Source organism: Ascidiella aspersa, chromosome 6 (assembly GCF_963924565.1).
Source record: "Ascidiella aspersa chromosome 6, kaAscAspe10.2, whole genome shotgun sequence".
Classification (NCBI taxonomy): Eukaryota; Metazoa; Chordata; class Ascidiacea; order Phlebobranchia; family Ascidiidae; genus Ascidiella; species Ascidiella aspersa.
The window spans coordinates 21934531-22006160 of NC_139452.1; the positions used below are offsets into that span (position 1 = coordinate 21934531).

A 71630-nucleotide genomic window follows, 5' to 3' on the forward strand; every position below is an offset into this window, starting at 1 on the left:
TTACCTAAATCTATTGAACCCAAAGACGATATTCTATTGTTTCTTGCGTTCTGCGACTCACAACTTTACAGTCAAATTTCTGTTAAATTATACTATAAATGCCGTTATTTCGAGTAATAAATATTTGAGTCCTTTGCTATATGCACCACGTATTCTTTTAATTGATGCTTTGCCAATTGAAACCTATTTTTTCGGTATATGCGCAATTAAACTGCATTTTAGCTTCATATTTGCGTACGAGTTCATTCGAGAACAACAGGTGTTTCCAAGAACAATTGTTTTATGACGTAACATTGTGACGTCATTCTAATGTCAACCCAAAACAAATATTCTGGAGCAGCCTATGTTTTACGTATTGGGCCGTTAATAGCTTCGAAAAGACCTTTTGGGCAGCGATAAAAAAAGTTTGCCGACCACTGCTCTACACCCAATCCATTTGTAGTGGTTCGAGGCCTAAATGGGGTGGTTAGTCTGTCATTTTGAAATCTTTATTCTGTGTAATATTGTTTCCCGAAATCTCCGCTATTCGTGCCCATTAAGAGACGAGTCGAACCACTAAACAAGCCACCATATGCGCTAATGTATGGTTTACCGTTTGCGTTATCTTCTGTGGTCCTTCATTAGTCAAGGTGATTGACGCACCGAAATTATCTGCGTTTCCATTCAAATTGCTAATGACTTGGAACTGCACACCCAAGTTTTCGCCAATGTAATTTACTTGAGATTGGGCGTAGCAGTAACTTGAAGCAGCAAGAACTGAAAACATGTAAAAGATAAAACATGCACGCAGCTTTGACAGCATCCTTTAATTTGTACAGGCATTTTGCATATAGGTCTAATATTAACAGTTTAAAAAATGTCACATATAAAAACAAAAACACCTTTCTTATGCACTATCATTTGTTCGAAACACAAAAACAACCTTGTGCTAAACCTACCTGCAAGCAGAAACACCCATCGTTGCCACATTTTGAACGCTGAACTGTAAAGCTCCCGAAATTTTTACAAAACTTGTAACTAAAGATTTTTTTTCTAGAACTAAATAGTAACATAGCATTAGCTTGTGAGTAAGTAGTTTTTTTTATCTAGAGTTAAAATCGGATATTGTAGCTGACTAGTCGATTCGATGTTACCATATACCCTTCAATGAAGTACATTTTTTGTAGCATGCCAAGTAGGCCTATATAGTGGCACAAAACACACAAGAATGGTGTAGGCAGCAAACTTAAAAATATTAAAATTTTGCGTAGCCTCAGTCTGCGGTTACGTAACGTTTTACAGAATGACAAGAAAAGTATACATGGACAGATCGAGGCAAAATTTGTGTCAGGTGTAAATTACAAAAATACATTATAACGTATTAGTATACTAAGTGTTACACAACAGTTTGGAGGAGTATAGACGGGGCCATTTTGTTGTATACAAGGATATTTGTTTAATACACTGAAATGAAAACGCAGCAACTGTTAGAAACAAGAAAAAAAAAATAATAATTATTAGAAACAAATAAGTTTAGGGTGCAGGGAGTCGTTGCGTATCTTCGGTGAGTATCTGGATCCCTACGGCCCAACTTGCACTAAGTGTTTTTTAAGATGTTAATTGTAAAAGTTACGAATGCTACCTTTTCTGCTCTCCGAATACTTCAAATAAATGCTCTTCTAAAGTTTAAAAAAGCGAAAATCAAGTGGACTACCAATATTCTACGATATAAATAGGGGAAAGAATGAAACTAAACCAGATTACTTATTAACATTAGAAACTGCAAACGAAATGACAATAACAGTAAACAAGTATTGAATATTAGAGTTACAAGGCGAAATACTGAAGCGAATTTAATTTAAGCGATCACTAAAATTGAGTAACTTTCGTGCTTTTATTACACACCTCATGCCCCCCTGCATTACTCGTCTTATGGTGTGTTCGCCTCCAGTAAATTGGAGCACAATTAATCCGCCCGTCCCTGCATTTCTCTCCATAGTACTTGATCTCGATCTGAATGACTGATTGAATTTATCACCGAGTAAACTCCTCCAATATGTTAACATCAAAATTACTTTATCTGCCCTTTTGCAATTATCTGGGAATAGTTTGTGCTTTTGCTTATCCGGCGCTTTGCTTTTTATAACGCAAGAGTCACTCTTCAAAATAAACTGAAATGTGGTAAATATTTACTTATTAACTTGTAACGCTGCTGGAATGTTAGTTTGTGAGCAAATGTACTGTTGCAACTTTCTTGAATCTAAACCGATCCAAATGTCATCGTAATTCAGTAGTTGATTGTAAAGAATCAGATTGATATTCGACGTTTAAAGCAACGCAGTTTACCAGTTTGTGTTGTTCTTACCCTTTCTCTTGAGTAATTTTATTGCGATTAAATATTTGGATTGCGCACAGTTCATTTTAGGCCAGCAGTAAACGGGGCGTTTGTGTTTGAATAACAAACTTGCAGACTGCTCAAGACGTAACAACGTTAAAATGCCTATAGTCACTTTCCAAAAATGCATTGCATTTGTCTGCATAAATTGCATTTACAACGAAAAGTAATAAAATAAAAAATACTTGTACCTATTTTGGCAAATTAAACGTGAGGAATTACTGCAATGACATAAGTTTTAACTTATCTGAATCTGCACAAAACTATCATCTTGTTGTTTTACTTTTTCTATGACAAGGTATAGTTTTATGTGTACTCTCTAAAGCAGGGTATAAATACGGAAAAGTAAAAAAAGCATTTTCTCCCTGTCCTTTTTGTTTGCATACACAATGTGACTGTGGGAGTATAGGGCTCTTACAAAGGTGCAAAGTGGCTACAACACTATGGTTTTGTCTACATTAATTGTTTTGCACAATGAAACTACGGTATGCAAACATATATTTTATGCTAATCTTTTGCATTTTTACAGGGTAATTACCTTTTTAAACTGATCAATATTTTTGCGTGGAATCTATGACACATTTCAGCACAAACAAATAAAATGTTTAAAGTAAGTGGGTATTTGCTCAAACGTTTGATTGAGTACGGTACACCATAATGTTTAGAACTTGCTATATTCGACTTTTAAAGAGAAATTTTTATACTTATTGCATGTTATACTGTTAACAAAATTGATTTGCTGATATTGCAGCGATAGAGCAGTTTTGCTGGCAGCGGGCAAATCGAAACTCTGCTTTTACGTAAAACATGTAGCCTATGTTTGTGAAATACCAATAGCTTTGCTGCTGTTCCACGGTCTAACTGGAGAAAAAATCAATGAACCAGGCGTGAAAGTGGAATACTTTGTTCACCGAAACGAATGATCATCCTAAGCAATGACGTCACAAAGTTACGTCATAACGGGACCTTCAAAACATTAAGTAACCCAGACTAGAGAAACGTGATTGAATTGTTCAAAATAGAACACAAAGATTGTACTTTTTAATTTACCGAACAGTGCCTTTGTAACTACTGCAAAGAATTTGGAGTTGGAGGTCTACTTTTATGAAATAGTTAAGGTCCCTCAAAATTTCTTCCGCGGTCCTAGTTGAATTTTTTTAACGGCCACTAAAAAGCCAAACCATAAAAACATGTATTTCGAAAAGAAATCCACAGAAAATATAGAACTGAATGAAGTGGTTTGTGGTGTGTATATTTTTCAATCAACGAAACATAAAGTGCAGGTGTGACAAGCCATTTACCCTCAGCAACATTTCGGTGGTATTAATCTTAAAAATAATCCACGGTGATTTGGAATGATTTTGAATAACTTTGTTAGAAGTCCACTTGAAACGACAAACAGCTTATTAAGTTAACGTATTCCAAAGGGCGGATATCAGGGTGTACCACAAAAAAGTTCTAGACACTTTAAAAAAACAAAAAAAGATATTCAACACAGAAAAAAACACAACACTGCAAATAAAAAAGTGTAATATGTTGAGTAGTTCCTGGTAATTTAAAACTCGCCTTCAGTTTTAGTTGAAATTAATGCTGTTTATAATCTAATAAAACTAAGGGATTAACTTGGCGGGCATTTTACTGCTATTGCACATAGACGTTCATTGGCAATTAATGCTGTTCACGACAAAAAGAGGTCGTTAACAAGTGCAACAGTGATTTTATCGAGTTTTTATAGCAGACAGTAAAGTCGAACAGAAAGCTCACAAATAGTCAACTATAAACGCCAGTTACAGAAACAACCGGCAAAATAGTTGTTTTCAAAATATGATTTTACGGAATTACAATCTGAAAGTGTAACGGTGAGTAGTCGAAAGTGATAAATCAAACAAACATGAAGAATAGCAACAATCGAAGGTACAACCTTATCTCTCTTCTAATATATTTCAAAGCTTTCTCTTATGGGTCTAACCCAGGGGTTCTTAAACTTTTTTTTACCGTGGACCCCTAAAAATTGTTTTTGCCTCACGTGGACCACGGTAGGCAAAAGATTTTCAAAAATAAAGTCATAAATTAACGTCACAATGCAAATAGACGTTATAAATCTGCTGATTTCAGTTTAAAAAGTGTGAAAGTGAAATGGAGTCTAAATACAGTTAGTGCAAAACCGTTTTATTTTTAATTAAACTGTCTTATTAAAATAAGTTATTACTTTTCAGAAATACACAAACATTTTAATTAGGACCTCATGGACCCCCTAAAACTATCTCACGGACCCCAGTTTAAGAACCCCTGATCTAACACTTGAGATTTTTATTTTTAATTTAATATTGTGTCCGTAGTGGGCCAATATATAATCAGCAACGAAAAAATGGGCGATTTATATGACAGTGAAACCGAGATTCGCCATGACAACGGCGGCAACAAAAATGACGTTCTAGTGACGTTTGTCCCAAGTGACGTGAATCGGATCAAAGTCGTAGCGATCAGGCATCCCTCTGTGCGAGAGATTGGCGAACGGCGAACTACTCCAAACGAACACGGGCTGCTGGTCGTGGGTCGGACCGCTCTCGGCAACCAACTCGAACTTTCTGCTCAAAAAAAGCATTTTTACTCTTCGGGGGCCGGGGCACCACTTTTTGTAATCTTAGTAGTTACAGAAACACCTAAGCAATGGAATGAGATATTCGTTGTGTTGTAGGAAGTTTGAAAGGGTAGTAAATAGGCATGTTCAAAGTAGAATCCCAGAGATTCAAGAACTTTAGGTTTCGAATCTAGATTAACGAATCCAGAATATCGAACCCTAGTATATTTTTATTAAATTATTTAACTTCTATTTGTTTGGGGAAGGGATTAATCAAAATATACCCTACAGGGCCCACAGTCGCAGCAATAAATAGCAAAACTATTTAAACAGGTGCATATTGTAATAAAAAATAATCTCCCCAATATACTTAACAACTGTATTCATTTGTGTAGGTATTCATTGTTTACTGTGTTCTAAGAAGTGTCGTTAAAAGTAATAAAGGACAGCGCTAAGTGCAATTTTAAATAACAAAATAATTCCCAATTTTGTATAACGATAGGTTTTCGGTTTACTATTCTGCTGGTTATATGCTGTTTTCTATAACGGGGGACGACTTGTTTTTAAAAGAAATAAATATTTTCTATTTGATATACGGAAAAATATTTTGCTATGTTTTAAATACACGAAAAAAAATGATGTTGAGGTATTTTTTTTTCAAATACGCTCATGAAAATTATATTTAACGGCCAGGTTCGTGGTTTTATTCAATTTAATACCTTAGAATTTAAATGTTTTATTTTTTAAGGCTCTTCAATATAGTTTCATGGCTGATTTCAATCGAGCCATTACAAATGACAAAACGTTACCAGACAATCAGTGGATCTCTGTAACCGTGGTCACCAATGCTCGTCCAAAACTGAAAACGGTAAAAAGATTTCAAACAACCCCTTGGTCAAACATTACAACCGGGAAAGTTACAATCATAAACAGCTAACCGCTTGTTTTGAATCAGCTTGGCGGCGGTTGGTTCACCTAAATTTAAAAATACCACTAAACAGGCAAAAACCCGTTGGGAGTAATAGTGGTGGTCGTTTTATGGCTGCTCTTTAAATTACAACTGCGCTGAGTTAAAAGAGCTGGATGTCAACGGCCGGATAATCCGAAAACGTCCTAGTGTTTTGACAGCCATAAAATATAACGACTTGCATCTGACAAGTGACTCGCTTGTCAGAAGGCTGGCAATTGTCGGAAAACCGCTTGATTTAATGTTTTTAATTGTCAAACACACTTGCTGATCAGCCAACCCAAACGAATAATGACCGAGAAAAAATCTTGCATTTGCAAGTAAAAGCAAGTAAATCGATTAGTGCAATACATCAAGTAAAAAGGATGGTTCTAACTGCTACCAACTCAACTTTCTCTGTGGATGGAAAATGGAAGAATTATATTGACAGGTAAGTGAAATATAGGTTCGTTGGTCACTCATATTCCTTGGGTTTGAACAACCCTGAGGTAAACGTTCCACAACACAAATCACAAAACACGGCCGCTTCCCAGCCCAGCCATATACGAGTTTTTAATGTAATTAAGTGATGCGTCTTAAGCCAATGCAAAACGAAAATCAAACGCAAAATATCAGTGGCTCTGCGAAAATGGCAGTATTGTATAAAGAAGTCATTTTGAAACGACTTAAGTACCAGTCAATTCATTGGAAGGTTCTTTTTGGTTTCGTACCCTTTCAATTAATTTATGTGTATTGCGTACCTTAAAATAGCGAAAAAAACATTGAACGTATTACAAACAGATTTCTTGCAAAATAGTAATACCGGTAAAGCATATTTGTAGAACAAGATAAATCAAATTCCTGTACAGACACTAAAAAAAACTTCTTGTTTCGGCAAACGAAACAATTATTAACTTAAATACACATTTTAGGTTTCGGCGATTCACAAAAAAATCATTGGTGAGGTTAAGTCAATAACTAGTGGTGGCCAATTACTTTTTAGAGGGAGTCGCATGAGAAACAGAAAATGTCTTAGTGGGACTGATCAAAAGTGGATTTAAAATACACTTAATATAAAGTGTGATTCCTTTGCAAAGAAAGCTATAAATATCCTAGTTTTGACAACCTGGTAGTAGTAGGAATAAGCTATAGGATGAGTTGCAACTTCCAAGCGCAATTTATTTAATAAAATTCTAAAATTCATAAAAGAAACGTCCAGGAATATTTAATTAAAGCTTAAAAGAAAGAAAGTCGCGGCTCAGATTAAACTGAAAAACTTTTTGCGGGCAGGATTTGGCTTGCGGGCCATGGTTTTCCCAGTTCTGCAATAAACTATAGCATAAGTACGATTAGGACTAGCGGCTCGGCCATTCCAGGAAAGTAAGTTTTTTTTTTATGTAGGTTATTTTTTTATGTGCATGATTTTCGAACGTAGATGTTTTACTTAGATAAGGATAGTTTTCTTAACTTCCCTCAGTTTACTGTTTAGTTGAAACAGCTTTTCTCAAACGTTACATGTCGCGGACCACTTTTGTTTTGTTAGTCATTGCGATTTTAGAATAATGTGTTTGATAAACTTCCTTCGTCATTTAAATACACAAATCAAATGGCAATAAATGCTTAATTGTGTATACTAGGTCAAGCGCACACTATGGAATGATACGATTTTCACAATAGGCAATTTTTTTCAAAATTGCGACTACAACTGAGAAGTCAACCCGAAAGCCGCTCGTCTACGCGCCGAAAAAGGCTTGGGTGCCACATGCGGCACGTGCACCACACGTTATAAACAACTGAGTTTAGTTGTCGCAACGTTTCTTCAACAACTACAATCAATAAGATGAAATTACAAAAAAATACGCACCTTCGCATTTCGCTTGTCGTCATTTTGACATCTGTCGCGCCATGGTTTCGAAAACCAAGGGCAGCAAAGGGAATCTGCCCGTCTTTAGGGTTGAGGTCGGAGCGGGCAGCGATGCTGTTTTCTGCGCTGTAGGGCGGAGTACAGTTACACGCCGATAGGGGGTCGTGCTTGAAATTGTTGTACCTGGGTGCAAACTTGTGACTTTAAGTACAACTCATTTTAACGGGATCTTGCTAAATTGTAAGCGACGCGTCTTGTTATCAAAGTCGTTACAGACTCGTGCCACATGTAGATTATAGTTAGTTGTATTGCACATATACTTAGTGGTGGAATGTATAATTGTATATCTCAAAAATATGAAAATCATCAAAAAGTTAGACCAGGGCAGATGTATTTTAAACACTCACTTACTAAAACGTTACATTTTTTACGAACAACACTAAACAATAACGTAGACATATAGTTTTAGTCCATCCAGTGGTCGATTGCCACATGTTACGTCATTACAGTAGTTGTCGCACACAAGCGGAACATTAAAATGACCAATCGTTGTCTGGAAAAGCCAATTAAAGGGTCCTTTGACGAAACAACTCAACCTCCATCGCTGGCTTGGAATGCAATTATCACTTAAAATCTTTAAAAAGTTTTATTGTGACTTTTTTACCGAACCAGTCGATCACGAATCTCTAAAAAATATTTCAGTCGATCGCAATCAAACACATAAGTTGGCTATACCTATATTATACACAAACGAGGAACCAAGTTATAAGGCAACGAGGACGTGTTTTTTTATCATTGTATAGATACCTACTGAAAAATTAAACGTAACACATCCTGAACAAAAACAAAAAGTGCCTGAACAAAAACAAAAAGCCACTTAAACTTCGTCAAGCGGTCCGTTCGTTTTGCACAAACCTAAGGCATTTAAACCAACGGTGTTCAACCTGCGGCCGTCGATGAATAATTATGCGGCCTTAACACGTATTTTAAAAAGCATGTGTTGGCGACCGCGCCCGTGCTGGTATGCGTCTATGGTTGATACGCTAATATCAGATTAGAATTTTTTACGACTGATGCCAAAAGAAATCAGTGTAGAAGATGTGTGACAATCTGAATCAACGTGGTCCAACTTCTTTTCATCGCGGGCCAAAAACAATTTGTGTTTTGTCTTGCGGGCCAATGGTTTTAAATAGCGATTCTTAGGCTTATTGCTGGCAAATCATACTTAGCCTATGGCATATATACTCACCTACGTTCAGCTACGGTAGGTGTGAAATAATTTCAACACCAAAATTTTGCAAATTTGCCACATGATTTATTGATAAATGGGACGTATGAGGTCAATGTTCTATTTTTGGACAAAGTTGTACTGTTATGCATCACAAAGGCTCATTCACAAATTTTGTTGTCGTTTAAAATAACAAAGAAACAAAATTAAAGTGAAATTGCTAGATTGAAGCAAAGCTGACTATCAGTTCGCGGGCCAAAAAAGCCGAACTTACGGGCCGAGTTGTGAGTGCAATTATGGCAAAACTGTTGGGCAGGTTGAGCGGTAGTTATAGAAAGCCTTGTTTAAACTAATAAGATCGTGTGAGTGTTTCTTAAACTGTTATTGACCAAATGGGGAGAAAATATTGAGGATTAAATGTCCAGACAGAAAAATTTGTAGTTAGTTAATAGGCTAAAAACCAAAAAAAATTAAATCATAAACCACAGACAGTTAGGTACGGGGTCCCAGGTCAACGAACTGGGTACCACCCTGGAACTGCATGTGCGCCGTTTCGACAATCAGCCCGCTCAGCTGCCTCACGGGTCAATTAAAAAAACAAATAATTAAACCAAATAAACGCATTTTTTCGCGCTTCGCGCAGTAAATATTTCAGTTCTATATTGTTGCACGAGATCTTTAGAGAACAACAAGAATATGTTTAAAAGTAATTGTTTACGTTATGACTTAACTTTCTGACGTCATCTCTAAAAAAATTTCTGGCGGCCGTGAGATTAATAAAGACGGTCAATGCGGCAGTCAACAGCTAAAAGGTTGGGCACCCCTGATTTAAACGAAGGCGTTTTATGCTGGTCTTACCTCATCAGTTTTATCATTCCGTCGACGTCGTTCACGGATGACTGGTTTCTCGCAAAGATGAGAGCACGTGGTGTCTTATCGTGGGTAAACCAATCGCCGTACTTCTTAACCATGGCCGGAAGACCACTCAAATCAAAAATCGCCTTGAAATACCTAAAAGTATTATGGGGTTAGGAATTTTGGCAAACGGCAGTTTACTAGTTAATTACAAAAAATCCTGATTAACAGGGTTAACAATTTTTAAACAGTATTTTATAAATACAGTTGTTACCAGGCGTAGTATCAATGTCGATAATATTTTATAGGTGTTTCGCCTTTCGAACTACCAATATAATATAATAGTTTAAAAAAACATAAAAATGCGTCAACTTTAAAAGATATACAAAAAAAACTTTTAAAGCCTATTCTATTGTGAATATACAGACCCCAGAGTTTTAACTTAGAAGTTGCCTTGGCGTTTAGGTACACGAACACATTATGACGAAATCACTTACGGGGAATTGTAGCTAGCCCAGTAGTTCTGCTTTAGAAGAACGTCAGTAACGTCTTTATATTCGATGGTTCCACTGTCGCAATGAAAAACGAATTATATACAAGCCAATAAACAACAACAGAACGATTAATTCCATCGGCGAAGGACAAATCAAATTTAGAAAAATAGATCTGAAAGTACTTTATAGTTGCTTAAAAAATATATTTTAGTATCCCATGTTGAAGGTAAGTATATAAGAATAGATTACAATAAATTGTGTAGAAGCCGCATACTTAACCGAGTAACTATGTAAATTTAACGGACAACACACTTAGGGATAACTTCAGTGGTTTTCAACCGCGGCGCCCTGGTGTGCCATTTTTAATGCTCAAGGGTACCGATAGGTTTTTGAGAATTTTTAAGAATCTGATTTTTGTTCAATTGGCTTCTTGACACAACTATTTGTGTTCGATTAGATATTTTTGTTCAATTGGCTTCTTGATACAACTATTTGTGTTCGATTAGATATTTTTGTTCAATTGGCTTCTTGATACAACTATTTGTGTTCGATTAGATATTTTTGTTCAATTGGCTTCTTGATACAACTATTTGTGTTCGATTAGATACCATTATATGAAATGACATTATCCTACTTGTTTTAAGTTGAGCGTGTTGTTCTACTTCCATTTATAGTGACATTTGAGTAAAATACTCAACGAAAATTCCAGTGGGGGTGCCGAAAATCTATTTCATAGTCTTGAGGGGTAACATAAGCCATAAAAAAGATTGAGAAGTACTGGCTTACTTAGTTGTTGTAAGGGCTTACTTAGTTTGATGTAATGTTATTTTACGGGTTTTTGCACTTTTCGCTTATTTACCGGTAAAAAGGTAACCAAAGGGATTGGGAATACTTACGGAATTTGCTCGAGAACATACAACAGCCCGTTGTTGCTTGGTTTCTCACCCACCTTGAACTTGTTGTAATCGACAATCATCCACTGGTTGTTGTAGCTGTAATGCAACATAGTTTTGAATTTTAGATATGGACTTTGAACAACACCTTGCCTAATTAAAACAAATATATAGACGAACCTTGTGTAGAGTATACTGCTGAAGAAATGTTGGTAATAAAGTAGTTTATTTCCGCGCACTATTATTCTAATTATCAATTTTGTGTACGTTTATCAAGGATATCGGATTATTTCAGGTTCAGCCGAAACAGAACAATTAGATATCCAATAGTACCGGAATTTAACAACTAATTCCTGCTCATTTTAAATCCCAAATAATCGAAGCTTTATATTTTGATTTTGTTTAGCATGCATTGCCCGAAAAATATTAGTGGTGAAAAAAACAGGGTCGCAAGTAGGCCTACATTAATTTAACAAGTTTAAAAACTATATAAATCGTTTTTTTTTTCTGACCTGTATAACTTGCATTTTAAACTAATAGAAAAAGGCAACCATCAACTAAATTTTTACTCTGAGACATGCGTGCAGATGCAGATAATAATGAGTGTTTTTTATCACAGATCGTGAGTAGCAGGAAGTATTAGTTATGTAAAAGATATAGTAAAGTGAAAACATCAGTGAGTTTGTTTTTTTTGGCAAATTTTTGCAAATTACATAATCTAGACTAGCATTGGTTGATCGCCGGCATTTTTTATAAAAACAATACTCAATACGCTTTAATAGCTTGAGAAGGGCACCGCTTCGCTTCTCAAGCTTTTACTAAATTTTAAAACTTTTATCGTCGGCATTATGTGTTCTGTTGGAGGGCAAGATTCTGTTGTGGAAATACATACCAAGCTTTCAATACGCCTTAGGGTTAAAGTTAGTAGCGGAATTAGAAAAACAATAGGTTAAAATTAGCAAAACATAAGGTTGTCTTGTCTAGCCCTGGTCCTTACGTTCCACTGTTAAGCTGTGCAAAGACCTCGCACCACTGAAGTCCAGTTGCGGCCATTCTATTTGCCACCATATTGCGGAACCCTTCCAATACAGAGTTCTCCGGTGTGACGTATTTCCACAAATCGTTGTTGCTGTTGCCAATTGTGGTTTCCATAGCAACCTGAGAAAAGGAGTTGTTTAGTTTTTAGGCATCTTTACAAGCAACCAGTCATGTTTTATATATACTATTCGACAAAGGTTTCGATTGTTAAAACATGCAAACACTTTATTCGTAATTTCCTTATTTGTGAATTATTGTTAAAATAAGGATAAACTTTAAAAAATATTAAACAATGTTCAAAAAAACATTTTGTTAAGTGTAAGGCTATAATTTTATCGAGAAAAAATTTCTTGAAATCTGCTTTTCAATTGCTTTCCAATGAATTCCTAATCGTCTGTGCTAGATTTAATACAAAATGATAGATTGATAGATTTAACCGATCTATTTAAATAAGAATTTTTTAATGTACTCACCAAACCTGAAGAGAGAATGTAAAAATCATCGCCAGAGTAAAGTCGACCAGGCTCTGATGAAAATGAACTTGTGTGACCAGGAAGAAGATTGCCTGTTGCAATAAAGTAAAATTGGAAAGGATAAATTAGACTTGAAAACAAAGTTTTAGAGCAGTGGTTCTCAACTGGTATGCAGCATCACCCTTGGATGCCATTTCTGATGCTTAAAGGTGTCGAGAGATACTTTATGAATTTTTGTATTTTTTATTTTTATTTTTTTAACTCTTACAACTTTTTGTGTAGGATTAGAGTGGGATAAATCCAATTATAACTTTCTACTTTGTGTAGAGTTGATGTGTGTTGTTATAGTTCCGTTCATTGTGACATTTTAGTGAATTACCTACGAAAAAATCTCGTAGGCCACAATCTATGTAATATTTCTGAGGGGTGCCTCAAGCCATAAAAGTCTGAGAAACACTGTTTTAGAGCATCATGAAATAGTTACAAATAGTGGCTCTTAAATATTATATGAGTAAGGCCAGCTATAAAACATAATTTATAAGTGTACTGCAAATGCATTCTCAATGTGACCAAGATGTAGCTCCACTGGTTAAGTTATAGCCATCATGATTAATAAACAGTTTACTCAAAGAAATAATTAAAACAAAGTTGTACGTCAAATCATAAGCAATGTAACTTACTTTGAAAAATTTAACCTTTCTGCTTGTTAACAAAAAGTAACCTAAGGGAATATTCTAAACATGAATGTTTTCAAGCTTTTTTATCCTTATAATTATATGTTAATTTAACATAAATCGCTAATTTTGCGAGAAAGAAATCAAAGGTCACAGTCACCGTCAAATACTTCAATCAAGCATCATCAATACAATTACATTAACCAACCAGTGGAATCCTTAAAATTGAGAGTGTATTTCTTTATAATACGTAGCATGGAAGTGTACACATCCCAGCTGTCATGGGCAACATAGATGTCCTTGTAGCCATCGAGAATTTTAATAAGAGCTGAACAAGAGCCTGATCCCAATATGCGTTCACTAGCCGGGTCATTCAATGCAGTTTGCAAATCCTCCAGATCTCCATCGACATTTAGAAGACTGCAATATTGTAATTCAAGTATTCAATTTATATATATATATATACTTTATAGTAAGCATTTGTGTATATAATGTGTGTTTTTAACTTTTTACCAGTTACTTTTTTGATATACATAAAACAGAAACTAGAAAGGAAAATAGTCAAACCAAGGCCTTTTAATGTAGTCACTACCTCAGTAATATGTTTAGATGATTCATTTATATACTTAAAACCTATACCTGTTAATAAAAAAATAGTGGAAACTAGAAATTCGTGGACGTCATGTTAACATTTTACGTGAAAATAAACTATACTACACCCTTATGGAAACTTGACCTAATATTTTTTAAAAGTTTAACATTTAACTCAGCTTACAGTATGCCAAATGGAGATAATCGTATGCTAAGGTCTACTGTTCTGGCATGATAGCCGTCTTCTAATCCTTGTAGTTGAAGTAATATGTAGTAGATCTAGGTAATTTAAAAAAAGAGCATGTATATCTGTAAGTCAATAATTATTTTTCTATTTAATGCAAAACTTTTATGTAAACATACTGACATAATAACAATTCACAGTATAGAATCGGACCAACCTGCTCCCAATAAGGATTAGAATTAATTTTGCTCAACATATAGTTCATGTTTGTTTCCAAATAAGTATAAAGATTGTTACAATACTCCGTTCTTGGTTGGCAAAAATCTGTAACACGAAACAAATAGTTTTACTGACCAGTGAGATATATTTATGCAGATGATGGTAGAAAATTTGGCGCTCTTTTACTATTGTATGTAAAAATGAATAAAAAATTGTTTTTCTTTAAATGCCGCTTACCACAACGCATATTGTTTGGGTTAGGGTGCGGGTTAGCGTTTGGTTGAGGGCGGGTCAAGTTATTATTAATAATAAACATAAAATTACTTGACCCACCTTCACCCAAACGCTAACCCGCACCCTAACCCAAACAATATGCGTTGTGGTAAGCGGCATTTAAAGAAAAATTTTTTTTGCATAACTTTTCACGTACAATAGTGAAAGAGTGCCGAAAATTTATATATGAGTTGAAACCTCAATTGTTTACAAAACACATTTTTATGTAGTGCAAGTTAATAAATTTAAACACTATTTAAACCTTTATAGGCATTTTCCCAACGATCAGATATCATATCTCTTGTTATCACCCCTTCAGTGTATCCTGCTGCATATGCTTGCATGCTGTTGTTAAACATCGAATTGGTTGCAATGTCTAGCTGGGCCCATCTGAAAAACAACCAAGCCAAATGTTTATGAAGAATATGAAAGAATTACAAAAAGAAAATACATTTATTTCACACAAAAAAATTGACTGTTTATTTTATTGGCAGTTTCGAAAAGGTATAATTGTAATATTTTGACCTTCCTACTAATGATACAAAACTCTTACCCCGTAACTTTAACATTGTTCACAAACGATCCTGTGCATACTGCATCATCTATGTTTTCATCACCAGTAAATTGCTGCTTTACAATAAATTTTCCATCTCCTTTGAGAAAAGAAGCAAACAACCCAGATGATTCATGTTGTTTGTACGGCTTTTCCATTGTTTTTTGAGAAAAAACATTCGCAACAAAGCATGCAGATAAAATAACAATTATAACCTTCATGTTGGTTGAATATGTACCTCTAATAGATAATAATATGTTTAGTTTGCAACATATAATTTATTTTGGACTATGCCAGATATGAATTTACTCTACTTGTGCATTCCAAAGTTTCTGTTTGATATTTTGTTAAATTAATATGAGAACATGTAATGACCAGAAGCTATATACACAGCACAAAAGCTAGCACAAAAAAAGCAAAGGCAAACTTGTCCCCAACCCTAATATCCATCGGACCAAATACAATAAGCCTACAAACAACCAATGTAGACATATATGCACTTTGCAGCTGAATCCTGTTTTTAAAAGAGTTTACCATACAAGTAAAAAGCACATCTTCTAAATTGGATGAGTCATTGTTCTAGTAGATGAGAAAAGCAGAACTTACAATCGAAATTATATCATGCCCCACCAAACACCAAGTGCTTTACTTAAAAATCCTTGTAAATAAACATCGCAACAACCTTCACGCCGCATGCGAAACCTGCAGCCAGTTAAAAACAGCTTATTCAAGGAAAATTTCTTTAAAAAATTAATATATTATTGGAACGGGAACGGGTGCACGATACCAGAAGCTACACAGCACAAAAGCCAGCACAAAGAAATACAAAGACCAAAATAAACATATTTATGACAAAAATTAAAAAAAAAATTATACCACAATACTAAGAATTGCCTATACAATATAAATTAAAAAAAATATTAATATTCATAATTAATATTTGCAATAAAATAAGGAAAAAAATATTGATCCGTTGTTTAACTAACAAATTCAGGTTGCGCAAGAAAATACCTTTCCAGTGATATAAAACTTGCTATAAGTTTAAGGGGGGGAAGTATTTAATAGCGCCGATAACCGATATTAATATTCATAACCGATCGCGGCCATCTTGATACTGCTCCAGACTGCTCGATTCTAATCCTTATCGCGGCGATTTTTAAACAGCTCCAGTCTAGTCAATTCGACTCGGGATCGAACAAGATTTTTACACGCTGCTTTTGTCTACTCTATCTTCTTGAGGAAAGAAATTTTGAAGAAAAAAATTAAAGTTTAAAAAAATTCATATTTACAATTACATAGACGAAATATCGTGATTTTTTCATCCTGGCAACATCCGGCCAAAACGATTCGATATTGCCAACTGGACAGTGGTCACAATTTTCTAATGATACCCCATTTGTCATAATTTTGGCTTGGATAAGTGGTTCAGTCGGCGATAGACGATAATCGATATTAATATTCATAACCGATTGCGGCAAATTTTCAAATGGCTCTAGATTGCTCAATTCAATTTAAATTTGAACAAGATTTTCATTTTTCACACGCTGCTTTTGTCTAATCTATCTTCTTAAGGAAAGAAATTTTAAAGAAAAAAATTAAAGTTTAAAAAATTCATATTTACAACTACACAGACAAAATATCGTGATTTCTCATCCTGGTAACATCCGGCCAAAACGATTCGATATTGCCAACTGCCCCAATAATAACCTATATTAAGAGAAGGACAGTGGCCACACTTTGCTAATGATACCCCCGACTTTAAAGCCCGTTCACACTTCAGGTGCACTGAGCGGAGCTGAGCTGCACTGGGCGTGAAAATCGCGACAAAACGAAACGTTTTTCTATAGCTGCACTGGCCTTGAGTTCAGCAAAGCGTGAAAATCGCTCAAAAGCGTATTTTTTTCCAGCTGCACGGGGCTTGAGTTTAGCAAAGCGTAGCTTTAAGCTATAGCTGCAGCTGCTGCACGGGCAGGGGCGCCCGCAGAAAATTTTCCAGGTGGGGGCAATCAGGGGCGAAAATAAAAAAAAACAGAAAATCAAAAAAGGGGGTCCTGAATTTTCAACTTAAGGAATTCCCCTATTTTTCGTCTGAAGTTAATGAAAAATGACGTCATAAAACAGTGACACTATGACGTCATAGAATGGTGATTGCAAGACTTGATAAAAAGTCTAATCAGAAACAGCCAAACACGTCCAGCAAAAGCGACCATGTGCGTCGTCGACAATCATGTCATGCGCCAGCTTGCGAAATCACGGTGTGCAATCGTTAACTTAAGGCAAAAAAACAAACCAAGACCGTGAAATATGTATGTTTAATTGTTGTAGATTTACACATAATTCGACTATCAGCAGCGCAGTTTTCAAGTTCCATGAACGAAACGAGCGCTAAATTACAAGCACGTCTGTCACCACCTGCAATACTAAACGAAGATCGTTTGCTGCGGTTGAGGGGAAATAAGTTGTGTCCATTGCACACTTAGCACATGGTCTTAGAGTATGCTTAAAGAGCATAATTTTGTGTTAATCATCATTACTTAAAAATGTAGACTTTGAAACGCGGACGACAGTCACCATTATACCTCCTTTTAAGAATCTGCTTCAGTTAAACAAATGTCGATGAAAAAAAATGTCGACCAACATCGGATATTAGCGCAGAGACCGAACAGTGAGGAACATATTGCGTATAACTCGACGTTTTTTAGCGAGAAAAATGAAAGAAGGTTTGACTTAGCGTTGTCAATTGTCGAATACACACTTGCTAATCAGTCAACCTAAACAAATGACAAAAGAGAAAAACTTCCAGCGTTTACGGTCGACCAAACAAAAGACGAAAAACGGCGTTTGCACTCGATTTTGGTTTCGCATTAGATTAAGACGCGTTACCCAATTACTTAAAAAGCACGTTGCTTCGAACAGTTTGTTAAACCATGACAAAAACGAACAAAAAACGATAATATCACTTACAAAAAGGGGGTAAGAACTCCCGCCCCCCTGGATACGCCACTGGGGACAATGGATAATGTATAATATTTTTAATCTTCATAAGTAGGCCTAATAAATATTACACTTATAAATAATACTAATAAATCGCATTTCGAAATTCCAGGGGGGGGGGGTGTAAGTGCCCCCCCCCCCCGTGCGGGCGCCCATGTGCACGGGGCTTGAGTTTAGCAAAGCGTGAAACGCTCACCACAATATAATTTAAATGCAAATTACGCCCAGCGCAGCTCAGTGCAGCTGTAGTGTAAACGGGCCTTAAATGCCTAACCTAAAATACACCCTCGGAAATTTAATATATTGAAATTTAATGGCATATGCCGATCGCATTTGAAGTGACACACAACCTAAAACTGGTTCGCAACAATAAATCTAAAAAATTACGATCGATAACGAATTAAAATGGCCTCAATGGGATGTTTTCCACCACTAGAGGCGTTGCGTGAGTCAGATGAACAGTTGCGAGCGCCTATCTTTTACAATGGTATTTACCGCTGTAAGTACGCCGAATCCGTGCCGAATTTCAATATGTTCCTAAATATGGTTAAATCTGTTTAGAAATCGGAACATCTTATCGCCATTCGGAATTTAAAAAGTAACGACTTTCTTTGTAAGTGGCAAGGGCTATTTTAAAGCTCACTACATGTTACCCCGAATCCCCAACTGTATTTTAATGCCTTCCTGCTAATTCGCCGCTTTCTGACATGTGTTTTATCTCGCCTCTTTTTTTTTCTTTCGCACTCGCTTTGTTGTGTAGCTATATAATAATAAAATCTTATTAAAAAAAAAAAAAAAAAAAAATTAAAAAAAAAATATATTTTACAATGGTTATTCGTTGTTTTCAATTACGTGTTTTCGCGCTTTGTTTTTGTAGAATCTATTGTAAAGCTAATTATTCGTTTTAAGTTAACTTTAATTATTATCCATAATCAGTTTTTATTCGCAATTTCTTCAAATACTGGTTGCGAGAAGTCCTTAAACATGTACTGTTACAACTTTAATTTTTTACTTCAAATAGGGTTCCGGTTAAAACCAGAAAGCATTTGCGTCAACTTTAAATTATAAATAAAATATAATTACATAACACAGTCATTTTTAATTCGAAAATATATCTTCTGTATAGTATTCTAAACGAAATTGTATTACTTCGGGAATTAAACAGCTCGTCCGGGAATTAAACAAGGTTTGACTTAAAGACCTCTTCAAGACCTAGTAGAAATGGATAAGATAGTCGAGGCAGGAAAGAGCATGGGATTTACAGGTGATGACCTGGTGAAGTTCGTGCAGCAGCTGCAGCAGCAGCAGCAGGCCGTAGAACGTGAAGAACGTCGCCTGGATCGCGAAGCAGCGGCCGAAGAAGCTGAGAAAGTCCGCGAAGCAGCGGCTGAAGAAGCTCGGAGAGTCAGACAAAATGAAATGGAAATAAAACGCCTGGATGCAGAGATGTCCAGCTCGCGCATATCGCAAGGCGCAGGCGGCGCTGTTCCTTTTACAAAAACACCAAAACTGCCAACGTTTGTTGACGGAAAAGACGAAATGGATGCCTACCTTTTGCGTTTCGAAAGGGTTGCCACAAACAACAAATGGGATCAATCAGTGTGGGCGATGTCGCTTAGCACCCTTCTCACTGGCAAGGCACTTGACGTTTATTCTGCACTCTCTAATGAAGACGCCGTGAATTACGAGCAGTTAAAGCTTGCGCTATTTAAAAGGTATGAGTTGACAGAAGAGGGTTATCGTTACAAATTTCGCCATGCGAAACCCGAGAAAGACGAGAGTGTCCAGCAATTTATGGTACGCCTCAACAACTACCTCACGAAATGGACCAAGTTATCTAAGTGGAACTGCGAAAACGTGTTACATGAGCTTACACTGAAAAAACAGTTCTTACAATCCTGCCACAAGGAACTTGCAACTCACCTTAAGGAGCAGTCTCCGAATTCAAACGACGCCATGACGACAATGGCGGAGCAGTTGTCAGCACATGGTTGTGGAATGGCCGATACATTGGGCACATCAAGAAACCCGATAGGGGCAGACCCAAAAGAGAAACAGCGCCCATGGCCGGAAAAACGGTTCCCTATGAGATGCTTCATATGTGACAAGGCAGGGCACATTGCTAAAGATTGCAGGTCTCTCGTTCTGTTCCTGCGAGGCCACTTCGGATGACGAGCGCGGCATTGCAGACCGAAGGAGAACTCGCGGTGGAGGCGGAAGGTGGTTACGGTTTGCCACTCGTGAAGGGATTCGTGGGAGATCATTCTATCACTGCGATGCGCGACACAGGGTGTACAGGGATCTTAGTTGATAGAAAGTTTGTCCGTGACGATGAAATTACCGGCCGTCAGGGTCAAGTGAAGATGGCAAACGGGCGCTTGGTCGAGACGGAGGTGGCCCAAATCAACATCCCGCCCTATTTCTCTGGAAAGACCGAAGCATTCTGTCTCCCGAATGCATCACACGACTTGTTTATAGGCAACGTGCCTGGCATCAAGGGATCAACTAAAAAAAAAAAAAAAAAAAAAAAAATTGTTCGCTGAAGTCAACGCTATGACTAGGTCACAGGCACAGAACAAATAAAACAATTAGCCTTTATACTCAGCATAAAGGCTAATTGTTTTATTTGCAAATACTAAAATAAATATACCCTCATTTTATCACAAAAGACTTAAATCAAGTCAAGTAATTTTACATGAACGACTTAAGTTACGTCAAGTCATTTAAAAACAGTGATTTAATAAGAGCACTTTGGTCGAGACACTAACTTAGGATAATTGTCATTGCAACAGTAATTGTCATGGCCTCGTGTCAAGCCCTGAAACCGCCCTGGCTGGTGATGAGACTGTTATATCTAATTTGTTCAGTTGATACAAATGCGCCATATATAAGTATTGTTTTGAAATGTGGAAAAGCTAAATTTAAAACGGGCACATCCTGGAGAGCAAATAAGCCATTGTTTGTTGTTTTCTCCATAGACAGATGAACTCCATACGTAAGGTGCAAGTTATGCCTATAACGATTTATAACACCGCGTGGAGTTGCTGTTTAGGAGAACATTTGGCTGTAAGGTTTTGCTGTATATTTCAATTTTGCAACATCAGTAGCTGATAAATGCCATGGTTGAAATGGAGTTCGCTTTACGACTGTATAAAGAAGTCAGTCTGTTTCGAGATGGAAATGTTATTATCTCGCCCTTTAACATATCAAGCAGCCTTGCTATGCTACTGTTGGGCGCAAAAGAAGTTTCTTCTGAACAGCTACAGGATGTCTTAGCGCATGAAATGGAAAGCCACACTTATCATGAAGAAAATAGCTTTGTTCAAAAAAGTATCCGAGATGAGACATATATAACTATGAATACTACTGCTAACAAACTCTATCCAGACAACAGCCTTCAAGTCAAACAGGCATTTTTGGGCACGTGCGCGAAGTTTTATGACACAGTAATGGAATCGGCGACTTTCAGTGGAGCTTCAGAAACTGCGGTATATCGTATCAACAAATGGGTGAAACGCCAAGCTAACGGCAGAATCATAAGCTTCCTGCCACCAGGATCGTCACTTGCGGATTTGAGCCTTTTATTAACCAATGTCACCAGCTTTATCGGTGACTGGTCTCAAAGTTTCCAAATCGCGGGTTCTCGGGAAATAGGTTTTCATTGCAGCGAAAATTCGACGAAGAAGGTCGAAATGCTAACGAATCAGGGAAAGTACAACACCAGTTATGACGAAGATCTGCAATTGAAGGTTGTCGAACTGGCCTACATCGACAACGATGTCGCCATGGTGCTGCTAGTTCCTGATTCGGAGTTCGCCTTGAAGGAAGTGGAATGCTCGCTCTCTGCCGATCTTTTAACAAGGCTTTTTGACAGTTTAAAGCCAGAGTTTATATGGCTGACTATCCCTAAATTCAAGCTTGAATACCAGCTTAACGGACTTGCGGAAATCCTGCAAACGATGGGGATCAGCGACAGTTTCGATCCAGACAAAGCAAATCTACGAGGTATATCCGACGACAAGGAGCTCCACCTTACCGAAATTATCCACAGGGCCAATATAGACGTGAACGAAGAAGGTACAGTAGCCACGGCTGCTGCTGCACTAAAGGTGGCATCCTCTGTTACACCTAGTACGGAAGATATTCCACTGACCAATGTCCCGCCACCCGTAGTGGTAGACTGCGACCATCCCTTCATGTTTCTTATTCGCCACCGACCCACCAACACTATCTTGTTCGCTGGAAAGTACACATCGCCAGATGGCAACCTGGCCACCCCAGAACCTATGTGTTTGCTGCTTTGAATATATATTGCTAACTGTATTTGACGATTGGAATTCTTAAATCACAATCATTACCATACGACCCTGTTGTAATTTGACATGTTGAGGTTTTATATAGACGGTAGTGAGCTGTTTCACACAGCTTAATGCTTTATTTTGGTATCAACAATATTTTCTGAACGCGTTTTAAAAGCCTATAGATTTTGACGTAGTGGAATAGGCTAATTATTAATTACGAAAAGCCCTTGGTTTAATTTTCGTCCGTTTTTCTCGTTATTTGATAATGGTGTTTTTCCTCGAGTTACTATTCATTATTAATAGAACGTCTGTAGTAAACCTTCAGGTCGACAATTTCATTATATGGTGTATCAAAATCAGGAAGTCAATAGCAATGCTGACATAAAAATTTAAAACAAACTTTTGTTGGTATTCGTTTTCTTAATTAAAATATTGTGCATTGCGGAAAAAGCAAGCATTATTGCAACCGATACTACACTTTGCAAATTGTAAAATAACATTGCGTTTACGTTTGACATGCAGGAAGAAATAAACTGAACAGCATTTCACTTTCTGCGTTCTCGAGAATTTTCTTGTACAATTAATGTAGTAAAAAGTATTGTGTCTTAACACAGGCATAGCAAGAAGTAAGGGTTTTTGGGCCATTAACTCCGCTAAAATGTCTAAGTTTTGTTATCATAAAATTGTTTTTGCCTTTCCGAGTATGACTATAATAAGTTTGTATTTACCTCAATTTTTGTATTTAAAAAAATCGTACTATTTTCAACAATGACAATAAAGGATGACTTGAATAAATATAGGTTATTTAATAGATTTTGAGTTGTATTTCAAGCTTACAACACAAGTCATAGTAATGTCCTGCTCTTTTTTTATATAGTTTGACTTGTAATCGGGTAAAATTGTTTATTTTAATTTGCAAAAAGGCAGCGCAAGGTCGTGTTCGTACTTTTAGAACTCGCTTTACAACCGTACATCGTCGACGTCTATAAGCATTGTCAAACTTAACCAACAACATGTTGAACAAGAACAAACTTTCATACGATTGTAAACCTGTCGCATTTGGGCGTAAACCTGACAGAATCAATTCTTAACCTGTCGGAATAAGGTTCGGGCGCCCTATAGTTTCAACGTAGCCCTTTGGGCGCCGCCGGTTTGATAACGAACTGTTTGCCCTTGTTTGGGTCAGGGGTATGCAAATGGTTGAGTAATAGGATTGGAATTGTTAGAAGAGTTATAAAATACGTTAGGAGTGGAGTTTTGGGTGAGGTAAAAGGTTGTTGAAATCTTATTGGGGCGGTTTAGATTTTATTCCGACTATTATTAGGTATTAATTGTCTTTCAAACATAAATCGAACTGTATTCTGTTCCGACGTTGATGTTATTCTAATTTCGGTCGTAATGCTCTTATGGTTGTATGACAGTCTGAGGTAGCAATTATAATTAAAATCGATATTTCTGGAAGCCCCAATTGGTTTATAGATGGAGGCAAATTGTGAGTCATCCAAAGGTATTATCTACCCTAAATATTGTTTAATACATCTGAAGCAACACGAAGTTCGAACTGAACCTAATGCGATAAACCTCGGTAATTCTGCCGGCTCGCATATACCGTATATTCCTCTTATGAAGATATAATACAGTTAAAATGTTGGATGTCGTTCAAAACTAAATAAAATAAACAAACTGAAAAAAGGTTTTAAATAGCTTACTACAGTTTTTGGTAATTTTGTAAATTATGTTTGTGCATTTAAAGCTTTGAGGCGGCACAAAAAATATCCAAAAATGTGTTCTTTTTTGGTAAACTGGTTTTACAGAGAAACCTTGCATTTATAAATTTAATTTCGTATATTAGCTTGTTCAAAAGGGAATTAAAGTTGTTTCTTGCCCAACCGATAGGCTAATGTAATGTAATAACCACAATGTGTGTTTTATTGATTCAACTAACTTAACCGCAATTTTCTTCAAACTAAATGGTACCTCAAAGTAACGTAGGGATATTACTGTTTATTGCTTACGTTGGTATACGCATGGTGCTCTCCCTAAAAAGTTTTACCGATTGCGCGCACGAACTAAGTGGCCCGACCGAAGGTTGCTCTTTGTTAATTCAATCAAGTTACACGCGCAAGCGTGAGTTAGGGCAGCTCAGAATGCGTTGTAATCAGAAATCGTGGGCGTGAGCTGCGTAAGTTGACAGGATGTTCAGCCATGCCTTCCGATAGCTAGAAAAACAACTAAAATGTATTGCCTGCTGATTCAACCAAAGCTTTAAAGAGCTGTCGCGCTATGACAATAGTAAAGGGTAAAATTAGTTTACAGTTAAAGAAAGGCTGAGACATGACTGCTTTTATAAGCTAAGCCCTTCCTGTAGATTGCAACAGGTGAAAAAGTTGTGAGGGCATAATTGCCTCAGTCTGCTTTCATTGCGTCATAATCATCTATCAGTGCGCGCAAGGTGCCTGCCTTAATTAACCATTTCTGTTTGTTGTGTTGTAGGGTTTGCGGTTCCAGTTCGAGAACAACAAGAGGCTGTAAGCTGAATTAAATCTGCCAGGTTTTGACTGCAAAATCAGACAGGACTTAACCAGGATTGAAAAGTTATGGACTATTGTTTGATATTTAGTAAACTTTAGTAAGTTAAAGCTTGGTTCAAGCACTGTGAAATCAGCAACATGATGTTAAATCGATCTACTATCAGTGTTGTGCTATTATTATCCGTTTTCGGGCCTTTGAGGTCAACCAAACTTTCGCCGGCGAGCGTTAAAAACTTTCGAGAAGAAATTCGAAAAATTCGAGACGACGTTTTGGGTGTAAGCAAGTTTCAAAAGCACATCGATGAAGTGGTTACTCTCGAAAAAGTGAAGCTAGATGGCAAAGCTATCGCGCTTGATGTTTCCAAAAGTTTGAGTCGAACATTTAACTCTAGAAAGGACGCCGTGAAAAAGCTTTGTGACACAGTCACGGCTTCTATTGCTGAAAGCAAGTTTCGAAAGTGGAGTAAATGCTGCAACATGACGAAAAAGTTTGATAACATGAACGACTACGACCCAAGATTCCATGCACTGGTAATTGTAATTATCACGTTAATGACCTTATTATTTATTGTAAGTTGTTCCCAAGCTAATGAGCGTTGTTATCTTTGGGTAAAAGTTTTTAACAAAACAGAATAACTAAAATGAATATAAAAAAACTCAAACAGAATTGGGTAGCATATTTAAACGTTTCAAATAATGCTACTATACCTCCAGCCATTGTTGTCAAAAACAACCAAAATTGTATTTAAATTATACACATGCCAGATTTGAAAACTAGATAGATCTAGTTTGCTAATTTAAGGAATAAGAGCGTAATGTGGCTATAATTCATTTTCGTGAAATTGCTTGTGTGCTCTAATTGTACTTGTAATCTAATTCAGATTTTACGAAAAATGCCACTTTTGCTAAAAATGCCGGGTCCAACGGCATTTTTAGTCTCTCAGTTGAAACATGGAATTTAAATATTACCCTTTGGTCGGAACGACTTGTAGGCGATTTTTACAACCTGAAAAGCATAGGCCATGCTAAGACATTTAAAAATTAGCAAACAGAAATTAACCAGTAACATTCTTATAAGAATGAATTGCGATTAAATTAAATTGATTGTAATTGATTAAAAATGTAATTCTAGTTAAATTTCTAATTAAAATTTTGGTTTTGAAGAATTCGGAATTTTTTATTTGTAATCTAATTTGAGAAAACAAAAACGATCTTATTCCGATCTAATTTGGACTGAAATGCTCTAGTTATAATTGCCAGTCTAATTTTGAAAAGCTAAAATAAATTTAGTTCTCCATGTCTGACCGATGCCAGTCGCTTTTAAAACTAAAACTTTTTTCCAGGTTTGATATATTGTATAATTTTACAATTTGCCTGTCGTTACTTAAAAATGCCCCGCATGCGCCTAATGTAGCCTTGCTAAACCAGGTCGACACCGAACAACTGTGCAGCATCGAAGCTCCTTCGGCTACCGACGTCAATAAGACGCCTGGTCAGAGCTTCCTCGACCAAGCCAGGAAAAATCTCCACCACCTTCCTGGTCTCAAGTGGCAGTACTTTGGTTCCGACGGCGGCGTTTTTACACGTTTTCCCGCGTCGCCGGTCAAGCGATGCAACACAACCTACGACAACAGATATCGACCTTGGTAAGTGTTGCAACTGCAGTAATCACGTAGCCATTTGTGACATTTTTTTCAAAGAGTTTTCTGTATGGTCTTAGAGATTAGTGGACGATGATCCCTTTCAAACTAAAACTGTTGCCTTATACGCGTCATGGCTTCATTTAAATTGCAAGATTTGCTAACTGAATCAAGAATAACGTTATTTTGCGGTACACAGGAATGTTTTAGTTCCTTTACGCGAAAAACGATTATCTTTAACTATGTTCCATTCCAAATAGTTACACTTTTTAGGCTGTTATAGTATGGTTGTCGAGCCTACTGCCACTATTAGGGTTTTGGCAAACGCTTTGAGAACATCTTACCGGGCGTTTTGTGTTTGGAAAGGTTAAGAACCACTGTTTAACAACCACTGTTAAAGTTGAATTTGTTACCAAATGCCTTCAGTACAAGCTGTGTTTTGAACAGCGCTTTTCCGCGAATTTTCGCGTACATTTGTAAAGGAAGTTCGACCACCTTTCGAAGCAGCGTCGCTGTGCACATTGATTTATTAATGATATTGTACATTGCACCACAAATAACCGCACTGTTGATGTTTGCATACTTTAGCTTTAAAATGGATGTTGGCTCACAAATCTTAAAAGGAAAATTGCACTAAGATGCTGTTCTAATTTTGCATGTTTTCATAAAACCGTATTCCAACAACAAATTGCTTTTCAACCTAATTGTTACAACTTGACAGGCACAATTTTAGCTTTGCTATGTCACATATATAATTTAGAAATTATTGATAACCGTCGTGCTTTTGATAAAATTGCAAAATAAATTGATTTTGCCCATTATCACCTCCAATGTAACTGGTATGATTGATACAACGCTTAGCATAAGAACAAAAAGGCCAACATGGGGTACAATAAGCCAAACGCAAATATTTTTTTGCTAATTTACATTGTAAACTGTTTACACCATATATTATAACTAGAAAAAAACGACCATTGCGATCTTCCTAAACCTATACTTTTATACATGTCAAATGACGCTCCGTCAAAATAACGCAGTTTATAAAATCGTGCTTTTGTTAAAATTTACAAACTAAATATATTTTGCCTATTATTGCCTCCAATGTAACTGATACTGATATGATTTGACACAACATTAAGCATTACAAAAACGGGCCAAATTGGGAGACAATTAGCCATGCGCAAATATATATTAAACATATGTAGAAAACAACCATTGCGATCAACCTTATCCTATACTTCTACATACATGTTCAAAATAAAACAGTTTATAAAACAAATCAGGTACGTTCAAGCGAGCACCCCGAAGGCAAAGGACGTGGTGGTGGTACTGGACAGGTCCGGTTCCATGTCGCAATACGGCAAAATGGAAGCGGCCAAGGAGGCGGCCGCGACGGTCGTGTCGACCCTGACGCCCGACGATCGAATGATGGTGATCGCATTCTCGAATAAAGCGTTCGCACTTGGAACCGACGCGAGCGCCCGCGCTGTGTCATCGTCTTATCAGTACTTTGACGTGGACGGCTACCCGTGAGTTGAACTTGTTTTGCGCCTTTCGTTTAACACCTGTTCTCAAACTTTTAGGATTGCTGCGCACTAAGAAATAAAATAAAATCGCTGCACGATTTCTACCATTATATAGCAATAAGATACAATTATAACTCGACAATTACCTCAATACACCGCAATAGAATAGGTAAATGAACCATACAATATTATCAGCTGTCCATTAATTAGATATTAACGTTCATATCCAATCCAACATGATAAAATTGCCTCTAATTAGCAAAAGTTCCACGACTCACAGTTTAAAAACCTTTGTTTTAAACGAACTTTTAAGTCCACAGGGCGTACGTGTGCTGATGGAATTTCTTATTTCAGCTTAACAGCTTAAATTTACCTAGGCCGCCACAAAAAAGTGACATTAAGTGTCTTCCTCAATGAATTAATTCGCTGCATAAAATTCCAGTGTATGTATTGTAAATTTCTTCATTGCAACGGAATTCCATGCCCTTTGACCTAAATAATGTTGTTTATTGTGTAAAGATTTCTTAGATGGGAGTAGAAATGATAGAAAAAAATTGGCCTTATTTAGTGAATATTTTGCTCTGGTTTTATAAAAACACTGTTGTAATTTTATATTTTACCCGTTTTGTGCCTTTGTGGCAAGGCATGATATTAATTAGCAGTGCAAAAAAAATCGCAAAATTTGTTTGATTATACGTCATGTCTACAGTGTACATGTATCTATATCGTGACGTGATGTATTTTTGTTTCGCAAACGACGTCATGTCGCCATGTTAGAATTCGTAGAACGTCATGATTTGCTGTTGCACGAATTACGAGACGCGTCAATGCAATATAACAACACATCAGTCATTTACAACGCACGCTCGTATATTGAACTTTTGACTTTGCAGCGAGCACAGAAACACGTCGTGTTTTCGCCACTCGATGGCAGCAGCAACACCGATGAACAAGCGACGAATGTTGAGCATGATCGACAAAATCGTACCACACGCCGAGACCTACTACTGCAATGCAATCGAACTGGCCTTCAAGTACTTGAACGAGTCGTTTGCAAGGGACATGGAACACTATGCGACAATGGGAGGGTAGAACATGTTTTTTTGTTTTTGTTTTTATATTTCTCAACATCTTGAACACTTTTATTGTGAAAACTTATTGGGGTTAATTCCTTGCTAATCGTTTAAATTTTATGACGCCTCTACCCCACATAGGCATTTTGAAAAATTACCTCCTAAAACTTGAGTTAGTGGTTGTGCTAAAGTTATTGATGTGTTTGCAATTTAAAGGTGACTTTATGTTTGCTTGTTTCAAGTTATAAAATTGCACTTACTTCGTGTATTAACACTTAGTTTATGCGCCAACCACACCACATTCGATTTGGCCTTGATTGGGATTGTCTGAAACTTGACAATTTAGTCCGATATTTCCGCAAAAATATCGCGATCCGATACCGAATGACGTCATTCATATACACATTAAAGCAAAATACGTCTAATTCAAACATCCAAAGGCATTTTTCTGGTTATTAGACAAACATTTGCTTTTGCGTTAATAGTTTACTTACCTCGCTCCAGCTTACTACATTTTGATAAAATTACTTTTCAAAGCAGAAATTCCATGGTAGGATTGTAAATCATAGCTGAAATTTCTATATTAATTGATATCGGATCGGCACCGATACCACCCTAGTATCGGACGAGTATCACTACTACCACTTGGTATGGCTATCGGCTTTGATACGATATTATAGGTCATCCATAGCCTATATATTTGTCTAGTTGCCCTGCCTAAAAACTCTATCACTGGCATCGGGTATCGGCTCCGATCCGATATTATCGTACATCCGTATGCTTTATTGTTTTGGCCATTGGTCCGAACAAAAAAATACCTGCTTCAGAATTCTGCTTACAAATTAAAATTAGAACATTTCAGTTTTTTTATTAGATAAAAAATAGAATTACTGAATTTTTGAAAACCAGAATCTGAACTAGATCTATACATTTAATTATTTGCAATCAATTTAGTTTAAAACTTGCTTCCGACTTCCGACATAGAAAGAAAGGTCCTTGCTTTCCGACGTAACAAAAATCTCTCTCTTCTCCAGACACAGCGCCGACGAAATTGCTCGTTCCCGCGACCGCGTTATCCTCTTTCTGTCGGACGGCGCGCCCACCGACCGTCCCAAGAAGATCTTCGAGACGATTCGCGCGCGAAATCGAGAGATGCGCAACAGCGTGGCGCTGCTGTGCTTCGCGCTGGGCAGTGGCACCTTCGGCGGCGCGCTGCAGCGAATGGCCGACCAGAATTTCCACTTTGCCTCCGACCCTGAGGTTGTGGAAGACGACTCGCCCGATTTGCCACCGCCGATTCAGGGCATTTTCACGCATGTGGTCGATGTCGAGCATTTGCGCTCCGCTATGGGATCGTATTATAGCTTTTTCTCGTCGGAGGCGCGCCAGGCTGACAACGCTGCCAGTCCTGTGGTGTGGAGTGTGCCGTACTTCGACGCCGGTGGTATGGGCATGGTGATCACCGCCGCTGCGCCTGTCGTCGTGGACGGTAAGTTTGGCGCGCGTCACTTTTAACAAAGCGTGAAATCTTGGGTAGGTAGTGCGAAGCTTGATGGTGTCCAATTCCGACCGGCATGCAAACTTGCGAACTTTTCGTAATAAAATGCGTTTTGGTACACGACTTTTTAAGGTCAAATTTCCCATTATATTTGCCAAAAACTTTTATGCAGTTTGCTGTAAAAATAATGAGGCGCGATAGTTGATTGTTAAACTTACAATTAACATCTGTTTTTGGACATCATATAGTAGCAGACTTGGGCAACTAGATAATTCTGGTTTGTAATTCAATGATTAGAGCAAAATGCGACTAATTCTAGTTGAAATCTAGTTTGTTAATTGCGCATGTGCTCTAATTCTAGTTTCTATGCAATTTGGATTTTAAATGTTTAGTCACTCAGTCGAAACAAAAAATTAAATTAATCCCTTTAATTTGAACGACTTGTAGCGTTGTAGGTGACTTTTACAACCTGAAAAGCATAGGCCATTGTTAGGTCACACGCTAAAACTCATAAAAATTAGCACAGAAAAAGCTACTATTCACATTCTTTAAGAACAAATTGCGACTAAATTAAATTGATTTAAAATAATCAATGTAATTCTAGTGTAAATTTTGGTTTTAAGAGATTCGGTATTTCTAATTCGAATCTAATTTGACAAAACAAAAATTATCTAATTTGCTCTAATTTTAAATTTTGAAAAGCTAAAACAAATCTAGTTGTCCAAGGCGGATATTGACAAAATTCACGTTACTTTTACACTGGAGCGTAAAGCAAAACTTACACTCGCTCTTCCCACAGATATAGTCGTAAACAAACGTCATACCCGCTGTTTCGTTATTCCTAAATGAAGGTCAACTAAGGGGGGTAGTCGGTGTTGACCTTACGACCCACGAGCTCTTCGCTGACGTCACCTACTTCCGTGTGGGGGCGTACGCCACGTACCCCTTCCTGATCGACGTCACTGGCCGGGTCCTGATGCACCCCTTTCTGCCTGTCCCTCACGCTGTAAACGAAGACCCGGTCATTACTGGAATAGGGGCGTTTGAACGTACAGAGGAGGTAGGCATTATTTTTGTAACTAAAGACTTTTTGAGTTTTGTTAGATAACGAATATTTATTCCCGTTTTTCTTGAAGTGCGCAGTAACACAAAGGCGGAATTGTGAGGTTTAATGTTGGCCACTTGTTGTCTTTGTTTTGGTAATTAAAGACTCTTTGAGTTTTGTTAGATAACGTGTTGGATAAGTAATCAGTTAGACAAAAGGTTTATGGCGTTTCATACATAGAAAACTAACACAGGTGATCAGTGTAGACTTTTGATCGAACAAGTTGAACAACTTGTAGTTACCAGTACAAGTTATCTTCAAAACCCTTGCAAATTAAATTAGTCGGAATTATTAACAAATACGAATTCACAACACAACCAAAACGGTTGACAACAGTATTCCTATAATTGTTATTATTCACATATATTTTACGTCGCACGATATTATTAAAACAACTGTCTTGCTGACAACCTTATTGTCCCGCATATTTACCATTAGGGACACGACCAAGTTTCTTCATTCAATGCGACGAGGCTGGTAAACGCTTTTTCAAATCGTAAGTTTATACTCTTCTAAACACCAGTCTCGTCGTTCTGCAATTGCACAGCGCTATAGGGTAGACGTCCCATGGGGTTTTGTGCGTTAAGGTAACCTGGAAAGACCAAACAAATCTCGACAACTTTGCTTGTCGCCCGGCTAGCTCAGTCGGTAGAGCGTTGGACTCTTAATCCAACGGTCGTGGGTTCGAGCCCCACGTTGGGCGCATTTTATGATTTTGCTTACTCATTTGTTTGTTAACTTCTAGAGGGCTTATAAGTCACTTCATTTGGCGTTTGTTGCACAATACCGAAATAGCTTTATGAAATAGTGATTTGTGTAGCCAAATTCTATAGTTTGACCATTTTTTCTAAGAACGACAAAAAATCCCGGAAAGCATTGTTCACTAAATGATGTCAACAAGGCAAAGCCAAATGCCGATATCAGCTTAAATATGTTGAGAGACATCCGCAAATATTTGAACAGTTGAGGACTTGCGCAATTACAGAACCTCAAAGGAAATGTTATCCCTCTTAAATCATACTCGATGTTGACCAGTTAAACACTGACCAATTTGCTGACACCAAGATATTATGTTAAACGAAAAGCTTAAGTCTATTTTTAAAGTCTAACATGTAGCAACAGTTAAATATTACATTCTTGCTTACAATTATTGAAACCAGGTGGCAGTGTTGAACTACAAATTGTTTTGTTATGTTGACAATTTTTCGCATAACCGTACTTAAATGAGGTTAAAGCAAGGAAGAAGAAATTACAATGCAATTTGTCGTTCAGCAGTAGTGCCTTCGACTTATTTGACTTTGACTATTCAATTCGAGCTATGCCAGGGATGGTGGCGAACCTTTTCATCGCGCGGGTCACAAACATGACCTTAATTCTGACGAAGTGCACAAGTGGGTCATATATTTAACTATAATGCTAATTTTATGCGAAACTTTGCTGCGGCTGCGTCGTTTTAAGTGTTATTGTTTGGTTTGGTAATTCAAGGTTTTTTGACGCGGGTCAGTGGTTCGCCATCCCTGAGCTATACATCACTGGCCATTGTTTGTTTACCAAATAGGCGGCCACACAATCAATGTGGCGTTTTTCGCAAGAAAGCTTTGCGTGAGATTCGAAATTGCCTGGAAATCGCGCTGCAATTTCTCCCTAATGTGCCCCAATCTTTCGTGCAGGTTAGATTCTTTATCAAGCAAACTTTGCACGAAATCGAACTCGGACTGGGCCCTGAAGGATCGCCACTTCAAAGTGATGACGTATTTACTGGCGTGTTCCGAACTGTGCGAGCTCTCCCGGCGGTACGTTTTAAGACTTTAGGATTTTAAATGTCCGTTCAAGAAATTCTTTAAACGACCCTCAATATTTTCGTAGTTTCCGGGTAACCGCAAAATTTTGGGCTCTTATGCTGCCAGAGAAGTGTTTTTTTCATTTGATTCGATCAATTTTGCTTTTCCTAATTTAACTCCGTTAAAGTCTCACGACAAATGCAAACTTTATGAACTAAGGTCAAAAATTCCATGTAAAACATTTAGAAAGTTTTTTGTTGGCAATATACTTGAACACTTTTTTGTCATAAAAGTGTTATAAGTTTGTTACTATACACATAGGCATAAAGTCTGTTTTGTTATGGCACACGGTTAAAATTGCAAGCCAACGCCCGCCTAAAACAACATGGCTTACAAAATCTGTTGTTTCGGGTTTGTTGTTACGTGGTTAGCAGTAATGCTAACACAACTTCCTACACTTTGCTAATCAATGGAATAGCGCTTAGGGAAAATTGCCCGGAGCTTTGTAAATGAGATGCGTGGTGACTACGACTTCCTGGTTTTTGTCCAATGCCTATTCGGGTTACGACAAAAGTGTTCATTGATAAATAAAGGGAAATTAAACAGCAAGGCAAAGGTGCAGCCGCATACTGTTTTATATATGTAGTTTTTGAACTGTAATTGGGTTAGCAGTGATATCCGCAATTGAGTGGTTCTTAAACTTTATAAACCTTTGAAACACTGAAAGGTTGTTTTCCAGAGAAGCCTTCGATATGCGAATTGTCAACTATCGCATAAACGAAGTTAGGCACATAACACTGAAATTGTGGCAGGGATACCTCTTTTTTTACATCGAGGTATCCTACGGGTTAGGCTTAATTTTTTTCTGAAAAACTACTCAATAACGAAATCCTTTAAGAGTCATCGCTAGCACTCGACCCAATAAACCCGATTTTGCGGCATCTGGCGATTCGTGAAAGTTTGTCCTGCCTAATACTAACCAACTATCGCAAACAAGTTAAAAAAAAACTTGGGGATCTACCGGTTATTTTATTAAAAAAAAAGTTGGCTGGATACAAATTGAATCCATTTTTTTCTAATCGTTATAAAACGCCTTTTTTATAATTTAATTATTCAAATCAGATCAATTGGCCCGCGAACGTTGGTTTACCCACCCCCAGAAAAAGTTTCGAGACCTAATCCAGTGTGTTTTAAGCTGATCTTTATGTTCTTTTTTGCGGTTCGCCAGCAATTCGGTATAGCTTCTGTGCTGTGAATTGTTTACTGTTAGTACAATACCTACCTTTTATTGCACATTTTGGGATTTTTATGATAGGTGGTACACAAGTACATAATAAAATCACCGAATTAGTTCAATTAATTTATTTTATGTTTTAAGATTTTCTGGACAGATGTGGTACACGAGTACATTGCATCACAGAATTGTTTCAATAAAATTATTGTTTATTTTAAGATTTTCTAGATAGAGATTGTACACAAGTACACAATGAAATCACAGAATTAGTTCAATAAATTTATTGTATATATTTTAAGATTTCGTGGATAGAGGTGGTCCACGAGTACGCGAGAACATGATGAAATCATCACAGAATTAGTTCACTAAATTTCAATAAAAATATCAAAGACATCATTATCGATAAAATCGACATTTTGCAATTTACAAATAGTTCAATAAATTTATTGTATATTAAAGGTTTTCTGAATAGAAGTGGTGCACGAGTACCTAACGAAATTACAAATAAAATTGGTAGCTTGGTTTTGCACCCTGGCATAATCCACTTCTGTCTTTTGAACTCTTTTCCACAGGAGCACAACAGAGTAAAGGAACAGAACGTCACTTCCACGTATTCGTGCGCCAAGGTCGACGGCACGCAGTTCGTATTCTGCGTCGTGGTTGACGCAAACCTGACGACAGTGACGCAACTCGGAAAACAATCTAAACCGCCCGGCTTCCAGTTTCTTTACCACAGGTGGGTACGAACAGTATACCCGGCTAAAATATCTTGAAGAAATATTAAATATTGCGTTTTTGTTGTTTGACGATCAAAATATTGCTCATGATTTGACGAGTTTTACTCATTTTATTAATTTAACATTTTTTATGTCGGTAACTTGACTTAGCAACAAACTCTTGCATTGTGCCTAGGTTTCACTGTTGTTTATTGCGAGTAGTTTATCTTGGAATTAGAAGAAATCTTTTGTTAACAATACAAAAACTGATTAAGGTATCTTTACGTTTCGACGTGTGCTTATTAAGTCTTCAGGGGCAACCACACTTATGGCATATACCAGTTCTTATTGCTTCGTGACTGTTCTACAAATGTCTTATCGGTAACTGTACCTTCTGGAATTTAAAGTTAGGCGATTGTAAGCAACCCCATGATTTGGTTCCGTGTAGATTCATATTGGAATGTCCATGATGTGTATTTAGTTTGTTTTCATTAAAATAATGCATCAGCGGTGTGTTTAGACTTTAGATCAGGGGTCGGCAACCTTTTTCTAGTCGCGGGCCAAAACCAAACTTAGAAAGATCTCTGTGGGCCGCACAAAATGATAACTAAGAATTGTGTTATTTTCATGTTAAAACAATTGTAAATCAGCCGGACCTCGGATCGTAATAACATTTAAGAAGGCTGTAAGTGTTGGCGCAAAGAGCAAGTCCAACATTTTGAATACGTTTTCCTTGACGCACTTGGCTGCCTTCCACGGCGCAACGGTAAAGACGCGCTGATCTAGGTGAAAAGACAACATCAAAACGTAAACAAACTGAACGTAGAACGATGAAAAATTTTTGCACTTACGTAGTTAAAATAGTCAAAAAGTATGTGGAACGGACTCGTGTCTAAATTGTCAAGGAGGCGGCCGGATGAATTTCATTGCTTAAATTATTGTCAAGTAGCGATTTTGAATTAGACTGAAGTATCAGACGTCAAGTAAGAATTACTGTACAGTGTTGTTAATCCAATTGTATATGTTAATCACAAAAAGGCTAAACAAACACACGTAGTATAAATTTATTTGCTGAAACTGAGAAGGTAGAAGGCCACATCGCGTTCGTTGTCATTCACCCTGAAGAAGGCGATTTGAATAGGTTGCCAAAACGTTGGTTAACAATTGAAATTACCAGAGGAGCTGCTTTTAGTTAATTATTATCAAAAGGTTAATCTCAAGAGTGAAAAAACAAAAATTGCTTCATTTGTATTTTGGAGCCTAATGTTTAGAGGTTTTAGTAAGACGTAATAAGAATATCAAAGCCCATACAGAAGTAGGTATCATCATCATTTTGAACGTTTCGAATAACTTTTTATTTATTTTCAACATCATCGATGTTCAAAATGATACCTACTTCTGTATGGGCTTTGATATTCTTATAACGGCTTCATTTGTACTTTGAGAGTTTGCTGAGTGTTTCCGCTTCCGGTCATTTCTTCTGCGACGAAACAAATTCTTGGTGTCTGCTAGTGACTTGCGGAAACGCGTGACTGACAAACGTGCCCAAACTCATCCGAGCGCGACTCACGTACCCAAGATTTCATCATAGACGAAATATAGTCTCTTATTTTCCACAATCTCTTTCTCGAGCATAATGGTTGGAGGTTGTAGTAAGACAGTGGTCGGCAAACTTTTTTGTCGCGGCCAAGAGCACTCTTTTCAGAGCTATTGAAGGCCCACAACGTATAACCACTAGGAAAAAGTAAAGGATTCAGGATATTTGATTTTAAGGTGAAATATTACACAACGCCTTGATGCCCAAAACACCGCCATGCCATAAATAATGTAAAACATGACTATAAAACGAAAAATATACGCGCTAAGCAATTTAAAGTTGTAAAAACATAAAGTTCGACAGGCTCTCAGAACCACATTTGGCACTTGGGGCTTTCCTAACTCAGCCAATTTAAAAATTCTATGCCACACCAACTTTTAAAACAAAGTGCAATGAACGTACGGCTATCACGCGGCCCACAACTAGGCCTACATGATAAAACAAAGCTATTTAGAAGTAACTCGCTGCCCATTAAACTGGCTCTGCGGCCCACAGATTGCCGACCACTATAGTAAGACGTAATAAGAATACTAAAGCCTTTACAGAATTAGAACATCGGATGTTGTAAATGAGTAAAGAGTTTTTCAAAACGGTCAAAATAATACCTACTTTTGTATGGGATTTTTATTACGTTTCTGTTTTATCGTTTACATTTTCATAAACTTTTGTTTACGAGGCATACCCCTTTTGCTTTCTTGAAATATTCGACACCCCTTTTAGTTTTTTGTCCGAAAAATTAAAAAAAAGCACGGCGCACCAAACAATCTAAAGATTCATATTATTGTTTATACAACTAAAGTAATTGTCCTATACAGGCTGTAGAATGATTTATTACTATCATTAGAATTCAAGTAGATTAAAGTTCTTCGGCTAACTCAATTTTTGGTATATATTTTTTGAAATATATTGCGCGAATCCCTGAAACTTCCAAGTTTGAGAATCACTCTTTTAAACCATTTTGTCGAAACTAACCCACTTGCGGCTAGATTTTCCTATTCGCTTGCATTCCAACATTCCGTATTAAACCCAATCTGCTTTTGGCCAGGTTCGATTGGACGCGGCCCGCCAAGATGTGTCGTCATCAGGGTCAGGCGGTGACGCAAAACAAAAGCGTGACGTCATTTGCCCCCTCGTGTTTTGTGGACAGCGGAAGGTACTCGGAACTACCAGAAACGCCGGAACTTATGTTGGAGTGAGTAATTCGTGTGCGATTTAATCGTCTCTAAGTATATATAGTTTTTGTTATAAGTATACAGTTTTCAAATGATTTTTGCTTGGTTATACGACAGCGATATCGCAAGTATTTTATTTATTACACAAGCCTTAAGTTTTATGAGTGCAAAGCATTTCTAAAGTGCTTAAAAAACGCGTTAACTTTATCAGTAGTGCAATAAAAAAAAATTGCTTGTGGTGAACGCAACAAGAGATGCTTTATCGGATACTGAAAACATAAAGCAAGCATTTTAACGAGACCAAATACGGGTACCTTTAAAATGTAAGCATTGTTGCGCAACCTTTTTTTCGCGGCGCCCCAAATACTACGTGTAAGTATGATAGCAAAGCTTTGGCGACACAACTTTCTTCACTAAACTTTCTGACTCGTTATTTAATGTTTTTTATGTTTTTTTAATACAAAGGCATACTCTTTTTTTAAAGGCGCCTCACTGTGTAGTGAAACCTTTCTTCTTGGATAAATTTACCCAAGAGGGTACATTTCCTCGTTTTAGTGGGCTAAAAAAGGATAAATATTTAAGCTCTGAATAGTCTGGTTTCGTTTTCTTCAACTAACCTATTCGAAGCGGCTTCCCTACATTGCTATCAAATCTAAAGCACGAAACCGACTTAACTTGTTGAATCTGATATTCGTTGTGTATTATCTACTACTTTATCAGACGTTGAACAACTCGTAAAACAAGGGCAGCCGTCGCACTGGATATAACTGATGTAATTTGTTATGTTCGTTTTTTTAATAAATGAGCAGCACTGTATATATTGGGGGTAAATCTGATATTCACCTTGGTTAAAACATACAAAAACGGTTAACGAACCCCTCGAACCCTTACATCTGCTTTCCAGCTACAAAACGTACATAACGGATGGCGTCTACCGATCTTCGATGGCACCTCGATTCAAGCCTACAGTCCGCAGCTCACTACTCGCCACTTGGGCGCTAGAGGGCATTTGGCTCGACCCTACGTCACAGGTCAATAATGACGTCATCTGGCGCTACATTGGAACGGAACAGGGCGTTATGCGAATTCTGCCCGGCGCCGAATTACCGAAGCTTTACAACCCGGTGGACCGGCCCTGGTACGAGCTCGGTCATTCGCTCATGCTACAGACCTACGTCGCACGATTGAAGCAGGTGATTTTTCACGTTTGGGGAACTCTGATACGAGCTGAATAAATTTTTTTAGGCCATCGGATTTGCGCTTTGGGGTATTTTTTTGTCAGACGGATCGAGTGACTTTCAAAATGGACTGCTGGCTTGGAATACGAGTTACTATGTTTTTTACCTATAGCATTTCGTGCATCTTCCGAATTCACGGTTTGATTTTACCATTCTTCGCCGAAACATTAGTTACTGGTTAACTTACGGTGGTAATTTCGGACCAAATCACATTAACAAAAAAACTAATTTTATTTTTATTGAGCTAAAATATCAAATTTTTCCTAGACTATATTGGGACTCGTACCAAAAATTTGTTATCATATCTTAGTTGGTCAATGCGGCCTTTTGAAAGTGCGTTGCACCGCGTGTGCAGCCAAGTAATTGCAAGACCGATAAGAATTACTATAATAAATAAAATTTATTTAATAATTTTTTTATAGCTTAAATATCACAGAAACACGAACCCAAAGCCACAGTTGATAACAAAATGAAAAAAAAACAGCGTTTCAAATACTAAAGCTAAACGTGGGTGTTAAACCATTAACCTTTATGCTTTTTACGTTTAAATTATTGGAAAACCGCAAAATAAAAGCTCTCTTTACAAACTGCAAAAAATGTGAATGTGCATAAATAAAAGAACCAGGATAGCATCGTCGACTAAACTGCCTATATAAAAACATATTCCAACCGAACGGTTTTTGCAGAGCTCAGACGAATCGCTCCACGAGGCTGTTCTTGCCGCCGTTTCACCTCCCTATCTTGACGTCAACGGCGCCGGTCTCGTCATCACCATTAGCAGGGGCATCGTCGAGCCACCCCCGAGCGATGACGTCTCAACCGACCAGGAACAGCTGCGGCCGCCCCACATCTTCGGCGTCATGGGCGCCGACGTGTTTCTCGACTACTTCGAGAAACTTTTGCTGGCGGCTGTCCCCGAATGCAAACAGAATGGACTTTCCTGTATGCTCATCGACACATCGGGTAAACTCAAGTTGACTTTACTCTTTTTATTCAGCGTTTTTTCAACGTTAGGTTATTTGAGATTGGATACCCCAAAACTAAAGTCAATGTATGCTCAAATTAGGGTTGTTCAAAAAAACACTTTTTTGTCAAATGTCAGTGGGGACCCCCTGGAATTGTTAGGTTGCGTCTAAAAACCCCTCAAACCAAATCTGAGCACGTTTGGTTCAGTATTGACCGTGTTACGTCAATTTGAAAATTCAGATTTGGGCTGAAATTTTGAAAAAAATAAATTGTCCTCCCCCTAAAAAAAATGTTTTCTTCTTTTTTTGGCATTGCTTTGCAATTGAATAGCCATAAATAAACCTGTTTTCCAGTAAAAAAGTGAGTAGTCATGGCACAAATGTCACATTTCAACAACATTTGTTAGGCTGTTATGTACCTATGAAAAATGACGTAAAATTTTAAAATAAAGTAGATGCAGCAAACATGACATCAAATGAATATAATAGTGCATTTAGTCTTCACACAATTATATCAATTGCTTATCTAAAGTTAAAAAAATGTGCTAAAAAGCCATTCAATTCAGTATATACAAGCGATACTTACTGTGATATTGTAAGTGTAAGCACATGTATCCGTTTAAAAAGGAATTTGTTTTCAGCCGTTTTTTTGTGTTTTTTAGTTAGAAATGGTTAATGGTCTTAAATTCGTGACTGAAGCAAAAAATGACAGCCCTGTAGCACACTATCCGGCTAAAAAAATAACGGATAGCACAATATATAATCTTTGTTATTATCACTTGTATTTCATCCAAACCTAGTTTTAAGCTTTTGTGTTCTTTCAGTAAAATGGTCCTGTTAAAATGCCTGGTTTAGTTTATCCGAATGCAAAGCGATTGGCTTGACGACCTGCCCACTGCCCAGTATAAACTTTATATATGTCTATTGAGCTATAGTATACATTTTCCACCATTAAAATTAAAGCAAATTAAAATAAGCGCCACTTTTACCTTGTATCTAAATTTAAAATTGGTTGCTTTAGCTAAATTTTAAACTAAACACATTTAACAAACAAATATTAGGTGTAATAAGTATAAAATAGGGTGGGCATATTACATTGACATACGTTTTATTCCAGGTCTACATTCCTGTAACCTATATCCTCATAAATGAAATGCTTTGGCTAATGCTAAATGGCATGAACTTAAAAAGTGAAGTATTGTGAAAAGCAGCGCAAAACCCGTTGCGATCAGACTTGGACAACTAGCTAGCTAATTCAATGAATTAGAGAAAAATGCGACTAATTCTAATTCTAATTCTAATCTAGATGGTGAATTGCTTGTGTGCTCTAATTCTAGTTCTAATCAAACTCGGATTTAACCAAAAATGCTACTTTGTCCAACGGCATTTTTGATCTCTCGAAACAAAGAATTTGAATTATTACTCTTTGGTCTTCTTTATAGCTGTCCCAAGTCTGGTTCCGATAAGCTTATAAATAACCCCTGTCCCTTGACTAGGTTTCGTCATATACGACCGCAGGATCGCCGGTCACGAACCGAGCGCTTTGCAACTGGCCATTGAGTCGCAATATCACGTGACCCAGGCCCACCCGGACGTGGCCTCGACTCTGGTCGATCGGCAAGTGCTCGTGCGACGAAAGTGCGTAGACGTGGCCTCCATCACTTACAAGTGAGTTTATGAATGTCCTGTCGTGATGATTATGGTTGGTGGTATGCGAGGGAAAAATTCCAACCATTCCGTATTTTGTGTGACTCTTAGGCCTTGGCCACGGTATTTTGTAAATTAATATAGCAAAATATTTTAAAGAACATCAATATACTGTTGCTTCCAGGGATTGCTTCAATTGTAAAATTGTTCTTCCGGCAAAATTTTTATTCGCGAAGTACCAAGTTTTGACTGCCTATTCGAGCAATCTTCTTCAGGGCAGTTTTATAATAACAGTTAAACAATATAAAAGATACATGTTTTCAAGTATTATGGGCATTTTCTAAACAACAATACACTGTTTGGAGCATAATGGTTGGAGGTTGTAGTAAGACGTAATAAGAATATCAAAGCCCATACAGAAGTAGGTATCATTTTTAACGTTTGAATAAAAGAGAAACGTTCAAAGTGATACCTACTTTTGTATGGGCTTTGATATTCTTAATACACTGTTTGTATTAGACTGTTTGTTTAAAACTGTGTCTTCCAACTTTTGGGTTGCTGATAGTAAAGTTCGAACCACTGGTGCTATCCGTTGAAAAATCAAAATGTGAAAATTATTATTACTAAATTTTTTCTAGCCATTTAGCTTAAAATGATTGGTAAAAAACAGCACCAGCCCTGAAAGCAAATATCGAGATTATGTCTGTTCACGACTAGAAATTTAAAACTTATTTTATGGGGGACACAATAAGACCTACAAAGATGCCGTATATAAAGCGCAAATATCAATAATACCATAGTTTTAACACCGAATACATAATAAAGTGAAATACGCAGCAATATATACGATGAATAAGTACTTATAGCTCATCGGAATTAACCCTCAATGGCCTAAATGGCACCAAACCTGAAGGAACAAGGTGTAAGTCAATTACCGATCTGACATCAGTAGATTTGTTATCGACGTTTGAGCGCTGCTGTTTTGCAACCGTACTATTTGTGGTTTGGGTGGGTGATGGTTAGGGTTGAGATTACAGCTAGGGTTGAAATTGTTATAAAAGTTGGTAACAACGTTTGGGTGGGGTTTCGGGTTTTTTGGGTCTTGTTCCTATGTAGACCTTATTCTGACCAGTTGTTATCCCCACTTTGGTCTTATTCCGAACTGTATTTTAATTCGACGTTGATGTTATTCTAATTTCGGTCTTATTGCTGGAACTCGAATAAAGGCACCTATAGTATGTCGGGAAGTTCGTTTTGTCGTTATGTTTTATGCTAAACCCAATGTTGTTGGCGCAGAGTCGGACACGAGGTGGACATCGAACACGCAAAAAATACCGCGTCGTCACTTCCCTTCGAAATGGTTCACTTGGCAGGAACCAACGTGTTTTTGCTGCTTATTCCGGACTCGTTTAGCCTAAAGAATCGCAGTAAGTATCCCGAGGAGATTGGTCGCCGTCGGTCCAATAGGCTTTTTGACTGACATAATATATTGTACAAATTTTTAAAATAACTATGGAAAGCGGTCGCAAGAAATCTCGTTATATGAAATTTCAGGGGTATAATTTATTCCGTTTGCTGATATAATGGTATTCTATCAATGAACAAAGCTTTCTGAAGCAATTAAATTTACATACTATTCTAAAACAATGCTTTCGGACAATTTGAATTAACATACTTTCCTATATTGAGAACATTTGGAGTCAAAAGTGAATAAGTGGCCGACTAAACGTTTAAACTTAAGATAGACAACTATGATTTACCAGTGGCCGCCTCAACGTTTGATTTTTTGCAGAATAAACATATTCCAGGATAAATAGCCAATTCTTACCATAACGATGAAAGACACAAACAAATTTGTGTTTTAATAACAACTGTAATCTAGCCCCTCGGAAGCTGCTTTTCCTACCATATTATTATAAAGGCGAACATAGAACATAAAACAGGGTAATTGACACTGTATTCTGAGAAAAGTTAAAGTTGCTATATCCGCCAAACTATGTCCAATACAACAATCACTAGTTTCTATACGACAAAAGGGGAACACACAATAAGACCTAAAAAGCAAAAATATCTAAAGCAGAATAATCTATAAAACCATAGTATTAAGACCAACAACATAATACAGCTAAATACGCAGTATTATCCCGTAAAGCATAAGATCAAAATCGTCTGAATAAGACCTAAATCTGTCGGAATAAGGTCTAAATTCATCAGAATAAGGCTTAAATTCATCGGAATAAAGCCTAAATTCGTCGGAATTAGTCCTATATTCATCGGAATAAAGACTAAGTTCATCGGAATAAGGCCTAAATTCATCGGAAGAAGACCTAAATGGCCATAATAACGCCAGAACCCGTGGGTAGAGGGTATGGGACGATCGGGGGCCATCGGTCTGGCATCGGACGTTTTGGTGCCAAGGTTTGGACGCCATAGTAAACGGATTTTCGGTCCTGTTTGGGGTTATTGGTGGATAATGGGTGGGGTTAGAAAATGGGTTAGTGTAGAAATTTTTAGGGGAGTTAGTGATGTACTTAGGGTGGGGTTTGGGGTTAGTTAAGTGTTGTTTAGGCCTGATTCTGACCATTTAGGTCTTATTCCGACGGATTTATGACTTATTCCGATTTAGACGGTAGCAACACCATTAGGTATTAGTCCTATTTTGGCCTTATTCCGAATTGTGTTTTATTCTGACGTTGGTGTTGTTCTTATCTCGGTCCTATGGCTGGAGTCCGACAAAAGTAACAACGTGACTAAACCAGTGCTGTAATAACTTAAATCGATGACTTGAATTAAGTCCATTTAGGTTGCTGTTTATAAAGGACTTTGCTTGTCTTAAGCATTTTGGACAAATGACTTGACTTGACTTACGTCTTTCGGTTAAATGGCTTGTAATAAAATCAAGTGTTTTCATCAAGCAATTTTTTTAAAACATTGGGTATTTATCTTAATTTTTGCACATAAAACAATTTACTTGCCATATGCTTCGTTGATGTTGTTTTTTTTCCTTAGTTATTCCTTATTATCGGACGAGTTTATCAGCTTAAATAGTTTACCGTTTTATTTTTATGACAAGGACTTGACTTGAAGTTGACTTGCTCTAATTATTTTATGACTCGTTTGGGTCTTAACTTGGGTAACCGATGAATTGGACTGGGGCTTGAATTGGGTAACCGATGAATTGGACTGGGGCTTGAATTGGGTAACCGATGAATTGGACTGGGGCTTGAATTGGGTAACCGATAAATTGGACTGGGGCTTGAATTGGGTAACCGATAAATTGGACTAGAGCTTGACTTGGTTTTTATCGGAAAAGACTGGACTTCGACTTAACTTATTTTACGAATGACTTGACTTGGACTTCATTAATTTTACGAATGACTTGACTGGGACTTAATTCAATTCAAAACGACTTGTTAAACACTGGGCTAAACTGAACAAAACGACCTACAATTCTCTCTTATCTGTCAGACTGCTTCCTGCATCAGGCCGACACCGAGCTCTGCGCGTCCTCCAGTGCCAACGCGAGTTGCGAATCGCCATGTGTTGACCTGAACGCGGCCCGCCATTACGAGACCTGCCTCAACAGGTACGAGTACGCGTGGTTCGACGACCCCCCGCCCTGCCTGCCTCGTAAGTATCAAAGCGACGAGAACAGCGTTTCCGAGCTCATCGTCTCAGCAATCGACCTGGTCCCGGGCGGTTCTCCAGACGCCATTTCTGATCCGATCGACGTGGCAGCTCTATCGCCTTGCGCGCACGAAGTCAACAACAGCTTCGTGTTCACGCGCAGAGTCCAGCCTCGCCCTCCTACCGAAAGGGGCGCTAAAAAGGGTAAAGGCCTCAGCGCCAAGGAGAAGTTCATCGTCTATTGCGTGGCCTGCGCTCTCTTGCTGATCTCCGTTAACCTGGGCTTGAACAGAACGCGCCTGAAGCGGTTTCTGTGCGAGCGAAACGCAGAGACGGAGCAGACCTACCTCCGTGCCGCACCTATGGCCTAGTTTCATTTCGTTTGTGCTTTGTTCCAATGCTTGCCAAATTTTGTTCCCCAATAAATAGCACACTCTTTATTGCAATGCTTACCGCGGTGTTCGATTTATTCTTCGAAATTTTTCTAACAGTTATGAAACCTTATTTATTTATTTCGTGTCTTGTTCAGCTCTACACCTCTTATACAGGAATTGTTCAACTTTTTAAATCAGTGGTTCTCAACCTTTTTCTGGCCACGTTTTACTTAAGTGGCTTTATATTTTCGATACGTTCCACACGATTTTAAACCAAACCATTTTCTCATATGTGTCCTAATTAAAGATAAAGGTTAAAAAAAGGCTTTCCGTTCTAAACGTTTTATATGATACAATTTTGTGTGCCATGTGAAAGATTTAACATTTACCAAAGCCCTTGATAACCACTATGGTGATACGTGTACTACGGGTTGGGAACAACTGGTTAAATGCATTGTACGTGAATTCGCACAAACAAAGGGGAAGATAGCTGCTTATACAACTTACATATATTTCTTGTTTAACATATTAATTGTTTGTTTTGCCCGCACTGTGTTACTTTTGAAAAAAAAATAGACGAAAAACTCGCGTTTCGCAATGGTGTTTGTCTAACAATTGGAATCGCTTTGTCACTACATATTAAGAGACCATTTAGCGATGTTGCTTAAGGTCGTTTCTGTAGTGCATTGCAGAGGATTGCTATAAATGTTTTGCTTCGCAACAGATGAGTCCGGCCGGATCAGTATACCGGCCGTGTGGAAGCAACATTCTGTGACTGGCGTTATTTAAATTATAACAACTTTATCTGGGTGATTGTGTAAAACACGTTGATTTTTGAGTCTTTTTTAAGTAAAATTTATACAAAATGTGCTACGGCTTACTACATTTTTAGGTAATCACGACACACACACTGTCAAGGGATCTCCTTTATATTTGTCTGATATAAATCTCTCTTTTTTATTTTGCAGCAAGCGAAGCCTCCCGATATGTTCACTGTTTGTCACTGTTTTTAAATGACTTTAATTGTCTGAAAGGCTTTTAGCAAAATATTTGACTTGGCTTAAGTCTTATAGTGCCTTGTGTTGTTGTTTAGCTAGGTTACTAGTCATATTAGGACTATATTTACTACTTCATAAATCTCTCTTTTTTATTTTGCAGCAAGCGAAGCCTCCCGATATGTTCACTGTTTGTCACTGTTTTTAAATGACTTTAATTGTCTGAAAGGCTTTTAGCAAAATATTTGACTTGGCTTAAGTCTTATAGTGCCTTGTGTTGTTGTTTAGCTAGGTTACTAGTCATATTAGGACTATATTTACTACTTCTAATAGTTTGATTTTTAATGAAAAAGATTTGATTTGAAATTGACTTTTCATTTATTCAAAATTACCTGCCTTGGACTTCTGTAATTAGTTACTAATGACTGGACTAGGTCAAAATTCCTTCTTTACAAGATTGGTGTTTGTTAATCTGACTTATAGCAAATCCAATTTTTTTTTAATGCCGGTAGAAATATTTTTATTTTTCCACGTAGCCTACGTTGTGCTTTTTACAAAACAACACGTGAGCTTGACAATGCATATAGGTATATACTACTATAATGTAATTCATGTAATAAAAATAGTATGTATTTCAGTTTTGCTTACCCGCCCACCTTTAAGTTATAATTACGAATAGTTTATTTTGTTAAGTTCAAACAAATAACGTATAGCACTCCAAAAAAATGATAGACAACAGAAAACCCTGTTAATATAACAGCAATTCGCACATTCGCTCTCGTGGTAGCATGGCCGAGCGGTCTAAGGCGCTGGTTTAAGGCACCAGTCATTTCGATGGCGTGGGTTCGAATCCCACTGCTGCCAATACTTTTCATCATCTTTCAATTGGATAACACTAATTTACTGAATGATGAATGGTCGGAACGCTCTCAGTATTATTATTAAATATATTAACACTTGACCCACCTCCCTGATTGCATTACCACACAGCCTTTTTTTTGCGTTTTACGACTGAAGAACAAAATGATCAGATTTATTAACCAATGTTTTAGCCTTGTTTCTAATAGCGTGAATAAAACGACAGTTTCTAAAATTATAAATTTTGGAGTATTTCCCTACCTTTTTTTAGTAGTACCGGTAGTTCAGAATTAACTGCTGCCAATACCTTTCCGCAGCTCTTAAATTGCTTTGTTACGTTTTATCAATGAAGAACAACATTATTATAATAACGAATTAATTCCGTAATTCGTCTTGATTCAATTAGTGTTAATAAAACGACACGTTGGGATTTTACTACTTTTATCTCATAACAGTTCAATGAGGCACAGTTTTGTGTAAATTCATTAAGGTACCCAAAAGGTCAAGGTTTTTAGGAAATGAAATACATTTTCGGTTAATCACTTCCCTAAAGCAAGAAAAAGAGAACACATTAGTCCGAAAAGAGGACATAAACGCAATGAAAATTAAGTTATATCTTGAAAAATGTACTACCTCCTTATATGCAAATATTGCCAAAATAACAACAAAAAACAGGGTGGTGACTCTGACCTATTCGCGTTTTGTGTTCCTAATGCAAAATGTAGTATGGACTTAATTTTAGCCTATTCAAACCAAAAAAACAAACATTTTTACGCTTTGCTAGAACTCATTTAGTGGCTAAAACTAAAGGTTGCTTATCTTTAGGCCCTATGCCAAAACATAGTGTCGACGATCGTCCAGCAAAACGTGTAAAACGTGGACGTTGCAGTTATTGCTCCTTACATTTTGTTTACCTATACACAAATTTAGATAGAGATTTTGGTGCAAATAACTATTCATTATAATTAATGCACTTAATAAAAAGACAAATATTTCTATTGGTAAGACAATCACAATATTATATGTTAAATATTTTTTATTCAAGAACATTGAACTATTAAAACTGACAAACACTTGATACCTTCCACCACAAGAAAGGTTTTTGCACAGACAATTTTCGATCAAAGTTCGTCTTTATTTGAACATTTATTATAGTCCACTAGGATTGACGTTCTGGCTTTTGATCTGACGGTGTATGCCAAGTGAGCAGAGCCAAATTTACAAGCACAAACATACTTCGGTGATTGACGTGGCCCATCTATCGGCTGCAATATAAGAACAAACAAGATCAAAAGCACAAAGACGAGGAATATCAAATTTTGGCAAAACAAAAGGTTGCAACTTCTCTTTGTTCTCGCTGGAAAAGTCAGGATTTGCGTCTCTTGCCACAAAAAACGATCGTTTGTATAGTTGCCGAACTGTCTACATCCGTCGCCTAACAAAAGAATTTCTCCTCCAAATGAAGCCGGCAAACAAAAGCAAAAAACACGCGTTAAGTTGATGCCCGAGAACGATCAAACTAAGTTAACAGCAGACATGTCTTTCGTAACGCTGTGCACACAAGCCGGCAGGACATTAAACGCAGTGACGTCATCCCTAGCTGGGCTGCGTCAGACGGCGACCGGTTGCTGGTCCGGTGCTGCGACAAACAAACACGCGTGTAATTGTTTGTGCCTTGTCTCGAAAGTTATCCATCAGCTTTGATACAGCTTGGCCGCCAGTTGCATTCGAGACACTTACGCGTGCAAGTTGCTACAACATTGTGCTCGTTGGAGAAAGTCCGTTTGCGTCCCGGGCTTGTTTGGCGTTTGTCGAACTGGCGTGAACCTTTCTCCGCGGTTTCCAACGTGAATTGAAACAAACATAAAGTACACAAAGCGACACTTATTTTTTCTAAGGGTCGCATGCGCGGATTCTTATAAAAGACACGCGGTGCGGTTACGATATTATCATTTCAGCACATTCTCTCGTGGAAAGCAATTGGAAGAAGTCAACGACCAGCAAGAAAGATGAGACAATACGTTTGTATTGCCGTAACTGCAATCATTCTAACAGGTATACTTTATGTGTTTTGCTTATTCATATAAATATGCTTCATGAATTAAACCCTTTTTTAGTTTTTTTATTCGGCTTAACGCTTAATGCAAGGGTTGAAAAAAAAATTGAAATAAAAAAGCGAAAAAAGCGTGGATATATTTTGATCGGTAACCTGTGAAACGCAAGAATAATGCAAGAAATTGAGATATTAATATAAGGTTTACCTGAAAAACGAATAAGTGTTTTCACTATTTTTTTTTAATTTGTAAAACATAAAATATTAAGGCGATAGGGAAAGGCACTGTTTGTTACTTAAAGATAATCTTGAAAATTATTTATTAGTAAAAAAACAACCTAAATTAGGTCCCACTCATAGAAATATCTTATTTTGCATCGAATTTTCATTGGATAACTACGAGAAAAAGTATCTGAATCAACGTCGCTTTAATATAAAACTTAATCGTTAAAAAAATGACTATGACATTAAATCTATTAATCAAAAGGTTCTTAGAACCTATATCCAAACCCCGTTTTTAAACAACCCTGTTCGTTCTGCAGGATTCTGCGCGTCGGTGGAGAGCCACGGCCGACTAATTTTCCCTCCCAGTCGGTCAAGCATGTGGAGAACGAAAGACACCGATCCCCTGCTGAAGCCCTACAGTGACGTCATACAGACCAATTACGACGATAACCAGCTGTTCTGTGGCGGCAAAGAGGTCCGGCCTCGTTAGAAGCTATTGTTTCGCGATACGATTTGACACGCAATAATGCACCGGGTGAATTGTACGAAAATTAAAATAGGCACGTTTGAACCCAGCAGTATGGCGCGTGGTCGCCGTACAAACCGTCTGAAAAGTGCTGGGCTTTGTTTTTTACACAATGATGCATATTGAGAAACTGATAAAGGATATGATAACCAGAAATGGGGTAAAGGCTTATTAACGTCGTTTCTGCTGATACTCCGACTTTTACCTCTCTGTTAATTGACTGCCACTTTTTAATTTTATCATAATCTTGAAACTAAGACTAATACTTTTATCCAGTTTTATGCAGTAGTTTAACAATAAACGACAGAAAATAGTTGTTATTAATTTTACAGTAAGAAACTAAAATTCGAAATGCGTGACTTTAATCCACCTTATTTTAAATATTTTCTCCCTAGATCGTTCAAAAAAACAAAGATTTTAACTCATAGAAAATTATTTTTTGTTCTACGTAGTGTTTTCTCATTTGAAAGTTTTTCAAACCTAATAGCTGTTATTGTATCAAACGTAATCAGCTATTCTCTGCGTCTTTAAGCCGTAACTCATCAATATCTTCACAGATCCAGAGTCAAAACGACGGTAAATGCGGGGTATGCGGCGATGCGTACAACGCAGCTGAGAAGCCAAACGAAGCTGGAGGAAAGTACGCACTCGGCATTATTACAAGGTTTGCTGCAATACGTTGCATTTTGGCAAATATTATATTTTTTTCACCATAGGTTTGGTTTGACTTAAAGAGTGTATGGCAAAAAGAGTCTAAAGTTAAAATAAATATTTTAAACTTAATTGTTAGTTCTGGGCGTTTAAAATGCCCTAAATCATCTACATGTAACCACTATTTTTTATATTTACACAATGTGAATTTATGCTAGCAAGTAGTATAATCTCGTTGTCTTACCACCCTTTGCACAAAAACTAAACAGATATTGTATTAGCCACGCATTAGAAGAAAAAAGTTGAAAAATACAGAGAAAAAATCTAATCACCCTCGATCAATTTTCCGAAAAATTTAAAGAAAAAAAGTTGACGTTGCATCGTTAACCTTGGTCTAAAACAGGGGTGGGCAACCTACAGCCCGCGGGCCCAATCCGGCCCGACAATAAATATCATCCGGCCCGCCACCTCCTTTACCAATTTACCAAAAGGCCGTTTCTCATATTTCTTGCTATTTCAACAAGTTAATGCGGAAATTTATCAGCGCAAGGGCGTAATGTCTACCCAAGATTGAACTATTAACAACGGGAGTTTCGCCAACTCATTGTATCTAAATGCATAATTGCCAGTTAAAATGTATTACGGCCAGCAGAGACGTTTTTTACTTAAAAGGTTGCCTACCCTGATCTAAAACCTTATGCCATTAAAGCCTACGTTGTTTGGTAGCGGATGAGCACCGATATCACTATACACTCAGACAGCCGGAGAACTACCATTTAGCGATTGGTAACAGTTCCGATTTGATAATATTATTCAGTCCTTGTTGTAAATGCCCTTGTCTCAAACGATCTATAACGTCTTTTTACCAGATATTACCAGCAAGGCGAACAGATTGAGGTCCGAGTTGACATCACTGCAGCACACAAAGGCTACTTTGAGTTCCGGCTCTGTCCGTGGAACAACATTAACGTCCCGGTGACACAAGAATGCCTCAACGAGTGAGTCAGAACACTTATTTGCATTAGCGTTGAAAAATAATAACAAGAGTGACAACCTCTCCGACTTACTTATTTTTAATAAAAGGTGATAAATTATTAATAAAACCCCGTGAACAGCAATAAAACAACGTTGCATGTTAAAAGCGACAGTTTTATTACACGTTCGCTATGAAATAAAAGGCGCAGTATAGGTTATGGTTAGAGTAAAAAAAAAAAGAAAAAGAAAAACATCCACCATTTTGTTTAACTTCAAAATTAAACAGCCTCTGGATTTGGCCGAACATAACATCTGTTATAAACTAATTTAAAAACATTTGATCTCTTTTTATCTTGCGCGTCGACGACAGTTGAGAAAGATATGTGAGGTCAAGGCTCATTTATATTTTATTCAAAGAAGCTATAATAATTCAGGAATAAATTTTATATCGCCATCGGCGATAAAAATGTAGTAAAATGTTTTAAGGCCATGTTGTTTCCGATTTACTCTAGCCTACTTTGGTGAGTGATTCATACAGCAATCGGTCAATAACCGTAAAACATTGCCCATAAGTTCTGAATACGCTCCAAACATGTGTTCAACACATTTCCAGTAATTTCTGTGTGGGTTAACCAAGGTAACAGTAAGTCAACACACAGCATGATTTGGAGTGGAAACACTTATCATTCAAGTCGACAATTAGTGTTGGCTTCAAACGAAACAAACAAGCACGTTGTGAAATGCGAAGTGCCCCTATTAAACGACCTTTATGGCAGATTCGAAGATTTTCGTTAAATTAGATTTTATTAAGAAAAAAACTCATAAACTTGATAAGGTTTGTTAGTTGGCCTAAAGCAGGGGTGGGCAACGTGCGGCCCGCGGGCCGCATGCAGCCCTTTTCCATTTGTTGTGCGGCCCTTCACCGTCTTCCAGCTATTTTTCCCTAAATAAGGCTATGAGTGTGCACCATGTTGGGACTTTTGCTTTATCAGTTTCCTGTTTGAAGTGCGATGTAGTCCATAGGCTACACCGCTACACTACGAGAAAATCCGTACGAGAAAGGCGTCATTGGAATTGTAGGAAAAGTTATTTCAAAATCCACAAGTATAGACAGCACTGACTAAACTGCCGTAGTTGCAGCCTAGGTAGCTCATTATTTTTTCTAGTAAAAGCTGAAAATATGAATTAGTGTTTATTTGATGTGCAGCCCTCCTGTAAGCATTACATTTCCCAACTGGCCCTTGTGTTTAGAAGGTTTCCCACCCCTGGCCTGAAGCATTTCGACACTGAGTTGTTGGAAAACATCGAAATTCAAATGCAAGTTTTTCTTATAGTCACCTGCTTACCTTCGCCGACGGAAGCACTGAATACCACCTTCCAGATGAGACCAGCGCAGCGACCGGTCTCCACATCATGAACCTTCAATTGCCTGCTGACGTCACGTGTGAGCAATGCTTGTTGCAGTGGAGATACAGAACCGGTGAGCACTTGATGAGTCGCAATTCGTTTCGCTTGTGTTTTTTTAGTGTACCAGTTTGTGGAGTTCGATTTCGCGCTAATCGACACTTAACGCATCTCAACCGCATCAGGCTAACAAAAAAGTATTTTTTTTATTTTGATACAATCTAAACCAGGGGTTCTTAAGCTTTTTTACCGCGGACCACTACATTTTTTTTGCCTCGCGTGTAGGCTACTACGGTAGGCAAAATTTAAAAAAATGACGTCATAAATTTACGTCACAATACAAATAGACTTCATAAGTTTACTGATTTCGGTCAAAAAATGTGAAAGTGAAATGGAGTCTTAATGCATTGAGTGCAAAACCGTTTTATTTTTAATTTACCTGCTTTCTTTGATAAATTGATTAATTCTTAAATATACACTAATATTTCAATTAGGCCTTCATGGACCCGTAAAACCAGTCCATGGACGTCAGTTTAAGAACCCGTGATCAAAATTATGTGATTGCATGTAAAGACACAAGTTAAAAGTGCAATGCCTTAGTTAACTAAAGATTTAACCCAAAATCCAATACCCAGTGTTGCACCTTTCAATACATTGGGTGCACTCCGACACCAAAAACGTTTTCAATTGTATTATATTAAATGTTTACAACAGGCAACTCTTGGGGAACCGACCCCGTCACTGGCCATAGCGCCCTCGGCCTTGGTCAACAGGAAGAATTTTACGGCTGCTCCGATGTCGCAATTTCGCCCGACGGACCGACACCCTCCAGCCTTCCTGCTCAGTCGTCAAGCACCTTGCAGCAGACATCAACTGCCATAGCTACCGAAGCGCCACCACAGACCACCAGTACTTCCGCAACGAACCAGCCGCAAACCGAGTCGGCTAGCACGACTCCAGCGTCCAGCACCGGTACAACTATGGGGCGGCCAGCCATCTCTCAGCCGGCGAAAGGTGAGAATTCCGTTTCTTTACGCGACTGTGAATCAAGCTGTTGATTTTTCACCGTGGTTTTACGTATAGCCTGTCTGTTTTGTCCATGAGTTTGCACTTGGGTGTTTTGCTGCCTAGGCCATTTGTTGCGCTACTTATATGAAATATTAAACTCTTTTCTCGACAACAACGAGCATTGGCTTGAGATGCTAATTGAATATGGTACCTTAAACCCAGGCCATAGCCACAGTTGTTTGAAGTCTCTTGTACGCTCATTTTTAAGTCTGCCGGCCAAAGGCTATAAGCTTATCCAGGCCCAGGCGTCGGTTTTAAACAATGTACGACAATGTTAACGCCGGTCGTTGTTATCTTATGCACCTGCAAGAGATTCGCTGGATATCTTGGTTTAGTGTTCTTTATTTCAGTCAAAACAGCACAGCTTTAGAATAATTTTGATGTTGTTTTTCAGCCATCGACTGCTCCACTACGAAGTTAGGAAAGACGGTTTTCCGCGATTGCGATTCCTTCTTCGTATGCGCTCACGCCGAAAACGATCCGTTTGTGTTCATGTGCGCTCCAGGGACCGTTTGCGACATGAGAGACGGCAGGTGCAAACACCTCTACGAAGTCCCGTACCCCTGTGGCTTGATACCCTAATGATTTCGCTTATTCAGATCTTTTTGCATTGGGTATTTATTGGTGTGTCATTCAGGGATTGTTTTTAAGATTTATTTGTTTTGGTATTTATGTACATATTTAAAAGCCCTTTAATTCAGAAATTTTTAATTTTATGTTAGCTTTTTGTGATGTTCAATACTTGTTTCGAGCAATTGTTGTGGCCGTTAAGTTCCAATTAAGACGACATGTTAGATTGCTTCCATGACAAATTCACGTGTTTTTTGTTTAACTCACATGTAGTTTTGTGTTTTATTTCACGCATTTGATCCCATTTCGCTGTGATATTTATATTTCTAAAATTGTAGGCAGTTTTTGTCGTGCTTTCGTTGTATCCTTGTTTTTGTTTTAGCTTTACATAGGAAATAAAAAATCGAAGAAAACACTTTTTTGATGTTTAAGATTTTAGTTCAACATTTTGCATGCAATGTAGATCACCAGGTATGCTTGATTTATATTGTTTATTTTAATGAGGTACAAATTTGAAATCCTTGGATAGTACTGAAACCAAAAAGTTCTACTTATAGCGATAAAACGTCCTAAATTTAAGGGTTGACTCATAAATGTTTTACTAAATCTTATTCAATAGTTATTAGAATAGGAGTTCTTAACATGGGGTTTGGTATATTAATCCCTTTTATGGTGAAACATTTGGGTAAATTTCTAAGCAAAAATTTTAAGTCACTTTATGTCGTACCGGTATACATATTTGGCAAAACTGTTTTGCTCAATTAGTAAGTAAAATGACAACTTACAAACGGTGTCAAGATTATCTCAATTTTTAGAAGCAAACCTTTATTTTTGGTTACACAGCTATTGTGTTGGTTTCGTATCATTCCAATCTAAGAAAACCTTGCTCTAATTCATTTTTGTGCATCATTATTAAAATGGCGAAAAACCCCAACAATACAAATTATAAAAGGAAAGGTCTCTTGCAGCTAACTATACCATTTACTTATAAGTGTCGGCGTATCTCCTCTTTTTGCGGCCAAATATCGCTCGGAAGTTTGCACAGAACATACCATCTCGAAGAAGCATAACATAAAGTAGGGGCACTTTGGCATATTTACCTTGACAAAGACATATCTTGCACACAAAAGGACACAATTTAATTGTTTACATCAGTGATTCTCAACCTATTTTAGAGCAAGAGCCGCATTTCAAACCTAATGTTTGCAAGGAGCCGCATAAAAAACAACAGTAGGCATATAATTAAAAAATATTAAGAAAGCAACAAGAAAACATCAAATATACATTACGTTAGCCTAGCCTAACTAATTAACAGTGTTTGCCATAGCTTGTCGATCAGGACTAAATATATTGTGACGTAACAAACCACAAAATTATTTTAAAGAGCCTGGAAGTACCCGATAACATAAGTACTTCGTACTAGGAATCCTTGCTGATACAATTCATTAATTCTTGATTTCTCTTACTTACTTTGTTGCAATTCTGCTACTTCTAACTAATTTCTCACTCGGTTAGAGAGCCGCAAAATGTACAGTTGAGAGCCGCATGCGGCTCTGAGAGCCGCGGTTGAGAATCACTGGTTTACATGGTTCCTCATTGTGCACAACGCAGAGTAACTGCTCTGGAAAAACTGCACGATATTCGCAGTTTTATACTTAACCAGGTGCGCTCATGTTTTCTCAGTGATCACAGGTCACGGCAACACCAACAAAATAATAGGCTAGTGCAAGGTTTCCTTTGCGTTTTCGCAGGACGTACATTGGTTCGATTCTATTCTGCCAAACGCGCCAAAGTTAAAATTAATCTGGAAGCTTTTCAGTTTGTTTTTGATTGTTGCAGTATACATTTTCTGGTGTATTTTCCCCATAGCGAACGTGCAGTACCGCAAGTCATGGGCCCGGGACATGGTAATTGAGTTCTTTTTTTTACATTTTATTTTTGCAATGCCATTTTTTTTTTTTTACAATCCATTGTTGCGCAACGCAACGTTCATTTTTGCTTGTTCCTGTGCGTCCGTAAAGCAGCGCTTTCAGTCTGTTACTTTGGATAAAAGGGCTTCGATTTGTTTCTGACAAGTCCTAAACAATTAATTAAATTTCATGGCTTTGTTCTTTAGCGCCTTCAGCGGTTGGTGAATTTACAGTACATTTCCGAGAGATTCAATGGAATACGGTGAGGCATATTAATGCCCCCTGTTTACTCAATACTTGTTATTCGTAACCTCTTTTTCAAAAAGTTGTCATCTGTTAAACCGTTTGACTTTTCTCATTAATAATTGAATTCAATCGAAAACAGAGGCATTGAACTTACTGAAACACGCTTACGCTATATGAGACTCTGTAGCTGGACGACCAAAGGTTTTGTAAACTCTACTATAGATTAGTGGTCCACAACCTGTGGGTCGCGACAACAAATGGGGTGCCTAAAATTTTTGTCAGGTCGCCGTAACTCACCATATTCCTGCTGTTTTAGTAAGATTTATGTATTTCGTTTTCTTTACATATTTTTCGTTTTTTCTTTAAAGACGTCACACTAATAAACCTGGCTGATTGCATCTTCTACGGGAAATTGATGATCTTATAGGAGCTGATAAATAAGCTAAAGTAACATTTCACAAAAGTGAGGTTTGTTTGATTTCGCAGCGAATGTCGCACTTTTGCAATAGGACATTCTTTCAATGAGTTATAAAAGGTCTCGGTTTTAAAAAGTTATCGTTTTGTTACTGAACTTGGGCAACATTGTTTGTAGATATAAGTAGTATGCTTTATATTCTTAATTATGACTGAGGATGCACCAAACCGCAGTTCTAGTAACCAGTTTAAAGTAATACCAAGGTTTTAGCAAATATTGACTTTTGGACATTGATGCAATCAACGTACCCGACTCTATCAAGTTTTGTTATTGAATCACTCATCCTGATTTCAAACCACATGGTTTGTGAAGCGGGGCAGAGCGCAATTAGCATATTAACAGCGAAACATCGTAATCACTTGGAAGTAGAGCATGACGTGCGGTTTTGCTTATGCAAAGCAGCCGCGTTTTCGGAAACTAGTTCAGGGATGGCAAACCTTTTTATCGCGCGGGTCACAAACACGACCTTAATCTTTAGAAAATACACAAGTGGGTCATATATATGCAAATTTTACGCGAAGCTTTGCTGCTACCGGGTACCGGTACGTCGTTTTAAGTGTTTTTGCCTGGGTTGATAAAATAAGGATTTTGGACGATTTCCAAATTCGGATTCCAACGAATAGTAAGAACCTAAATAGTTAACAATAGCTTTAGCATTTTTTATGGGATTACAGGAGGTTATCAGAAAGCTTTTCAGCACGGTTTAACTATTTCTTTTAAAATTTTTTGTCTTCGAGCTCTTAATTTTTTTTTCAATGATCGCCACCCCCGTTTTACAGCGATAAACAAAATGCTTTTAGTTGTCTGTTTTTCTGTACGCATTTGTTGAAATGCAGTTAGTAGGCCTACTAATCACCCCTATGACAGTTTAGAATCCACAGGTTAGACAGCCCTGATTTAAACAGTATAGTGCTATCAAACCAATAATTGTTTTTTTTTTACATTTATCCTTCCTTGAAAATGATTGATGATATCATTTCGGTAGAGAGACAAGTGGGTCATTAAAAATGTGTGGTTGGTCACTTGGTGACCCGCAGGTCAGTGGTTCGCCATCCCTAAACTATAAGTGGATACTATATAGGCGCAACCATCGCACTGAATGCGATTTATTGTTGACACAAATTAAAATTTTTGTGTTTCTTCGTGTGTTAAATTCAAATTTATATGTTAAATAAAACTTCCTAATCACAATCCATTTCGTTGTGTATAATTTACGCATGGTCGCTCGAACTACTTTGTTCCAGCATTATTAGAAATATTTTTATTCGTACCTGAAAATAAAATGAGGCCGCAATGTAAATTCGGATTTTATCTTATTTGAATTGGGGTGACTCATCAAAAAGGTTGGAAACCACTGCTATATTAGCTTATTAGCTTGTAGAAAACACGAGACGACATTTGTGGTAGCCGACAGCTATCTTATCCTGGCCCATGAAGCATTAACCTTTTTGTGCTTAAATGTTGTCGCGTACCAATCTGAGGATTCGTACACTAAAGTGAAAGAACATTAAACAAATTAGACCACAGAAGTTTATAGCCTATTGTGTGTTGCGCACAACATATGTATGTAGCTATTTATATATACTCTTAGATTCAAACCCATGTCGGTCCACCCTTATCTAAATAACGCAATGGCTAAAATGCATCCATATCAAAATCTATACAAACAGCGTGCAATGGGACTAAGCTGGCTTGCAACTGCTTGAGTCAATTTAACTCAAACACCTGCTGCGTGCACTGTACGGGCGCTTGGTTTACACATGTCGAAAAGAACCGTTCTGATTGAACCCGTGTTGAATTCACATCGAAACAAACAATACAGATTCGACGCGCTTTCGGCGATAATTATATAATAATTTGTTTGTTAAGGAAATTATCTGTCCGTCAAAGATTCGCCCCCGGCAATTCGGTAAAAAGATTTGGTGAGAGATCAATTCGTTGACCTAGTGAGGCAAAAACAAAACAAAAAACGTTTTCTTGCATTGGTATTGTAAAAATAGGGACCAGCAAGAGACGACAGAATTGTTGTTCTGTCACAAGTTTTGGAGTTTAGTCAATAAGCTGCTGTTGACTTAAAAGTCACGTTTATACGAGTTTATTTGTCGATGATGTTTGCTAATAATTAACCTGCCTGTCCCATTGCAATGCACATTGCAAGCCAAGCGAATAGCGCAAAAGTAAAAAGTGAGAAATATGCAGACAATTAATGACGTAGAATTGGCAATAGTGAAATATATACAGCAAGAGTAATTTCTTGTTATATTGCTTATGTACGAAATGTTGATCGCCAAATATACTTTTGTAATGTTGTTAAATATTTCTAACAGATTTGGTAGTACATGTAGCCTAAACATGCTGTGTAAAAAGTATAGGATTAAGTTCATCCATGTTGATATAGTTTGCACCCTTTGTGCATTTTCAACCCTTCTTCTTAATCCATTAAAGAATGAATACATTTACATGGTGAGAGATGTTTTCGAGCAAATATCTTTTTACATAAACGTATATTAATTTTAAAGTCAGTGCAGAATTATCTATATAGTTCCTCTATTAGATTACGTCTTCTTATAGCCTACTACAAAAATAAGACGTTTTTATAAACAATATTTAGTTAAATCTTTACAGTATGCGATGTGGGTACATTTCTATTCATCACTCGCACTGTGTAAGGTTCACAAATCTTGATGTAGTTGAATATTAACCTTGAGAAAACAAATGATAATATTATAAAAGTAAACATACTATTATAAGTAAACAGTTTTCCGTTTGACTTTTCTTATAAAATTTACACTTTTTTGATTAATGAAAGGTACATACAAATATGTATCTTTCAACAAATGTGATTCAGTTTTATGACTCGGTCCTGGCAGGTCCGGAGGTCATGAGTTCGAAACTCACCGCAGGCTAGCTATATTCCAAGCCTGCCGTTCATCGAAAATTGAAAGACTGATTAGTTTGTCGGTCAAAGGCTTCGGGTGTACATGCGTAAGCCGTTATCGTTTATCAAAATGCGGCCTCAAAAGTGCTGGATTACAGTTTTTGTATGTGTATCGAACTTTCATTAACTGAATGTGGTACTGTAGATCCGCTCCAGTCTGAAGTTGTTTATACTAAAAGGATGCAGCAAGCAACGGTGTCATGGTTGTTTCTCGACTCGCTATACTCTCTTAGCCTGTGTTGCTCAGTTGGTTGAGCGACTTTCCCGGTATGGCCGCAGGTCGTGAGTTCAAACCTCACTTTAGTTAGGCTATTTGTTATTCTAGCCTGCCTTTGTTGTATCATTGATCTACTGATTCAGTTAGTCTATCGAGGCTTCCGGGCTTGTTTTTAATTAGTAACAATTCTTTACGGTTTACAGAAAGTTTACGAGATGCATAATACAACAAAAACAGCTTTAGCAACGTGCAACAACACAAACATGACTGCACAAGATCACCTTGTCGCAAAAGAAGCCTCTAGGTTTGTTAATGCTTTATACTGTAGCTTGTTTGTAACAAATTTTAAAAGTTTAATTTAAAAAAAAAAAGTTTAAAAAAAAGAAGTCTCACTTTTACTAATTATACCACTTTTTACGTTATTCATGAAAATGTTGCAAGATAGTAAGTAGTCCCACTTTAGTAAAACACTGTTCCAAATTATTTTTTTTAGTTAGGTAGGGAAACTTTAAGCCGACGTTTTTCTAATTGTTAAATATATGTATATTACACTCTACTCTACACGAAAGCCTAATAATATTTAAGTCTATTTAGTTATTTTGAATGATCGCATGGAGTAGTGTTACCCTAAACGCTTTGGCAAGTATTCAATGGTTAGCTAATATTTCATGCCAGTAAAAATTTGTGATATATTTTTTTTTAGTTGGATTCTTCGATTCGATCTCACTATGTTTGTTCCTGCAAGTCTTGCTGGTATGATTCTGACGTCATGGGGTGATAAAGTGGGGCGTAAAGTTGCAATTGCGATCCCGGCTTTTGGGATGATGGTCAGTAACGCATATTTAGCTGCCTCCATATACCTCGGGTAAGTGGTTACTTCTATTTTGGGGAAAAGCCAACAAAATATACCATATACCGACCTGTTTTGTTTATTTTTTATAGTTGGCATCTAAAGTCTCTCTATATCTACAATCTTGTCGCTGGATCATGTGGTTACTACATGACGCTTTTAATGCAAGGCTATGCCTACATAAGTGACATAACTCAACCAGAAAGAAGAGGCATACGGTGAGAAATCACTGGTTTAAAAATCTAAGCCTTTACAATGCCTTTATAGTTGTAAATGAGTCATTATAAAAAGTCGATATGTCCGAGCCAAGCCGTTAAACAGATAATTAATTAAGTCATTCTCAACAATTGACAATTTTCAGACTAAGTTTACTTAAAAAAAAGTTAAGCAAAAGTTAAGCCCTTAATTCCGAAGCTTTGCCGAAAAGTCCAAGTCGGGTATATGTATACCTTCTTTTGTTCAATGCCCAAAAAACAAGACGCTGTTTTTTAGAAAATTGTTGATCCAACAGTTAAAAACAAATTCAAAAAAATAACAAAGACGTAGCAAATTATCTAAACAGGTAATTTGAAAATTGAAAATCGCCACCAAAAATACAGTTCCATAAATTAACCCCAATCAGGGATACACAACTATCTGAAGCAAAAAACAAAGTTGAAGCTGAACCTAATGCAATAACCAGGCCTGCCTTGCCGACTCGCATACACCGTTGATTGCTCCAATGAAGGTTTTATACAGTTAAAAAGTTGTCAAACGTAACTCGAAACAAACTTTGGAGAACGTCATAAACTGAATGACAACAACAAAAGCACACTACAGGTTTTGTCAATTTTGTAAACGATTGTAACTGCAAACCATTTTAAAAACAAACACTAACCTAAAAACGCGTAATTTTTCGTAAATTTAAGAAAGTTATTGCCCTAATCATAAGCAATGTCATTTCACTATACGCTAACTTATGTACCGGTACATTTCGCTTTCAATACACTAAGTTTAGCACAATTTAAAGTAATGCGGTTTAATATTTTCAAATTACGTATGTAGCGAAACTTGAGTTTTTCGCTATATTGTTATACAAGGGCGCGAAACCTTGTGCAAGACGTTTCCTAAGTTACCCTATTTTCAGGATGGTTATACTGGATACCGCGCTGGGATTCGGCGGCGGAATCGCTGGCTTTGTAAGTGGGTATTGGATCCAGGGCCAGGGATATTTCATCCCCGTACTTTCCTCTGTCGCAATAGTGGCATTTTCAATCATGACCTTACCGCTTCTTCCCAATCCGAAAGCTGTTCGAAAATGGCAAAGCGAATCACTTAAGAACGAAAACAACGGCAATGTCAAGCAAAAGGCCGACGAAAACAAATCAAAGAACTCGACATACGGTTCGGATTCTATTAATTCACATAAAAACGGTGATAAATATACCCGTACTTTACGAATAAAGTCAGATTCGGTATCTTACGCTTAAGATGTTGGTTCCAGGTCAAATTGAAAAACCCAAAGCAGCAAATTACAAGTTTATTGACTTGTTTACGTCAGTCTGGAAAATCTACACCAGCGATTATAGTGTGTGCGAAATTTGTAGTGCCACAGTGGATGACAAAAATGCTGATCTTTGTAAACTTCCGTCAGGTGAGCAAAACGTTGAAAATCTGAAGTTTTACAGTATGACTATGAGTTTATCATACTACGTCCTTGAAACAACAGTGGCTAACTTCTACTTTAATTTTGGTACGTTTACCATCGTATATATATGTATATTATTATTGTATATATATGTATATTATTATTATATATATATACTTTATTTTTTTATTATACTTTTTTTAGAAAGACGGACGAGTACAAAAAAAAAACTACCAAGAAGCGACAGGTTGGGCTAAAGACCAGCCCACTTAACTTTATAGGTTGCGAGCTTCATAAAATTTCCAGAGTAGTTTATTGACTTGATCATAAAAACAAACATAGAAAGTGTCGGCAATGTCTTAGCATATACTTACAACGGTATATAAGGAACGCGCATTTAACAGTAAGCAGCCACCCACCGGTATAACCGGTTACACTCTCTTCACTCTTCCGGTTTAGCACCATGTCTTTAGAGATCTTTAGGTATACCTTAATATATAGGTATACAGTATAACCTTAGGATACGCTCTTTTAGGCCTTTGTCCGCATGGTGGAGGTAGACGTCCTGGTCGCGTTTGGCGAATGTGGTTTTATTTGATTTCTTATTGTTTACTGATGTTTGTCGTTGTTGGAACAATGGGATTTCAAGCGATTTTTTTCCTGTCCCAACCTCTCTGCTTTACGCCTGTACTTGTTGGAGTACAATCCGTAAGTATACTGATTGTGAGTTGATTTATTGTATGGATATACTTAAGTTAAATCAAGAAGGCCTAAACGTGTTTACCAAATCATACCAATAGTCACCAAAAATTGGATTTCAGGTCAAGGGGTATGAGAGTAGTTTTAAGATATTTCACGGACCCTGATCGTAGCTTATGCTATCCGGTTTTCCGACAGAATTATATCCGAATATTAAATAGCAGAAAAGCCCTTGGTCAATCGTCGTAGTTTGCCCAGGTCTAGGTTATCCGTTTAACCGCTATCCGGATGGTAATCTAGCAGCAACAAAAGGTTTACAATTGTTAGCGATTTTGACTGAAAATTATTTTGTTAAAATTTTGACTTTTTTACAAAAGCAAACCAAATTCCTCCTACTCATATTAATATAGATTTGAATATATTGCCTTGTTTATGTTTTCTTTATTTCAAGCTTGCAAAAAGTTCATGAAGAAAATCGTTTCTCTAAAACTTTGCTGTTGTAATATATAGGTAGCCACGAAGAAAGGCTAAGACACACTGATGTAAATTATGGATAAATAATGGGTAATTTTTTTCAGGGACTCAGGTTCTGCTCCATGATTTTAACTCCCCTTGTGGTTAAACTTCAACAACACGTTTTCAAGTTTTCCAACAACTCTACAATTATTTTGAGCTTACTAGGCTGGTTGATTTATTTGACTCTGATGGGTTTCGCAACGGAAACGTATATCGTGTTTATAGGTATTACAAATTAGGCATTACTACAGAATTTTGTAACTTGTTTTCGTCTCTGGACCCCTTTTACTTAATCTTTGGATCTAATCAGATAGAGGTAAATCACATATTTTCATAGCTTTTCTTGGCGTGCTCCCCGTTAGCCTATGCAGCCATGGGGACTGTGCCGGTATGAACGGAATTCGTGAATTCGAACTTTACCACAGGCTATAGTTTTTTTCGGTGTATTCTTGTAGCTTTGTCAAAAAATGCGAAAAGTGAATATTTACATGGCCATTACATATTGGTTACTTTTAATCAAATGGACTTTGACTGATTTTGAAAAAATAAACTTCGCGTCTAACTATAATTACTCGTTAGCGAAAGTATAAGTTAATAAAAAATATTCTATCAAAAACTGGCTTAGGTTCTTTAAACCCTGATAAAAATCCCTGGTATAGCAAATATAGCCGATAGATGTAATTAAATATGAAATATTGTTGTTTAGCCACTTCCATCTGTTTCATTGCCAATCCAGCAAAGCCTTTGATACAAGCTCAGATGTCGAATCTCGTGTCCGAATCAGAGCACGGTAAAAACATGTTTATTTATAAGTGTCTGTGATTATGAAACTGGTATAACATTTTGAATAATAACAGTTATAAAAATAGTTGGGTTGTTTTCATCAGCCGCTGATGACATATTTGAACTAAAAGCGTATCATGCTTTCGAATTGCTCTAACGTGGCCGAAAAAAATCTTTATGAGGTTTTACATTATACGGATCACAGACACTTACGTTAAAATAGCCTAATAAAATGGTTTATAAATAAAATTCGAAAGCACGCGACATGCCTTGGTTTCGCGTTAATGAATATAGGCAAGAAACAATGTTTGTGTTAAAAAGGCGCATAACTTAAGATTACCACAAATCTCTTCAAAACGTTTAAAAAGAAAGAAAGTCTAGACAGGTACAGTTGAGTCTGAAGGAAACGTAGTAGCAACAGTAATTTTTTACCTTTTCAGTTTGCTCATCTTTTACCACAAAGGGCTGCCTTCGATTATACCTGAATGTATAAACTGCATATGACCGTAATGAGGCGAGGGTCCAGGATTTTTGTTTAGGGCCATTCATTTTTTTTTTTGGGCTCATGACATTTTATTTAAACGTGACACCATAAAGAAGAAACCTTAAGAAAACTACACATTTAGCTTGTATTGTGAAAGTGTGGCTACATTGTAGAGATGCTATTGATTAATGCTAAAATCTATAAAAGCAACAAACGTATTCCGATCTGTTTTAAGTATTTAAAACGTTAAGCAGAAAAATTAAAATCATTTAGAGTTAAATCAAAACTAAAAAACTTGCCTTGCATTCATCACCATTGGTTTACCTTTGGAAAAAGTCATTTACGCTGGAGTGAACTATTTAGCAGTTTCGAAACATCGCTTATAAAGATTTGCCTAATAATTTTTATTCTTTATGTGATCTTGTATTGAAATTTATAGCTGGCTTGTTATACGTGGAGTCCTTAACTAGAAGCATTGATAGGCCGCTAATCGACACAAGCTGTATATACATGCCCTGTTTATAAAGACAATTAGCCGCACTCATCTACTTGTGACTGTTAAATATAAATATTTAACTTTACAGGGGCAGCGTTTGCTATGCTTTCAAGCTTCGAAATATTCACATTTATGATTGCAACGGTTTCTTTTCTCACCTTATATCCCGCTACTTTATCATTATATCATGGATTCGCCTGGCTCTTTGCTGCATTCGTCACACTCATTCCACTGGCTTTGATGACGTAAGTTTTTTTGTATCGCCATAAAAATTTGGAAAAAAAAACTCCAATTAAAGCGATGTCTGCTGAAAAGAAATATGATGTTTTGTCCTTATAGGTTAGAAAATTTGCAATCCATATAGGTATTAATTTACTGTTAAATGACAAACTGTGTTTTAAATTTATCACTAGAGTCAGGTTACTATGTTGCTTGTTTTTTGCAGAATCGTGTGGGCACGTGATCGTACGAAAATTTCAGCTCCGAAGAACGAAAAACAGCCACTTATATCATAAGATGCATTTCAGGATAGATTTCCTTGTATATATTTTCAAATATTTATGCTTTATCATTCGTGGACCTCGTGTTTTTATATGTTTTAAACTTTCAACGTTCAATTAAAAATGTTTTATGGCATGTTCTCAGTAACTGAGTGGGGGAAACTGCTATTCAATGGAAGAGCCAATGGCAGAAAATACAAGTACCAGAGACCCTCAAAATTCAATAATATAAGTTCAGCAATATTAAGAGAATTGTAACATAACAAAACAGTAATACCAAAATAACACGCACAATATTTATCAATATCAGTCTTTTGTTTGAATAGCTAATCTCTGAAACCTTGGCAATGATATTGCGTTGACTTGCTGTTTTGGATTCTATGTCTATAGTGCAGTGGTTCTCAACCCTTTTTCTTTCGTGGCCCATTAATGTTGCAAACAAATTCTGTGGCCCAATATGAATGCTGGCCTAAATAAAGAAAATAAACAGAGAGAGAAAACGTACTATTGCTATTGGCCTTTACAATTTTTTTGGAATTTTACGATTCGACTTGAAGAGCCACAAAAAAACCTGCCGGCAAGCCGCATGTGTCTCGCGTGCCACAGTTTGTCCACCCCTGGTATAAACCCGTGTCATCCCATGATAAACAATATTCATTATAAACGCATCAAGATAAAATACATAAACACCAGGCGGGCTTGACAGCCAGTTGGCGTTTTAAATTTTCGGCAACAAATAATCTGTGCTTTTATTGCTTATATTCCATGTAAGATTAAAACAAAAACTAAAACGCGGATGAAACTAGTTGATCGCAGTCAAACACGATTATTATGCGTGCAATAACGTGAACATATAACATGTGAGATAACAACTTTAAACAGGTGAACTTTTTTATAGAAACAAGCCAATAATTACCCTGTTCGAATTTAAATGCGACCACTCCAATTGGTTAAGAATTCAATGACTTCCTTGAACTACTTTTGAACATTGAACAAACAATAAATGCACAAACTCCTTAAACGTTTTGACAAAACACTCCAAATATGTGCCGATCTTGTTATTCAACATGACGCCTATATTACTATATACATTTAGACCATAATGCCACTGGGGTAGTGGATTTGATATGGGTGTTTGCCCCGGCCGTCGGTCGGCGCAAACGGTTCCAATGGTTCACATGAACACAAACGGACCGTAGCCAACATGAGCGCATACGAAGAAGGAACCGCAATCACGGAAGATCGCCCTAGTTTGTTGCAAGGCAGGCGATGGTTGCAGATAATTTATAAGCCTGTCTTTTTTAATTATTACAGCAAACCAGGGCTGCGGAGTCGATTAAAAAAAAACGAGTCCGACTCCGGCCAAAAAAATACACCCGAGTCCGACTCCCGAGTCCCGAGTCCGACTCCGGCCAAATGTAAGATTTTGTCGAGTCCCGAGTCCAGCTTCGACTCTACAGCCTGTATTTTACCCATTTACGCAACAAAATTAAGGTGGATTTTCTGCAATCCACTCATATTGGTGTCATAATTGATCCACGCATTACATGGTTTAAAAATATTTCACATTGGCTAATACATTTTTACAACTTACATTTTGCCGCCTTAACAGTTAAAAATTTTGATACTGCGCATGTGCACGTCGGACTCGGGACAGTAGTATTACGCGGTCTTACTCGAGTCCCGAGTCCGACTCCGTCGAGTCCCGAGTCCCAAGTCCGACTCCGACTCCGCAGTCCTGCAGCAAACAAATTAAAATATAAACTTTTTTTGCCGATTTCAACCCAGAGAGAAAGTTGAAAGTTTGCTCTAATAAGCGCAATTTACCTTAACCCTTTAGGACCAACCAAAGGGAAGCATACAGCTCGAAATTTTGTGGCGTAATATCTCCGCAAGTAAAGAAGATATTGATCAGATATTATTATACATTAGCACATCTAACTTAGATAGCAATCAGACGTTTATCTAAAAAACTAAAATGTTAATATTCATATTTATGAATTCAGTCATATTCGGCCTAAAAATTGAAATGTGCCCTAAGTTACTTACATAGGGTAATTCCTACGAGTCTTTTTTTCAAAGATAGCCATGACCGCCAATTATTCAGGGATAAGTTAATAATATTTGTCCGAAAATTCATAAACGTCGAAAATTTCGAATTTGGCTTAAAAGTAAAAGTCTTATAACTCGAGAAATAGCCAAGATTTTCAGCCAAAATTTTTACACATTACTCAAAGCAACCTAACTTTACCCTAGGCACATTTTTCACCGGTTTTTCACCGCGTGTCTTTTATATCAATCCCAGGGATAGCGATTTAAAGTAGAAAAAGGGCGTTTTATGACTTGAGGACTTCTGTTGGCAACCGGGAAACGGTTAGTTTGACAAATGCATAAATTAGCCCGTGACGGAAACACTTTTAACCAACGACTGCGAACGCTGAAATATGCACGAATTTTTCTCATATGCGGTCGGTGGCAAATTTTATCAAAAATAAAATCAGTCCGTTCGAGCCAAAGCACAAAACTTACCAACAACGCCACGGATCACATCATTACACTTATTATCCAGTCGGCTTGCGTGGATCTGCGTCCAGTATAGCTTGAGTCAACGCATACACACAGACCTGGCTTTCCGCTGCTGTTAGGTGTCTCCGTGTAGCGGGAAAAATCCTTTTGTGAAGCCGTCCAGTTACAGTTAGACGGTTTGGCTACTGATCGTACACTTTTTGGCAGCAAACGACTTAAAGTGTCATTTTTAAAATGTCTCATTAAAAGACTTTCGAGGTGAAACGCAGATAATTTGCGACCGTAAGTGTATGTCATATTTGGCAATCTTAAATCTATTTAACATCTCACTCCAGGAAAAAGATAGTGACCTTTTCCAACTTCGTGACAAAAGTACCTTTTGGAAAATATATTTCGTCGCGTGGGCTCAAAGACACCAAAAGGCAGCCAGGATTAGCGCGACCGTCAGGATTAACTTTTACGTGGTTCATATATATTAAAAAATACAGTTTTGAAGGGACCGTCACGGTGGCCGCGTGTAGTTTTATTCTCAACAATCAACAAAAAAGCATAAATTTATCTATGGGTCAAATTTATTTACTAAAAGAGCTATATGGCGTCATTTAAAAAGGATTTCCCACTGCTGTTCCGGGCTTCCATTGTCCTGTTCACGTCAAACAGCGGACCTAGCCTTGTGAACCCATCGCTGCTGTAATGGAAACGCTACGTCACACGCTGCTGGGCCTGGATAAATTATTACAACTGCATTGCTGGTAATATTTTTTCCCTAAAGGTTAGAAAGGATTGATCCAAACCAGTGGTTCCCAAACTGTACGTCGCGAATCCCAAGGGGTTGTCTAGACCAGTGTTTCTTAAAGTGGTGAATGGTTCACCCCAGGGTGAATAAAATTTTTGCAGGGGTGAACCAACCAAAAGGGGTGAATAAGGGTGAATTTTTTTTAACAAGAAAAAAATACTTGCAGCAAAATCGAAATATTGGTTTTGCAAAAAAAGCTAAATGAATTATTGTTTCGCTTGAGTGATTTCGCACAGTACGCTGCAAACAAAAGAAAATAAAAAAATAGTACAATTGAATAAACGACAAATCACAGTATTTAAGGCAGAGAGTCGAACCGGAACTTTATGAACCAGTTTTGGGTCAATTTTTTTCGAACCGTAACCGAACTTGAACCGGTTTTATAAGATTTTAAGGAGCTATACCGGAACTGAACCGAATAATTTAAAAGTACCTGAACCTTATCCGAACCCGAACCTGTAAATAAAAGCGGTTCGCTCCTGCATGATTTCACAACTTCCATTTTACAGAGTCAAGTTACGCCATGTTCGAAATTTTATGAAAAAAATATGAATATTGAATGAAAAATCGTTGATTTTTAATTTTTAGATATTTCAATAATGATTTGCTGTTTTTTTAATAAGTCACGTAACTTAGATTAAATGACTTATAATTCAAAGATTATTCTCTACATTTACCGACCAACATTTTGAGATTTAACGCAAATTATATTGTATCTGAACCGGAACTTTATGAACCGGTTTTGAAATAACAATGGTTGAACCGGAGCTGAACCGGAACTTTTAAATTCCTTCGAACCGAAAGCGGAACTGAACCGGATTCCGAAAAATTCCTTGAACCCGAATCGAACCTGAACCGGAAAAGTCAAACGGTTTGACTCCCTGATTTAAGGTGCATACCTTGGTGTTTGTTTACATCTTTTTGTATTTTATACGAAGCAGCACAGAAAAAGGGCATGAAACAGACATGCTATCAAATTCGAA

The 71630-nt window shown here is 37.3% G+C and overlaps 5 protein-coding genes and 2 non-coding genes across 7 annotated transcripts; 6 read left to right on the forward strand and 1 right to left on the reverse strand.

Moving 5' to 3' along the window:
• Window positions 1-3559: 3559 nt before the first annotated feature.
• LOC146140777 (putative aminopeptidase PLBD2) lies at window positions 3560-15479 on the reverse strand. The gene is made up of 12 exons (XM_083391184.1): window positions 15241-15479; window positions 14950-15077; window positions 14413-14519; window positions 14196-14290; window positions 13629-13840; window positions 12747-12838; window positions 12233-12393; window positions 11239-11334; window positions 10346-10417; window positions 9852-10004; window positions 7766-7948; window positions 3560-4962 (listed from the first exon to the last, which is right to left on the reverse strand). Exons 1-12 carry the CDS (start codon window positions 15459-15461, stop codon window positions 4809-4811), a joined length of 1674 nt encoding a protein of 557 aa, XP_083247310.1. The 5' UTR covers window positions 15462-15479; the 3' UTR covers window positions 3560-4808.
• Window positions 15480-21373: 5894 nt separating this feature from the next.
• LOC146140778 (serpin B4-like) lies at window positions 21374-22890 on the forward strand. Its single transcript, XM_083392249.1, has one exon. It carries the CDS (start codon window positions 21456-21458, stop codon window positions 22536-22538), a length of 1083 nt encoding a protein of 360 aa, XP_083248375.1. The 5' UTR covers window positions 21374-21455; the 3' UTR covers window positions 22539-22890.
• Window positions 22891-25132: 2242 nt separating this feature from the next.
• LOC146140779 (VWFA and cache domain-containing protein 1-like) lies at window positions 25133-46256 on the forward strand. The gene is made up of 14 exons (XM_083392700.1): window positions 25133-25597; window positions 26495-26712; window positions 27990-28235; window positions 29126-29320; window positions 30340-30794; window positions 31655-31863; window positions 33579-33701; window positions 35496-35659; window positions 38282-38428; window positions 39313-39601; window positions 40333-40609; window positions 42108-42279; window positions 43555-43685; window positions 45727-46256. Exons 1-14 carry the CDS (start codon window positions 25205-25207, stop codon window positions 46254-46256), a joined length of 3549 nt encoding a protein of 1182 aa, XP_083248826.1. The 5' UTR covers window positions 25133-25204.
• On the forward strand, window positions 32539-32611 carry Trnak-cuu (transfer RNA lysine (anticodon CUU)). Its single transcript has one exon. It is a non-coding gene; the product is annotated as a tRNA-Lys (tRNA).
• Window positions 46257-48036: 1780 nt separating the features above from the next.
• Window positions 48037-48118, forward strand: Trnal-aag (transfer RNA leucine (anticodon AAG)). The gene has a single exon. It is a non-coding gene; the product is annotated as a tRNA-Leu (tRNA).
• Window positions 48119-50766: 2648 nt separating this feature from the next.
• Window positions 50767-55596, forward strand: LOC146140782 (uncharacterized). The gene is made up of 6 exons (XM_083392701.1): window positions 50767-50865; window positions 51474-51580; window positions 52437-52565; window positions 53877-54022; window positions 54661-54960; window positions 55409-55596. Exons 1-6 carry the CDS (start codon window positions 50767-50769, stop codon window positions 55594-55596), a joined length of 969 nt encoding a protein of 322 aa, XP_083248827.1.
• A 4971-nt stretch (window positions 55597-60567) lies between these two features.
• On the forward strand, window positions 60568-67340 carry LOC146140783 (proton-coupled folate transporter-like). Its single transcript, XM_083392702.1, has 11 exons — window positions 60568-60678; window positions 61574-61674; window positions 62074-62235; window positions 62313-62438; window positions 63347-63603; window positions 63704-63853; window positions 64383-64555; window positions 65125-65287; window positions 65769-65852; window positions 66914-67070; window positions 67271-67340. The coding sequence occupies exons 1-11, from the start codon at window positions 60568-60570 to the stop codon at window positions 67338-67340; spliced, it is 1554 nt and encodes a 517-aa protein (XP_083248828.1).
• The last annotated feature ends 4290 nt before the right edge of the window (window positions 67341-71630 follow it).

Excerpts from the sequence above, each read along its gene's own strand:
- LOC146140777 (XM_083391184.1), bottom strand. The coding sequence starts at position 15,461 with ATGAAGGTTATAATTGTTATTTTATCTGCATGCTTTGTTGCGAATGTT. Across the intron at positions 13,841-14,195 it reads TTATCTCCATTTGGCATACT|TCTTCTAAATGTCGATGGAG; the intron begins GTAAGCTGAGTT and ends ACAATATTGCAG. Across the intron at positions 10,418-11,238 it reads TATGTTCTCGAGCAAATTCC|TGGAACCATCGAATATAAAG; the intron begins GTAAGTATTCCC and ends TCATTGCGACAG.
- LOC146140778 (XM_083392249.1), top strand. The coding sequence starts at position 21,456 with ATGCTACTGTTGGGCGCAAAAGAAGTTTCTTCTGAACAGCTACAGGAT.
- LOC146140779 (XM_083392700.1), top strand. The coding sequence starts at position 25,205 with ATGATGTTAAATCGATCTACTATCAGTGTTGTGCTATTATTATCCGTT. Across the intron at positions 35,660-38,281 it reads TTCCAGTTTCTTTACCACAG|GTTCGATTGGACGCGGCCCG; the intron begins GTGGGTACGAAC and ends GCTTTTGGCCAG. Across the intron at positions 38,429-39,312 it reads ACGCCGGAACTTATGTTGGA|CTACAAAACGTACATAACGG; the intron begins GTGAGTAATTCG and ends TCTGCTTTCCAG.
- LOC146140782 (XM_083392701.1), top strand. The coding sequence starts at position 50,767 with ATGTGGAGAACGAAAGACACCGATCCCCTGCTGAAGCCCTACAGTGAC. Across the intron at positions 50,866-51,473 it reads TGTTCTGTGGCGGCAAAGAG|ATCCAGAGTCAAAACGACGG; the intron begins GTCCGGCCTCGT and ends ATATCTTCACAG. Across the intron at positions 54,961-55,408 it reads CATCTCTCAGCCGGCGAAAG|CCATCGACTGCTCCACTACG; the intron begins GTGAGAATTCCG and ends GTTGTTTTTCAG.
- LOC146140783 (XM_083392702.1), top strand. The coding sequence starts at position 60,568 with ATGCTGTGTAAAAAGTATAGGATTAAGTTCATCCATGTTGATATAGTT. Across the intron at positions 63,604-63,703 it reads ATCAAAGAACTCGACATACG|GTCAAATTGAAAAACCCAAA; the intron begins GTTCGGATTCTA and ends TGTTGGTTCCAG. Across the intron at positions 65,853-66,913 it reads CGTGTCCGAATCAGAGCACG|GGGCAGCGTTTGCTATGCTT; the intron begins GTAAAAACATGT and ends TTAACTTTACAG.